Consider the following 72,089-nt stretch of genomic DNA (forward strand, 5'->3'; position numbering starts at 1 on the left):
ATTAAACAAAACATTATCTTGATTAAATAATTTTTTTTATTTCATAAAACATTAGTTAATTTTATTTTAATTTGGAAGTATATATACTACTTAATTTTCAATATAATATTTAAATCTAGTTAATGAAAAATCTAAACCTCTATTTAAAAAATTACATTACATAATAAAATTAATTCAATTACTAAAAAGAAAAACTCTAAATTTCCGATTTAAAAAAATAAGAATCTTGATTTAATAAAGAGATTAAATATATGATTAATATTAAAGGATAAAAATATATAAAATATTAGCAAAAAATAAAAGACGAGGGGGAGGGATATCTGGTCCATAGATATAGACGGCCAAAGAGCGGGACCCACTGAAAGTTGCAGGCTGCAGCCGCGCTTCCCACACTTCCACTTCCAGCGCCTGAGTCCACGTGGGGTCCATATCTTGTCTCCCATACCCTACTTTTTTTAATTATTATTATTTATTTTTGCGTTTCCTGAAATAAATAATTAAAATAAAATAAAATATTCGCACAAAAAATCTCTCTCTATATATCTGAAAAGATCGCACTACCGTATAACACGTGCTGTCCATTCAGGAATCTGGAAATTACTCGGTCAACAAATAATTACTTTTCGGTTTCTCGCCGAGTAATCTCGTCCTCCTCCTTCTCCTCACGCTCTTTTATCTTTGGATTCTTCACCACTCGCCGGTACTGGCCGTGGTGGTCAGTTTCCTAAGAATAAATACTCTGTTTTCTTTTCCTTTTTATTTATCAACATAAATAGTATATACCGATGGATTTGATGCTATTTAAAATGTTTAATTTTCCTATTTTTATGAAAACTTTTCTACTTAATTAATTTAGAAATTTAAAGTAATTAAAATTTATAAAATTAACTAATTACTTTTTCTCAAATTTTAGACTAACTAATAACGATTTAATTTATATCTTTCAAAAAATAAATTATTTAGTATTTTAATTTTACTTGTGTCACACATTTCAAGTCTTTGTCTTTTTTTTCATCATAATTTTAATTATAAATCAAACTCAAAATCAAGTTTATCAAAATATGAGATTGCCGACTTTCATTCTACTTAGCTATTTTTTAATTTAAATTTTTAATTTATTAAATAAAATAATCTATTTTTTTTATAGTCACATTTATATTCTAATCCTTCATATTTATATTATAATTTTTCAATATTGAATAATTAGAAATACAATTATTGGATAGTTAAAAATAATTTGTATCACAATCTTTCACAATTTTGCCTGTAATGAAAAAGATAAAATCTAAACGAATAGAAAAAAAAAATATAGAAATCATTTTTCCTTTTCCTTTTCTCTCATTGGTTCTCTCATCCCACACGATTGTTTTCTAATTAAAGTTGTAGAAACTATGAATGGATTCTTAATTCATGTTACCTCAAACCATACTTCCATTGTTAAAGATGATGCAAAATGTCGAGTTGATTTAATTTAGAGATAAAATTTAATGTTAGGGTTGACGGATACTAAGATGTTGAAATATGGGAGTGAGTTGAGAACCTTTGTCCATCGAAAAAGATTCAAGTTGCGATACTGGATCAAACAGACCCTACAATACTGGATCGATAAATATTACTGATAAAATTTTTTCTCTTTCGACTCCATGATAGATCTGACTTTCTTCTTGATCCATTATATGGGTCTCTCAATGTTTTATTTGACGAAGGGACCTGCAAAATAGAAAAAAAAAATGGTCAGGGATCTACCGGGATGTTCCGGTGGAAACCCTCCGACGTTCAAATCAGATCTTATGGATTAGAGTCGCATTTTTGGGTAAGAGTTGCAGAGAGAAAATAAAAGTGGAGTTCAGGAAGGAGAAAAGAAGCCGATCCCTTTAAAGAGAAGACCCCCTCCTTTTTACCTGCCCCCGTTCCTGCTATTACGCTACATGTCTATGTCACTCAGACTCGTACGTACGGACGTGTCAAACCCCCTTCTCCACGCTAGGTGGCCATTTAATTCACCCTGACACGCATGCGAATAGGGTTGGTGAGTGATTGGGCCTACTCCTCTATTGGGCTTGTGCTCGTATTTGATCCGGATTGTCCTGGGTCGCTGGCTCAGGCCCGTGAAGTCGAGCCATCTTTCGAGCATATGATCTGATGGACTTTGGACCTGTGGCTTTCTTTTGGATCCAATCTTATTCTTGGATTAGAAAAGATCTGGGGGGTGATAATTACAATGTTGAGGCAATTAGTCGTATTTTAATTGGAGTTAAAGAATTATAAAAATTAATTAATAAATCTTATTAAAATTCAGTAATTTTATAGTAATTTTTCTTGAAATTTTTGAATTATGAATAAAAAATATTTTTTAAAAATAAAAAAACATTTAATATGTACGCATATATGCAAATTGTTATGTTACTTTCTAGAAGCGAAATGCGAAAACGTACGGTTTATATAATTTGTCAATGTAGTTTCTTATTTTAGTCAAAAAGATTGTACCAATAAGAAAGCATATATGGGAAATTCCTATTCAAGGAAAATGTGTTGTATTTTCCAATTTGTAAAAGTAGTTGTTTAATTTTATTTATTTTTATCTGTAATTTATTTTCATTCCAATAAAAAAAATAACTCACTCAGTAGATAAAAATTTCAGCATAAAAAAGCTTCAATAATGGAAAAATTGATGAAAATAAATGAGAAATCACTATGGAATTGAAACTGAAATACTGATAGATATTATATATTAATGAAATTTAAAGAGAGAAAGCCACACAAAAATTTACAGACTTTTTATCCTATAGGTTTTAGAAAATTTATTAATTTATTTTTATTTTAAAATTATTTAATTAAAAAAAGTAAAAATTATATTTTAATATAAATATTAACTATACTGATTTAGTATGCTAGCAAGTGTATCTAAATAAATTTAAGAGATTTCATATTCTACTCGACAATCTCTGATTTTCGCTTAATTCATTTAATATTTAAATTAAAATATAAAATAATATAAATATTAATTTTTTTATTGAATTGATCTAAAAATTATTATTTTTAATAATATTAAGTATATTTTTTAAATTAATGTGAAAAATAAATAATATATTTAATACCTCCTAATAACCAAAAGGTGTATTTGCTTTACTTCCACTTTTAGCTGCCCTTTGTTCCCATACACCACCTAACATTATCCCCTTTGATAGCGCCAAGGTAAAAGGTAGCATCAAGATGTTTTCTTTTTAACTCAATTAAAAAATTTTAAATTTTGAAAAATAAAATTATTATTTTGTTGATTTTTTATTTAACTTCAAAGCCCACTTTCTTAATTATAAGAAAAATAATTTTTTTAATTCAATTAAATAAATTTTCAAATAAATTTATTTAATATTATTACATTTCGATAAACAGTTATATTCTCGGCATTTTGTATCAAACAAGTAGTTATTGCATCAATTCGTCTCTCTAACTAATCCAAATCAGAAATAAATAATGTTTTTTATGAATATTTAAATAAAATTTTGATAATATAAGAATTTTTCTAAAGTTTATAAATTGATGTTAAGCTCCTAACGAAGACATAAAGCCACGTGGTGGCGAGTACGAGCATTAGTAATATCGCAATCCAAGTACGCTTCCCGACAAATCTTAAGAGAACAACCTAAACCTCGTGTGCCTTGTCATCACTGACACGAACATCACCACCAATATGTTTCCCTTTGGCAACCCGGCCATTTTCGCCGGCGGGGAAATTAATTAACATTAAAGAATCGATGCATACCCAAAATCCTTCTCCCCAAGCATTGATTGCTGATCCATAAAATCTATAACTAATATTGCTTATCAATTATTAGAAGCATTTATCCCGCAAATTAAAACTCTTTAATTTTTAGTTCAGTAATCTTTTGATCAACAGTCAAAATTCCTCACGACACAGACATCACCGGCGGTATGTTTCCCATAAGAAATCCGGCGACGGTGATGAAAAGAACCAAATTTTTTAGAAAAGAAAGGACATATTCCTATAAATCCATTGATTAAAACTGCATTTACGGAAAGAAAATTGATACAGTAGCTAGTTATCAACAACAGGACGAGACTCTGTTGCAAAAAAAGAGATCAGCCACTACGTATACAATGAAAAACTCTTGCTTTTTTGGATTTTCTTTTTCTAGCCTAATTTAATTCCTATCTGAGAAAAATAGGAAAAAAAAAATTCAAAGATAAAATGAAAAAGAATTATTGAAAACGGATGGGCATGGGCTCATCTCCTGCCAAAAATCAAAACAACATTAGACGATTTCTGGTTTCGGAGGGAGATTGAGATCGAAATCAAGAGATCTCCGTGGTGGGTTGATCTCACGTTGGTTCAAATCAACGACGGAGGATGAGTCTGAATCACTCTGGACCACTCCACCAACGCCATTTCCAGCAGTTGACATCGTCTGATGATGAAGATGTTGCTGTTGCTGTTGCTGTTGCTGTTGCTGATGATCAAACAACAGTCTCTGATACTGACTCTTCATCATCGCATCGAAATAAAGCACGTGTTGATGATTCACCATCGGTGCTGTAAAAACACCGCCTACCGTCGGCACAGGCTGAAACGGAAACCTCACAGCAGCAGATGGGCCGAGATTAAGATCCAAAGGCGAGGTGGATTCCATAATCCGACCAGGCGCCTCCCGGCTCGATGACTCCACGGTGCTACTGGGGCTGGGGCTGTCATTATTAGAGCCAGTATCATTCTTCTTATTGACAATAATATTCCTGTTCACATTTTCATTCTCCAGCGGGAAGTTAGTCTTGGCTTTAGCGCCCCGGAACTCTCGGGCGGCGGCGTCATATGCTCGAGCGGCTTCCTCAGCCGTATCAAATGTCCCGAGCCAAACTCGGCTTTTCTTGCCGGGATCCCTGATTTCAGCGGCGTATCTGCCCCAAGGCCTCTTCCTCACTCCCCTAAAATGCACCTCCTTAACTCCAGCAGCAGCAGCGCCGGCGCCGCAGTTACCGTTAGGTTTAACGGCAGCCGTCTTGTCCCTCGGCGCCATCTTAAACAATTAAGGGGTAGAGCAAGTGGTGGTTCCTATTTTGTAAAGCGAAAACGAATATGAAAGGAGCCGATAGCTAGGAAGGCAGAGGAGAAGGGTGGTTTTATATAGAGCGTGGGAGCAAGGATAGGGGAGAGGAATCGGCGAGGAATTGATGGTGGGGGCACACAGTCAACGAGTGATTTGACTGAGAGGGGCGGCTGGGGATGGAGGATTACGTGGCATGTGGGATGTTGAGAGAGCAAAACAGATATACGGACTATATCATCATCATTTAATTATCCAACGGCTGTGATTGCACAATGCATTGAGTGCGGTAGCATTTATGGGTCTCCCACTCTCTCTAATCAGCGCGTGCAAAAAAGAGAGAAGAATAATAAATGTGTAATTAACGGGGCGCGTGAGGGGCGGCGATGAAGGAAGCAAAAGTGGTAATAAGAAGGTTGAACAAATTGTCGGCATATTCTGCTATCTCGCCGCGTGACTTGGATCGGTTTTGATTAGATTGAGAGAGAGAGAGAGAGAGAGAGAGAGAGAGAGAGAGGGGCTGCTTTGGTTGGTTTCTCTCTCTGTGTGCGCCTTTTTACAGGCTTTTTGAAGCCCACGCCTCTACTTATCCTTTTGAACCGCTCGTGTGGACCAACAAGAAAGAGTTCGGCCGCTAACCAATCAGAAATCGTCACGCGTCCCTTGTCCCATAAGCTTGTTTAATGCTTAAGCCTTGAGCCCTAACGTCTGCTACCACATGATTTCTGACACCCAGTTTCAATATCAACCGACAACTTTCATTCTCTCATCTTCCCATTCTTTCGTGTATTTCACGCTCCTCTCTCCCCCACTTAACCACCTCTCGTACTCTTTAATTATTTTTTAATTAATGAATTTTATTTTTTAATTTAAAGAAAAAATGGTAAGAAAAGAAACTCTGCTTTTTGCTTAATTGGTTCATGTCTATATTCTAATACCACCTATTTAGCAACAGGATTCGATGTGAGCTGCCTGAGTTATGACTCCTTCAAAGGCAGTGATGACAGTATTAATTAATTAAATACAACATATATTTTTAATATATTTAAATATCATAATTTATTAATTATATTATTTTTTCAATTTACTTCTGTCAGTCATTTTCTAAAAATTATTTTATCTCAAATAATTTGCCATTTTAAAAGACAAAAATAATGATTTTTTTAAAAATTTAACTCTTATCCTTACAAAACACAAACACTATTTTTACAATTTTCTAAAACAATGTTTCATTATTTTCATTTATATCTATTAATTATTGATGTTATAAAATAATTATATTATAAATTATTACTGTATAAAATAGAATTACATTATAAAAATCTGATAAAAAAATATGTAATTTAAACACCGTTATAATTTTATTAAAATAAATTTTAAATACCGTTATATTCGATCTTTCATTAAGAATGATGTGATGTTTTTAGCAATCAAACTCCAACATCGTTGCTGTTGTTGTAATTAGCTTATATGTGGTTATGGATGTTGAATGATGTAGTTAAGGTATGAAAATAGGGTGTGTTCATACATGACTTGAGGAAGACAATGGAGCCATTAAATGAGAGCCAAGAAAACACAGAAATGGTAGGTCCAATGCGTTGAATGTAAGAGTTTATGACATTTACTGACATGTCCTGCTCTGATTCTCTCCAACAAGCAAACCAAACCAAGCATATAATAAAACCCTTATTATGCTCTAAATCATGCCTTTATTCTGGATATCTCTAGAAATTTGCAAGAAAAGTTACTGTTTTCTTTTTTAGAATAAAAAAATTTAACTCTAAAAATTCAATTTCTTTTAATTTAAAAAATTTATTATTATGAAATATATATTTGTTAATATTATTTCTTATTAACTAATGAAATAAAATAATTAGAACATATTTGTGCCATAAAAATGTATGATATTTTTAAATAATGTCGATTTTGTAATGCTTCCTGGAAGAAGAACCACCGTAGAAATATTCCATTTATTTAACAATAATAATTATTTTAACCAGTAATATGAATACAGAAGCATAGTATTTCTTTTGTCGGAAGTTTGAAAACGAAAAGAAGGCATACTAAATGTCCACGCGTCCAAATTGACTTCATTGACTTGAAAAAAAGAGAGAGGTACCATCTCGATTTGATTTTTTTATAGCTGCATCCACAATTGCATTAATTAAATAAGTTCCCAAATACAAATGTTATTTGGATATTTAATTTAATTAAATTTTAATAAAATGAGTTTTTTTTTTTAAATAGAGATTTGAAATTGATGAGTAGAATTTGAAATATTTTAAATTTATTTAGATACACTTACTTTTAAGCTAAACTTGTGAGTGTAATAAAATGAGTTTTAATAGTTATAATTAAATTTAAAATAAATTTAAATTTGAAAAATAATATATATTATGAATTTATAATTTTATTTATAAAATATTTGCTTTATAAATTTATTTATATAAATAATTAATTTAATATAAAAATATATATTTTATAATAATATTTATAATTTTTTTTTATATATTTGTATTTAAAAATTAAAATTTAAATATTTTTTAAAAATTAATATCACTAAGATTAGTTTAGAATGTGACCGGAATAGAATTAGACTGTAATCGGTTAGAATTTATAAAAGAAAAAATATGAGGCGATGGTAGTTATCCAAAGCAGCTATTCAGACACTTAAATTAGTGTATTGAAAACAAAAAGAATGTAATGAATTATTTAGAGTTCATATAATATTAAAAATATATATATTTATTTTTGTGATATTTTTTTATATTAAAAAAAATGAATATAAATATAATAATTACTGAAAATCTGATGATAATGTAAAAAAAAAGAAGATAAATATAGTATTTTTTGAAAATTCAACGATAATATATTGGGCTGCTTGATATTATCAACTAATAAATTAGTGATTATGTGATCACAAGCAAAATGAGAATGTGCCGGATAACGGTAACTCTATGCTAAAACTCGGTCTATTAGAAGAGAGCGAGTTTTGATGATAGTATGAATGTTAAAGTGTCTGATCTCCCTTCCTTTCATTTATCATATTCTTATCACGTGAATACTATTTTGTGGTAACAATTTATAACTGATTTTCAATGAATATTATATAACATTATAAATATTAAAATTTTAAATAAAAATTATTAATAAAAATATTTTTTTTATATAAATTATTAATTTCATATACCGATTCATATAACAAGGAGTCGCTTGCCATCGTTTACAGTCTTCAACCATCAGTAGAGATAAAAGATGAGAATTAATATGTCGTACTATAATATTTGTTGATGGATGTCGTCGGTTGAGTTTCATATATTTTAAATTTTTAACAGTTAAATAATTAATTTTATAAGATATAATTATTAAATTCATATATATATATATATAGGTATGTTAAATATTTAGTAGTTAAATAGTTAAAATTTATTGCTTTAAAAAAAAAGTTAAAATTTAAAAATTAAAAATTTATATTTGTATAAAGGTAAATATTAAAAATTAATTATAAAAATATTAAAATATTTCAACTTTTAAATATTTATGCCATGGTTGAATCTAACAAGACGGAGATATAGTTTTGTGAAAGTCCAACATACTCACGCCAGCAGGACGGACAGAACAGAACTCAAACTTAATTGATGAAAATTCAGCTCAACTGATTGGATGAATAAGTGAAGCAAAGCGGTTGCGTCTATAATTCTAAAATTATGTTAAAGCGATTTTAGAATATCATCAACGATCTAAATTAACAGTAAAAATAATTAAAATATTAAGTGATTTTTTTTTTTAATGTAAATACGATGAATCATACAAATCAACAAACAAGAAAAAAGCCATTTCAAAAGAAAAAAAAAAAAAAACAAACAAGAAAGAAAATTGAAAGCTCAGACAAAGCATGAAACACGTTGATAGTGGCATAACAGGCGTTAAGATGTCTCTTCAAGTGTAGACATCTGAATTCTCCACAGGTTCTTTGTGGCTATTCTTATCTGCTAGAGAAACTCCAAGCTTTTCAGCCTCTAGCCACCGTTTGGGCCTGCGTCCACATTTAATTATTACTCCTTTTTCTAATTATGCATGGCCAGAATAAATAAATAAATATTAAAAAAAGTATATTATAAAAAATTGCAATAAATACTAGACAAGGGTTAATAAAAAAAATCTAAAAAAAATATAGAATAAGATGCTTGCTTGATTCTAAATATATTATGATGATTTGAGATTCAGGATTTTACAATAATTTAATAAGCTTGTAATGGGGAGATGGTGTTCTCCCTTTTATTCTTTTCTTTTATCTGCTAGTAATGTCTAAAGGTCTCGCTATTATTGGGTCACCTGTTTCTGTCATACGGATATGTACGTATTAAAATATCAGGCGTCTGTTCTATATTGAACGGCTATTTAATTCTTTTCTGGCGCGCATGCGGACGGACCTGCTAGGCAAATGGGTTGGTTATTCTTCCTCATAACTGAGCTGGAGTTGAAGAGACTAAGACTCAGGGGAGGTCCGATTTTTTGGCCAAATAATCTGATCCAGCCCATTTAAGAAGCTTAACGACCCTTGGATTAGTGCTGTCATCATGGGTCTGGACTCGTAATAATGAAAAACCAGCGGCCATCATATTATTTAGCCAATTGATGTAATATTATTATTTTGATCAATTATCTGCCATATATATTTTAGTATTTATAATAAACCAAAATTATTAAACATTTAGATCCTATTTATTTTATAAAAAATACTTTTCTTAAAAATATTTTTTATATTTTAACGTTTTAATGACTTCAAAAATTTAATTAATAGAATATATTTTTTAATAAAAAGGTAAATGATTTAAAAAATAATTTTCTCTTTAAAAAAAATTATTTTTCATATTTTTAATATTCTTATTAAAATTCTATATACAAATTTCTTAATAAATTTTATTTTTAAATTAAATTTAAGTAATAAAAAATAAATTATTTTATTAAAAAATATTTTTCTGTAAATATTTTACATAAAAAATTTAAGTAATTACAATAATAATGTTTAAATGAAATTATCAAAATGTTAAAAATTTTTGACTTATTGTTTAGATTTGTTTGGATATATTTAATATTTTAATTATAATTTATGTATACATTTAGATCTAAAAATAAAATTTACTATTTTTAGCTTTTTATTATAAATTAATAATTTTGCCATTTCTAAAAAAATAATAATTTAATTTTTATAATTTAATTTTATTAAATTAAAAAATATATTTTAACAGATATACTTTTAATTTGAGAAAATTAAAATATATTATTAAACTATTAAATTTTAAAAATAAAAAATAATTTATGTAATTATTTCCGTAAGGAATTGTTAGCTGACTGGCGTAGAGAAGTTGCTAACAAGCGCTGTAGCCCAGGCCTACGCTATACCTCAGCTAAAAGCCACGCTGAAATGATGCGATTTTGAACATTTGAAATTGTCGTTTTGTGTCACCTTCGTTCTCATTGACTTTATTAGTGACGGGCAAATGGGTAATTTTTATTTCTTTTTCTTTTTCAAGGATTCTATTTCTCCATCCAAACCAAATGATTAAAATAATTAATTTCAAACTAATATATCAGGATTAGATATCTTTCACACTACTAGATTCTTCCCCCCTATGGCCTATCATGCCTATCAGCAATCAGCCCGCGTTAAATTCCACAAAGAGCAGCCTCGTAATCGTACGTACTTGTATTGCCATTTTCCAATGTGCAATCAGAAGTTGTTCAAACTGGAACTCTTCTTTTAACTTGTTGGGTTATGTCTCAAACAACCAATATTTTAAAAGTTTATTAGATCATAAATTCTGATAGTTTGTATATATTTATAGTTTCATTTTTTAATTTTATAAAATAAAAATAATTTTTTTTTAATTTTTATAATTATAATTAATATTATATGATATTTATCTAAAATAAACCATAAACTATCATCTTATATCATAATAAAATATGATTATATGTCAAGTGTATGATAAATTTATACGCGATATCACTCATAAAAAAGAGATTGAAATTTCAAATTAGTTTTAAGACGGTTTCAATCTTCAAATCGGATAGATTCGCTCTCTTAATTTCAAACGAATCTCTTTAAACAAATTACTCCATCAGGTTCTTTTTACGCCTATAATCATAAGATTTTCGACTAATTAGCCGGTTGAGATCCTTCACCGACGAGCCGATCATACTATTATCCAATTTTTAAAAAATATCATATTAACTCTATCTTTTTACGATATAAAAACTAAACGATCATAAAAATAAATGTACGTTATTCCACTACACAAATATTCTCTAATTCTTTGTTTACCACTTTTTATAGTATATTGACTTCAGTATTAGAGTGACTGTCATAAGTATCCACCATCTTACCTTTTTTATCTTACAGAATTAGCCAATCCGATACACCTCCATTCCAATTACGTAATATTTCTGCAATATTAATATTCAAATTATGAAATTGATTTTTATCTATTTAAATTCAATACAATCAGCAACCTCACAATCACAACATCCAGAAACCAGAAAATCAAGTGCATCACATGCATTATAAACAGCAGAACCATTTGCATCAACATCCTCAACCGCATCATTTGCAATAGCACCGTCAACAACAACTCAGCAACTTCAAACTGCACCGCATACAATAACGTCATTTGTAACAACACCATTACAAGTAGTTGATTCAATAATCAGATAAATATATTAAATTTAAATTATTCAAAATCAATTTTGTTTCCGACTATAATTGCAATTAATTAAAAAGATCGAGTTTTATTATATTAAATTAGAAAATCAAATTATATATATGAAAAAATAAAAAATAAAAATTTTAATTAAAGAGGTCTATTTTAAATATTGTCGCTAATGGGACAAACATCGAATCGTGGCGTGGGAATGGACTTGGAAAATCTGTGCTCAAAGTCGTAGACTTTTGTTTTGTTCATGTTTAAGGTGTGGTGGCGTTACTGACTTGAACCGCGTTTGATTTTTGTTTCAGCGCTTTTCTTTTCCGAGAAAGTTCATTTATAGATGCCTGCCTTTCTTTCTTTTCTCAATTACTATATTCATGAATGGCTGCCTGTTTGGTCCTTATGCTTCATGCTTCTGAATTTATTTCCATTTCGCTTGAACGGTGGTTCCACATTTAACTACTGTTTAATTCAATTACAGGAAGTTTGCTTTTTATGAAATAATTTAACTGAATTTAAAAAAATAAATTGCTTTTACTTTTCTTGTAATAGAGAAAGTATGGCCTTTAATTTTTTATAAAATAAAAAAAAAACTATCTAAACAAATAAAATTTTGACCCTTTTTAAAATTTGAAATTTTTTAATTGAGGTAGCCATATGCATCATTTTCTTCTTTCCACAAGCGTTCATTAGTCTTTGGGGGGGCTCTCTTTCTTGCCTCTGGTGGTAGATGCTTGGCTCGATTGTAAACGTTTCATCCTTCTTTTTCTCTAGCATTTGATATTCATTGCCAATAGCTAATTTGGCACTGCATGTAGTTTCCTTCTCGTTTCTCATTACTTGTCGTTGGTTCTAATCAATTTCTAGCCATGGGTTGCAGGATGATGGCGGTGCTCTTCTTTGGGCCTTCAGTTTGGTGGTTATGGTTTCGACTACGATTAAGGGCGTATCCTGTTCTATATAATCTCCAATTGGCAATGGCAACTGGAGGCTTAAAAGGGTTGGCGATGCATTTCTAGATTTACTATTAAATATTAATCAGAGAAAAGTCCATTAGCACTTGAAAATTGGGCTGAAAAAGTCGCCACCTCGTGGGTTTGTGGTTGATCCAATTCCCTGCACTGGACTCTGCTAAATGAAGTTATCAATTCTCTCGACTCCTCAGCGAAGTAAACCATCCTCTTAGAAGAAATGGCCCACTGGACTATTGGGACAAATTTATAACCAGAAGGGAATTTCTATATTAAAAATGAATTATATTTGCTTTATTATAAATGTCTTTTTTGTCTTTTTTGCCCTGCATTTTATAAAGCATTTGTCAAGGCGCTCAAGGGGCACCACTCTAGTTAGGGGGAGGGGAGGGGGACTTGATCCGGATCCTCAAGGATCAAGGCAAGATGTCATGGCCAACCCATTTAAAGGTTGTTGATGCTTTATTATAAATGTCATGAGGTTGGCCGGACCTGTATCAGGGTTTGAATTGATACAAGACTTCCAAAATTCACTCAAATAATAAGATATGTTTTTAAATAAAATCATATAATATAAATAATATAATTTAATTATTTCCTATATATTTTTGAGAGTTTAATTTAAATCAATGTACATTTCAAAAATAATCATCCTTTTAAATATTATTATTTATGGTATGAGATAACTTAAATAATTAATTAGAATAGTAATAGAGTTTCAAAAAATAAGTTAAAAAATAATTAAATTTATTTAACTAATATCTATAAAGAAAAATACAAGTTAAGACTATGAAAGAAAATTTCCCTTTTTGACTTGAGGAAAAAATATTTGAATAGTAATGCGTATTTGATTCAGTAAATTTAGATATTAAATATTAAAATAATTTTCATATGTATTATTTATAACATAGTATAATATAATATGAAATACACATATCACATTTAAAAATAATAATAAATTTTGCACAAAAAGATAATGAGACCCACACAATGTATATTTTATATGTAAGAAAACTGATCCTACCACAAAACTCTTAATCCAACAAACCACAACTCTCTTCATCCAACAAATCTAGTGAGAACAACTCAAATTGATTTCTATAAGGATCAGACTCCAAACAAAATTAATTTAAGTTGCTATGCCCGTCCAAACTATATCTATAGTCTATTACATATACACTTACGCATCCGACTTTGAATTATCCCAAGGTGATGTTCACAAACAAATAAGAATAAATAATGATGCAATAATTAAAGTATATTTATATATAACCTATATATATATAAATATATCAATATTTAATTCACAAATTTAATGATTCTACTACTATTAGTTCGACTATAAAGAAGAAGACAACAGGTACCTATTACCTTTATAAAAAAGAATACTTGAAAATGTTTAGAGCATCTGAAATTAGTAGAGACGACTGTAGAAACGACCATTTTCTGAAATAGTCCACCGAGTACTTCGATCTGCTTGAAAATATGATTCCAGTGTTAATGAACTATTGATAATCTAAATACACTTTTAAAATGTCTAAGACTCACTGGTCATAAATTTGAAGACAATTTGTCGAACTTCTTTTTCGATCATTCAATATCGGCACATTGTAGTTACTTAGTAATTTGGCTTATGAGTTTATTTGTTAAAGAAGGAAACAAGAGAATATGAGATAAGGATAGAGAAGATGATATAGGTACAATTCATGTGCTAATTACAAGATGTGCAACTCCATTTGCATTGGTGATACAAGTTCTCCTTAGCTGTGTCATTTGAGAAAAATCATTTGTATCAAATGTCATGTGGTCTGTGGCTATAGAATCAATAACCCAATTGTAATACCTGGCTAGACTCCGGTATCGAAATTCCTACCGTCCGGTGGAATCTCGGATGTCGGAAGCCTCTAGTAGGGTAGAAACATGTTTTCATAAAATGTTTTAATGTATTTTATGGTTTTAAGTAAAAAGGAAATGAGTTTTTGGATGAAAATAATCTTGGAGGAAGACCCAGGTTCGGCCGCCGAACCTCAAGTTCGGCCGCCGAACATGCATGCATTTCGGGAGAGCCTTAGGCCCCCGAAGTCATAAGTGAGGGAAGTCCAGGTTCGGCCGCCGAACCCCATGTTCGGCTGCCGAACTTGCATGCGTTGCGGAGGCATGTTCGGCTCCCGAATGTGGCCTGGCCAGCCACCTATAAAAGGGTCTCTTAGCCGAAACGGGTGAGCTTTTCTCCCCATTTTCGGCCAAGGTAAGCTCTCCGCCGTCCCTCGCCAATCTTGAGTTTCTTCCTTCCATTCTTCATGATTTTTATGAGTTGCAACTTTGTTTTGAAGATTTTCGAGTATAAAGCAAGTTTTGAAGCTTTGAAGTTCAAGAAGCTCAATCTCTCCCATCTCCGAGCTAGGGTCGTTCTCCTCTCGATCTTCAAGAGGTAAGGGCCGATCTTGAGCTCATTTTATGTTTTAAACAAGTTTTAAGTTGATTCATGGGGTAGAAATGTATGTTTATGTTAGTAGAGCATTATTAGGTTTTATGTGTTTTATGGACAATGTATGATGGTTGTGGTTGCCTGATGTGTTATAGTTGGGGTTTAAGATAGTTTGAAGCCCCTAGGAGCTTATGTATGTATTTATGCATGTTTTGGTTGAGTTATGTGCATGATTGAAGGTTTTGGGAGGCGAATGTGCATGAGGAACCAAGTTTCTGCCCTTTTGGCAGAAACCAGGTTCGGCAGCCGAAGGACTTTCGGCCGCCGAACCTGCCTGGGAGGCCAGCCTTTCGGCTGCCGAAGCCTGCCCTTGAAAGGAGACTTTCATCTCTGGAGGGCACTTTCGGCTGCCGAAAGTGCCGCCGAACATGCATGAGTTTCGTCTCTGTCTGGGAGTTTCGGCCGCCGAAGGTGCCGCCGAACCTGCCTGACTTTCGGCTCTGGAGGGACTTTCGGCCGCCGAACTTGCCGCTGAAAGTGCCCTGTTTAGCCTTCCTTTGCATGTTTTGCATGATTGTTTTGAGGTATTTTAGGGGGTTTTTGGGGGATGTTTTTAGAGTTATGTTCTAGTTGTTTGGTCCCTCATTTGAGTCCACCTGTGTAGGTTTAGACCCGAGGAACCGAGGACCCCAGCAGTGAGTCAGCTGCTTCCGTCAGTGTCAGAGCTAGCCAGAGGTGAGTAGAATAAACCTTTACGTTTTAAAGCAAATCAATTATAAAGTTTTGAGCATGTTCATGCATCATGAATGCCATGTGATGATTTAGGTTGTTTGCATTAGAATTCACGAATATGTTGCATTGCACATTTTAATGATGATGTGGATGGTTATTGGATGATCCTTAGTCCTCGATATGATGCGATGTGATATGATACGGTATGGTACGGAAGTCCAGGTTGTACCCATTCTACGTCCCTGGCACTATGTAAGAGAAAGTCCAGGTTGTACCCATTCTACATCCCTGGCACATTGGAATGTTATGTTATGTTATGTTATGTTAAGAGAAAGACCGGTTGACCCATTCTACGTCCCGACACTTTGGAATGTAGAGGACTCTTGGTGACAATACCATCCGTGATGTGATTTACCTGTGATGTGATGCATTCCATTATAGGATGTATTTTAAATGTTTTATTATTCTGCTCACTGGGCTCTAATAGCTCACCCCTTTTCCCTAATCCCCCAGGGTTGCAGGTACAGGCTAGACAGAGAAGTCAAGGTGAATGAAGTCTTGAGTTGTAATAGATAGAATGTGGATATGACAAATTGTATAATGATGTAAAGTTATGAATAGTTATGTTATGTAAATATTGATTATGAGATTGAGGTTTAGAAGTTGTGCTTGACCGAGTTTGCATGATAATCCCTCTTGTAAGCATGATCTATGTTTCATGATGCTTATGTTCCACCAAGCTCGTGTATGATGAAATGTCCCATTGGAGCATTTGATGAGAGCTCCAGAGTGGGGTTTATGTTTATGTTATGTATATGTTTATGTGTATGCACAGGTTGAGCTTGGAAAAGAAAAGAAAAGTTCAAATTTTTATGTATATTCTTGATCATGCATGGGATTAAACAGGTTTACAGGTTGTATGTCAGGCTTGCTATGGGTCCCGGCGGCCTTAAGCCGACCTGGATCCTAGCGCCGGTAGCGGTCCGATTTTCGGGTCGTTACAAAATGGTATCAGAGCCCTAGGTTCATATGGTCGGACCTAGAGTGTCGGGCTCATAGATGTTATAGCAGGTCAAGCACAATAGGAAAGGTCATGTCCACTAGGATAGGATGTGGAGTCCTGTCTTGTATGATGATGTGAAATGCCATGATTATATACATGTGCATTAATGCTATGGTATGAATGATATGTATGTGATGCGGGTTCATGTGTGCCCACATGAACCATATGATGCTAACACTTATGTGATGTGTACTGTTTTTCAGAAAACAGGATGAGAGGAACTCGTCGATCTGCACGATTGACTGGAGTACCACCTGAGGATGAGGGCACGAGTGCCCGTCCTCCTGCATTGCCTAGGGCAATGTCTAGTAGGTCCAGCAGAGAAAGAGCAGTTAGAGACCCTAGAAGGTCTTTGGATCTGGGAAGGAGCAGATCAGTGAGGGGAACAGTTCAGGGAGGAATGTCAGAGGATATGGAGGATGAGATGGATGTGGACCAGAGGAGGGATGGCAGTTTAGGAGTGAGCATGTCGGAAGAGGGAATGGGAGAGTCCCAAGGAGGCACCCAGGCCTCGGGATTTGTTCAGCCGCCTCACTACTCACCCTTTTCTCAAAATCCCGGGTATTCGATGGGAGGTATTCGATGGGAGGTACATCGGATTACCCCTGTAACAGCCCGGAAACCGAACTGTCACCGGCACTAGGATCCAGATCGACTTAAGGTCGCCGGGACCCGTAGTAAGCCTGCTATCCTGTGTATACCTGTAAAATCCCATACATGATCAGACATTTGCTGTAAAACACATAAAACTTTTCTTCATTCCAAGGCTTAACCTGTGCATGCAATCTTTCTATTCTCTACTAATCCCTACTAGAGCTCCTCATGGCCCTAGGCGGATCAAACTCATCATGTTAAGCCTGGTTGTGCTCATACAACAAGAAAGAAACATACATAAACTGATCATGTGACACTACAAAGGGATTACAAGTCTTATAAATCAAGCACCATGTTAGACACTACACACATCTCTATACAATTACATGTCCACACTAGCTATTACAATACTCTGTACTCTTCCTGTACCCTGCTGAGTTCTCTCTGACCTCTGAACCTGCACAACTAAAGTTAGGGGAGAGGGATGAGCTACGATAGCCCAGTGAGTAGAATAGTAAAATAACAGGTGATAAAACATGCTCTCATGGAATGCAACATATAAGCACATCACCTCGGCCGGACGGATCAAAAATCCCTCTATCTCATCTGGGGTACCTAAGTACCATGTGCCTGGTCCCCGTAGGGCTGTTCCAGGTTTTTGTGTTGTGCCTGGTCCCCGTAGGGCTGTTCCAGGTCTTCCTCTGAGGGCTAATGAATCCTCACGAAGTCCGTGCCGTCTCACATAAGCAATGTACAAGGAGCAATGCCAAGTACAAGGATAAATGCAATGCATCATCTTTGTGTACACTAATGCACTCACCCTATAGCATAGTCATGATGCATGAAGCATGAGAAAATCTCAGGTATCATATTAAAACATTAAGTTAAATTCCACTCACCTCTGGTTATCTTTGCACTGACACTGCAGGTTCTGACACTGGACTCACTGCTGATTTCCCTGATTCCTCTGGTCCGTACCTACACAGGTGGACTCAAATGAGGGACCAAACTCACTCAAGAACATCTCTAAGAAACGCCCCAAAAACCCCTCTAAACAAACCTCAAACCTCACATAAACCATGCAAAAGAAAGCTGGACAGGGCACTTTCGGCGGCAGGTTCGGCGGCCGAAACCCCACTCCAGAGACGAAACTCATGCATGTTCGGCGGCACCTTCGGCGGCCGAAGGTCTCGTCCAGAGACGAAACTCACACACTTTCGGCGGCCGAACTCCCTCTTTCGGCGGCCGAAAGGCTCTTTCTAAACCGAAAGCCTAGCTTTCGGGAGCAACCTTTGGCAGCCGAACTGCCTCCACAAAGGGTTCGGCGGCCGAACCTTCCTTCGGCGGCCGAACCTGGTTTTGCCCGAAGGACAGAACCCTGCTCTGTTTCATGCAAACTTTGCCCAAAAACCTACAAACATGCATAGCAACTACTCCCAACTAGCATATACACATAGATATGCACAAAGGGGTCTAAAACTACCCTACAACCCCAAACAAACATAGCACATAACACTTAAACATGCTGGAACACCACAAATCACCAAAACCTCACCTAAACCTACACATGCATACTACCCATACAAACTACATAAAGGCTTTCAAAATCATCAAAGAAGCTCAGGATCTTCACTTACCTCTTAAAGAACTTGAGGATGAAGGATCCTAACGTGGAGATATGAAGAAAAGCTCTTCCAAAGCTCCAAGTTTCAAACCTTGGTTCTTTTGCTCAAAACCTTCATAAATCACCAAAACTCTTAAAACTCTTGAAAGATTTGATGAAAATCATGAAAAACATGAAAGTCAACGTAGGAGAGGCTGGAACTCACCTCTGGCTGCAAGTGGAGGAGAAAATACCCTCCTCTCACCGACCTTTGGCCCTTTTATAGGTGGCTGGCCAGACCACCTTCGGCAGCCGAACGTGAAGCCGCAACCATGCAATGTTCGGCGGCCGAAAGTGACCTTCGGCGGCCGAACCTTTACATTTCTCCCTTGTTGCTTTTCTTTCAAAACTCAATGCTTTTCACACTTCAAAACATGAAAACAAGTGAAAATACGTTGGCAAACATATGTATGACCCTTCTCGAGGATTCCGACACCCAAGATTCCACCGGACTACAGGAATTCCGATGCCGGACTCGAGCCGGGTATTACAACCCCAGCTTTAATCCTTACCCATCTCACATGCCATACCCATCTTACTACCCACCAAACCCACAGTATCCCATGTACCCACCTCCACCTTACTATCCAAATCCAGCAAACCCTACCCCAGGGGATGCTGTACCTCCTCCTCCACCAGCAGAACCCACAGTACCAGAAACCCCAGTACCTAAGCCTAGCTCATCTGGTGGGAGCAAGGTCAAGATGACCGACTATATGAAGTTGGGTGCTCCTCAGTATGAAAAAGGGGATGACCCATTTGTGTATCTTGAAAGGGTTAAGGTGATCACAGATGAGATTGGGGCTGATGACAGTAGAGCCATTCAGATGGCTGGGTTCACACTCAAATGTAAGAAGGCCCGAGAGTGGTTTAAGAATTATGTGAACCCGAGGGTGGACAGCATGTATTGGGAAGAGTTTGCAAACGAGTTTGCAGGATGGGCTTTTCCCGATAGTTCAAGGGAGCTGAAAATGATAGAGTTTGAACAGTTGAGGCAGACTGATGATATGAGTGTAGATGAATTCACAGACAGATTCTTGGAGCTGTTGCCATTTGCAGGGCAAAATCTTGACTCAAACCAGAAAAAGTCAAGGAGGTATATCATGAAACTCCACTCCAGGTATTCCTCCTTGATCCAGTCAGCAGATAGGGAGAGCTTCCATGCCATAGTGGATATGGCCCGGAAAATGGAGGCCAGTGCTATCATTCAGGGAATAGTTAAACAGTCAGTGGCACAACCCTCTGGTTCTAAGACCTCAGGTTCTTCTTCTTCTCTAAGTGCAGCAGCTTCAGGTAGCAAAAGGTGGAGTAACACCACTAGGAAGCCCAAGAAGAACAAGTTCTGGAACAAGATCAAGTCCAGTCTGGGACTAGGGAGTGGCTCAAGCTCTGGTGCGGATAATGCAGTATGCAAGAAGTGTGGAAAGCCACACAAGGGAGTTTGCCGGGCTAGGACAACAGCCTGCTTCAGATGCGGGCAAGAGGGACACATGGCTCAGGAGTGTCCTAGGACGGTACCTATGGCTCAGTCCCAGCAGACAGCTTCAGGTAGTGTTGCGCAGCCAGCAGCTCCAGCCACGACTCAGGCCAGTGGCAGAGGCAGAGGGAGAGGGTCAGCCTCTTCTTCAGCGGGTTTCAGAGGTGAAGGTCCATCAGCTCCAGCACGGATCTTCACGATGACTCAGCAGGAGGCAGATGCATCTAACACTGTGGTGGCAGGTAACTTAGTCATTGGTTGTTCAGATGTATATGCCTTGATGGACCCTGGTGCATCTCATTCTTTTATTGCTCCGAGAGCCATAGAGAGGTTGGGTTTGATGATCTCTGGGTTAGAGTGTCCTCTCTGGGTCAGTGGACCCAAATGTGATCCATCAGTGGCAGAGTCAGTCTGCCAGTGCAGTCCAGTCTTTGTTGAGGGAAGATGCCTTTCCGCCGACCTTGTGGTTCTAGACTTGACAGATTTTGACGTCATTCTAGGGATGGACTGGTTATCTACCCATGGTGCTACCTTGGACTGCAGGGACAAGGTAGTCAGGTTCAGAGGTCAGGATGGGTCTGAGGTTGTCTTCAGGGGAGACAGGAGGGGTACACCTAGAGGTCTGATATCAGCTCTTCAGGCTCGTAGGTTGCTTAGGAAGGGATGTCAGGGGTATTTGGCTCATGTGAGAGAGCTTAGCAGTCAGGTTAGAGAGCCCGCCTCGGTGCCAGTGGTCAGAGAGTTCTTAGATGTCTTCCCAGACGAACTACCAGGTTTACACCTGTTAGGGAGATAGAGTTCGAGATAGAATTGATGCTTGGAACCCGACCGATCTCTATCCCTCCCTACAGGATGGCTCCAGCTGAATTGAAGGAATTGAAAGAGCAGTTACAAGAGCTGGTGGACAAGGGTTTCATCCGACCGAGTACCTCACCTTGGGGTGCTCCAGTGCTGTTCGTGAAGAAAAAGGATGGGTCCCTTAGACTTTGTATCGACTACAGGCAGTTGAACAAAGTCACTACCAAGAACAAGTACCCTTTGCCAAGGATCGATGATCTATTCGACCAGCTAGCCGGAGCGGGTTGTTTCTCCAAAATAGATCTGAGATCTGGGTACCATCAGCTGAGGATCAGAGATGAGGATGTGCCAAAGACGGCTTTCAGGACCAGATATGGGCATTTTGAGTTCCTTGTAATGCCATTCGGGTTAACCAATGCCCCTGCAGCATTCATGGATCTCATGAACAGAGTGTTTAGCCAGTACTTGGATCACTTCGTTATTGTCTTCATAGATGATATCTTAGTGTATTCCAGGAATGCAGAGGAGCATGCCCATCATCTGAGGTTGGTTCTGCAGACCTTGAGGGAACATGGCTTGTATGCCAAGTTCTCTAAGTGTGAGTTCTGGCTGAGCAGCATTTCATTCTTGGGGCATGTAGTGTCAGAAAATGGAATAGAGGTGGACCCCAAGAAGACAGAAACTGTGGCTAACTGGCCTAGACCCACTTTAGTGACAGAAATCAGGAGTTTCTTGGGTTTGGCAGGTTACTACAGGAGGTTCGTTCAGGACTTCTCAAAGATTGCAGCTCCTCTGACCAAGTTAACCAGGAAGAATCAGAAGTTTGTGTGGACCGACCAATGCGAAGAGAGTTTTGAAGAGTTTAAGAAGAGGTTGACTTCAGCACCAGTGTTAGCTCTGCCATCTAGTAATGAAGACTTCTCAGTGTATTGTGATGCGTCCCGTGTGGGACTGGGTTGTGTGCTAATGCAGAATGAAAGGGTGATTGCTTATGCTTCTAGACAGCTGAAGAAGCACGAGTCGAATTACCCTACACATGACCTTGAGATGGCAGCAGTAATCTTTGCACTCAAGATGTGGAGGCACTACCTTTATGGGGTTAAATGTGAGATCTTTACAGATCATAAGAGCCTGCAGTACATCCTGAGTCAAAGAGATCTGAACTTAAGGCAGAGAAGGTGGGTAGAGCTGCTAAGTGATTATGATTGCAAGATTCAGTACCATCCGGGTAAGGCGAATGTTGTGGCAGACGCCTTAAGCCGGAAATCACTCGGCAGTTTGTCCCACATATCGGCAGAGAGGAGACCAGTGGTGAAGGAATTTTACAAGCTCGTTGATGAAGGTTTTCAGTTGGAGTTGTCTGGTACAAGTGCTTTAGTTGCCCAGATGAGAGTGGCACCCGTGTTTTTGGAGCAGGTGGCTAAGAAACAGCATGAGGACCCAGAGTTAGTGAAGATTGCCAGGACCGTTCAGTCAGGCAAGGATAGTGAGTTCAGATTCGACAACAAGGGGATCCTCCGCTATGGGAGCCGATTGTGTGTACCAGATGACATAGGGCTAAAAGGAGACATTATGAGAGAGGCTCATAATGCAAGATACAACATTCACCCCGGAGCCACCAAGATGTATCAAGATCTGAAGAAGGTTTATTGGTGGCCAGCTATGAAGAGAGAAGTGGCACAGTTTGTGTCAGCCTGCGAAGTGTGTCAGAGGGTGAAGCTGGAACATCAGAAGCCGGCTGGAATGCTTAACCCGCTACCTATTCTAGAGTGGAAATGGGAAAATATAGCTATGGACTTCGTAGTGGGGTTACCGGCGACGTCCAACAGATTGGACTCCATATGGGTGATTATGGACAGACTCACCAAATCTGCTCACTTCATCCCTGTCAGGAGTGGCTATTCTGTGGACAAGTTGGCGCAGGTGTATGTTGATGAGATCGTCAGGCTGCATGGGGTTTCTGTTTCAATAGTATCAGATAGAGGGCCCTAGTTCACCTCCAGGTTTTGGCGGAGTCTGCAGAATGCCATAGGTACCAGGTTGGATTTTAGCACTGCTTTCCATCCACAAACGGACGAACAATCAGAAAGGACCATCCAGACGATAGAGGATATGCTTAGAATGTGTGTGCTGGATTTTGGCGGTTCTTGGAGGCAGCATCTACCCTTGGTGGAGTTTGCCTACAATAACAGCCATCATGCTAGCATCGGGATGGCTCCATATGAGGCTTTGTATGGGAGGAAGTGCAGATCACTTGTTTGCTGGGAAGAGGTTGGAGAAAAGGCCTTGGCAGGGCCTGAGCTAGTAGAGATCACCAGCAGGGTGGTACCCATAATCAGAGAAAGGATCAAGGCTGCTGCAAGCAGACAGAAGAGTTATGCAGACATCCGCAAAAGACAAGTAGAGTTTCAGGAGGGGGATCTGGTATTGCTCAAGGTGTCTCCTATGAAAGGAGTGGTTCGCTTTGGGAAGAAAGGTAAACTAGCCCCACGATACATCGGACCCTTTGAAATCTTGCAAAAGATTGGGAATGTGTCGTACAAGCTGGATTTACCTGCTTCAATGGAAAGAATCCATCCGGTTTTTCATGTTTCAATGTTGAGGAAGTTTGTGTCAGATCCGGGCAAGGTTCTTAGTGAGCCTGATGTAGAGGTCCAAGAGGATCTCACCTATGTTGAACAGCCAGTACGGATCATAGACACCCATATTAGAAAGCTAAGGAACAAGAAAATCCCGATGGTAAAAGTCCTATAGAACCACCATAATATGGAAGAATGCACCTGGGAGACACGGGAGTCTATGCTCCAGCAGTACCCTCATCTCTTTTAAGGTTAGATCTCTATGTGATTATGTGCTATATATGTATGCTATATTGATTGCTATGCTTGTGCTAGTTGAGGAACATTCGGGGACGAATGTTCTTAAGGGGGAGAGAATGTAATACCCGGCTAGACTCCGGTATCGGAATTCCAACCGTCCGGTGGAATCTCGGATGTCGGAAGCCTCTAGTAGGGTAGAAACATGTTTTCATAAAATGTTTTAATGTATTTTATGGTTTTAAGTAAAAAGGAAATGAGTTTTTGCATGAAAATAATCTTGGAGGAAGACCCAGGTTCGGCCGCCGAACCTCAAGTTCGGCCGCCGAACATGTATGCATTTCGGGAGAGCCTTAGGCCCCCGAAGTCATAAGTGAGGGAAGTCCAGGTTCGGCCGCCGAACCCCATGTTCGGCCGCCGAACTTGCATGCGTTGCGGAGGCACGTTCGGCTCCCGAATGTGGCCTGGCCAGCCACCTATAAAAGGGTCCCTTAGCCAAAACGGGTGAGCTTTTCTCCCCATTTTCGGCCAAGGTGAGCTCTCCGCCGTCCCTCGCCAATCTTGAGTTTCTTCCTTCCATTCTTCATGATTTTTATGAGTTGCAACTTTGTTTTGAAGATTTTCGAGTATAAAGCAAGTTTTGAAGCTTTGAAGTTCAAGAAGCTCAATCTCTCCCATTTCCGAGCTAGGGTCGTTCTCCTCTCGATCTTTAAGAGGTAAGGGCCGATCTTGAGCTCATTTTATGTTTTAAACAAGTTTTAAGTTGATTCATGGGGTAGAAATGTATGTTTATGTTAGTAGAACATTATTAGGTTTTATGTGTTTTATGGACAATGTATGATGGTTGTGGTTGCCTGATGTGTTGTAGTTGGGGTTTAAGATAGTTTGAAGCCCCTAGGAGCTTATGTATGTGTTTATGCATGTTTTGGTTGAGTTATATCCATGATTGAAGGTTTTGGGAGGCAAATGTGCATGAGGAACCAAGTTTCTGCCCTTTTGGCAGAAACCAGATTCGGCAGCCGAAGGACTTTCGGCCGCCGAACCTACCTGGGAGGCCAGCCTTTCGGCTGCCGAAGCCTGCCCCCGAAAGGAGACTTTCGTCTTTGGAGGGCACTTTCGGTCGCCAAAAGTGCCGCCGAACATGCATGAGTTTCGTCTCTGTCTGGGAGTTTCGGCCGCCGAAGGTGCCGCCGAACCTGCCTGACTTTCGGCTCTGGAGGGACTTTCAGCCTCCGAAAGTGCCCTGTTTAGCCTTCCTTTGCATGTTTTGCATGATTGTTTTGAGGTATTTTAGGGGGTTTTTGGGGGATGTTTTTAGAGTTATGTTCTAGTTGTTTGGTCCCTCATTTGAGTCCACCTGTGTAGGTTCGGACCCGAGGAACCGAGGACCCCAGCAGTGAGTCAGCTGCTTCCGTCAGTGTCAGAGCTAGCCAGAGGTGAGTAGAATAAACCTTTACGTTTTAAAGCAAATCAATTATAAAGTTTTGAGCATGTTCATGCATCATGAATGCCATGTGATGATTTAGGTTGTTTGCATTAGAATTCACGAATATGTTGCATTGCACATTTTGATGATGATGTGGATGGTTATTGGATGATCCTTAGTCCTCGATATGATGCGATGTGATATGATACGGTATGGTACGGAAGTTCAGGTTGTACCCATTCTACGTCCCTGGCACATTGGAATGTTATGTTATGTTATGTTATGTTAAGAGAAAGACCGGTTGACCCATTCTACGTCCCGACACTTTGAAATGTAGAGGACTCTTGGTGACAATACCATCCGTGATGTGATTTACCTGTGATATGATGCATTCCATTATAGCATGTATTTTAAATGTTTTATTATTCTGCTCACTGGGCTCTAGTAGCTCACCCCTTTTCCCTAATCCCTCAGGGTTGCAGGTACAGGCTAGACAGAGAAGTCAAGGTGAATGAAGTCTTGAGTTGTAATAGATAGAATGTGGACATGACAAATTGTATAATGATGTAAAGTTATGAATAGTTATATTATGTAAATATTGATTATGAGATTGAGGTTTAGAAGTTGTGCTTGACCGAGTTTGCATGATAATTCCTCTTGTAAGCATGATCTATGTTTCATGATGCTTATGTTCCACCAAGCTCGTGTATGATGAAATGTCCCATTGGAGCATTTGATGAGAGCTCCAGAGTGGGGTTTATGTTTATGTTATGTATATGTTTATGTGCATGCACAGTTTGAGCTTGGAAAAGAAAAGAAAAGTTCAAATTTTTATGTATATTCTTGATCATGCATGGGATTAAACAGGTTTACAGGTTGTATGTCAGGCTTGCTACGGGTCCCGGCAGCCTTAAGCCGACCTGGATCCTAGCGCCGGTAGCGGTCCGATTTTCGGGTCGTTACACCAATCATCAGTAGAGGCTCTAGAGGTATAAATAGCTTGACCATATTTATCTCTATTTACATCTATAGTAGCAACTTCGATGACAAGAATGAGAGATAACTGAGATTCTACGATGGCAACAGCAGCACGGCTTATGGTACAACTCCCATTTGCAATGTCCTATTTCTTCTTAGCTTGTAGTTCATGCCACCAATCTGGATACCCATGTAGTTTGATGCATGTATCTCGAGTGTATTTGGAATTGCCACAATGGATCCACTTTCCTTCACTAGATTGTCCTTTGGATTTGGTTGGTTGTAATATCCGGCTAGACTCCGGTATCGGAATTCCTACCATCCGGTGGAATCTCGGATGTCGGAAACCTCTAGAAGGGTAAGAACATGTTTTTATAAAATATTTTCATGTATTTTAGGGTTTTAAGTAAGAAAGAAATTGAGTTTTGAATGAAAAAGACCATAGAGGGAAATCCAGGTTCGGCCGCCGAACCTCATGTTTGGCCGCCGAACATGCATGAGTTTTGGAGTCACCTTCGGCTTCCGAAGGTGGCCTGGTCAGCCACCTATAAAAGGCCCCATGGCTGAAAATGGGCGAGCTTTCTCCCCTATTTTCGGCCAACGGTGAGTCCATGCCCTCCCATGGCTAGTTTCAATGATTTCCTTTAAATCTTTCAAGTTTTGACAAGCTTTCATCTTGTTTTGAAGATTTTTGAGTTAAAAACGAAGTTTTGGAGCTTGGAGACCCAAGGAGCTAGATTTCTCCCATCTCCAAGTTAGGATCGTCTCTCCTCTCGATCTTCAAGAGGTAAGCTTAGATCCTATTTTTCTTGTATGTTTTAAACAAGTTTTGAGGGGTTATGGGGTAGAAATGCATGTTTAGGTTAATGTTGAGTTTATGGATAATGTCTGTTGTATGAGTTGCTATATGTGTTTGTGTTGGAGTTTAGGTTAGTTTGAGACCCCTATATGCTTATTTGCTTGTGTATGCATGTTGTAGAATAGCTAAATGCATATTTGAATGGTTTGGGAGGCAAAATGTGCATATGAGGAGGCTGAGTTCTGCCCTTTGAAAGAACTCAGGTTCGGCAGCCGAAGGACTTTCGGCCGCCGAACCTGCCTGTGGAGGCAAGCTTTCGGCTGCTGAACCCTGCCCCCGAAAGCTGGACTTTTGGCTCTGGAAGGGAGTTTTCGGCCGCCGAAGGTGCCGCCGAACATGCACGAGTTTCGGCTCTGGAACCACTATCGGCCGCCGAAGGTGCTGCCGAAAGTGGCTGAGTTTCGGCTCTGGAGGGACTTTCGGCCCCGAACATGCCGCCGAAAGTGCCATGTTCAGCCTTCCTTTGCATGATTTCAGTGATTGTTTTAAGGTGTTTTAGGGGTTTTTGGGGAGCAGTTTAAAGTCATGATCATGTATGTTTGGTCCCTCATTTGAGTCTACCTGTGTAGGTTCAGACCCGAGGAACCGAGGACCCCAGCAGTGAGTTAGCTGCTTCAGTGTCTTTTCAGAGCTAGCCTGAGGTGAGTAGAATGACTCTTTATGTTTCAAAGCAAATAATGAAAGTTTTAGCATGATCCACGCATCATGAATGCCATGAGATATATTATGTTGTTTGCATTAGAATTCACGAATATGTTGCATTGCATATTATGTTGTTGATGTAGATGAACTTTGAGTGATCCATTAGCCCTCGTATGGTATGATATGATATGATGATGGCACGGTATGGAAGTCCAGGAAGACCCATTCTACGTCCTTGGCACTATGTAAGAGAAAGTCCAGGAAGACCCATTCTACGTCCCTGGCATATTGGAATGTTATGATATGTTATGTAAGAGAAAGACCAGGACCCATTCTACGTTCTGGCACTATCGGATATGTAGAGGGCTATTGGTGACAAGTTCATCCTTAAGGTGATTTGTTTGTGATGTGATGCATTTCATGAAAGCATGAATTTTAAATATAATGTTTTACTATTCTGCTCTCTGGGCTCTAGTAGCTCACCCCATTCCCTTAACCCCCAGGTTTGCAGGTATGGGATAGATCAGGAAGTCAGCAAGAGTAAAGAAGTCATGTTTTATGTAATAGCTAGATGTGGATATGAAAATAATGTAATGTAAAGTACAGTACAATAATGTAATGTAATGATGTTTATTGAGGTTTAGAGTTGTGCTTGACCCTAGTATATTGGTTAATCCCTCTTGCACATGATCTGTAAAATATTTTATTGATGTTTTATGTAAACCAAGCTTATTGTATGATATGTTACCCCATTGGAGCATTTGATGAGGGCTCCAGTGTGGGGTTTTATGTTTATGACTTTGTGCATGCACAGGTTAAGCTTGGTAAATGAAAGAAAAAGTTTAAAGTTTTATGTAATTGGATGATCATGTATGGGATTTAACAGGTTTACAGGATGTATGTTAGGCTTGCTACAGGTCCCGGCGGCCTTATACCGATCTGGATCCTAGCGCCGGTAGCGATCCGGTTTCCGGGTCGTTACACTGGTGCTCCAATTTTTGCTTGTTCTGCTTGACCTGTTTTAAGCCGTGACAGCACCATTGAATGCAACCTCAATAGTTGATGCCTTTACATTTGACAAGTATCTTTCCTTTGAACATATGTTATGCCTGTTCAATGCTAAGGAATGATTTGAGTTGGAGTATATCACTTCTAATATGATCCAATCTGTCATCTAGACCATCAAGAAAAATATAGACCCTTTCCTCTTGAAGAAGGGACTTGTATTTCTATATGTTTACCATGTAGTCCATTGGGTTGGGATGACGATAATCAATTTCATGCCATAATCCTTGTAGATTAGTGTAGTATTTTTCTATGAATCCACCTCTTTGCCTCATTTGAGATACCCATCGTCAAATGTCATAAACTTGTGATTAGTTAGATCCATCAAAGTATGTAGTAGCAATTGAGTCCCAAACCTGTCTGGCTATAGAGAATCGAATGAAGTTCCCGATCAGAGATGCCTCCATTTAGTTAATCAACCACCCTTTCATAATAGCATTCTCAGTTCTCCATCTGCGAAAGGATGGATCTGTTTTTGGTGGTTGCGGAAGATCTCTGTTGATATTTGTCCTTGCATGAGATGTACATCTCAACAACATGGGACCATAAGGTATAGTTGGAACCATTTAACTTGATAATAATTGGTCCTGTTATGGAGTTGGTGATGGATGAGCTTTATATTTGTATCATAGCTTCAATTATTTTGATTGTTAGATTTTCGAGGATAGATTCAGTTGAGGTTTGGAGATAAAGCCAGTTTCTTAGTGTCTTCCATGGCTTCCAACTTGAGCTCCTTAGTTCAACTCACAGGAAACTCAACCAGCTTTGATACCATGTCAGAAGATAAGATAATGAATTGATTGTATATTTATCACTGTTATTATTTAATATATATATAGGAGACAAGAGCTATTATGGCTATATATGATTTTTTTTTTCTAACTTTGGACATGCCTTGACAGGCAACTAGATTATAGAGATGTTACCCTTGGGCATGCCTTGACACACAGCTAGATTATTGGATGCTACCCTTGAGCATACCTTGATATACAACTAAATTACAAGATTCCTTGAATTAAGGAATCTCTATAGATATAAAAAGAAATAATGACTCACGCTAATACATGAATATTTCTTTTTTAAGTTTTCTTCTTTTCATTCTTTTTTTTTGCTACTGTATTTTTCAAGAATCTCATTATTGAAATTTCATAAATCTAATTTGAGTCCGAAGTATATTCGCCAAAACATTTTCAATAGACCCTAACTATTTTCCTTTATTTTGTAAGATCTTTCGAAATCCAAGAGTTGCAGGTCCTCGTCTTAATGGAGATGTAGTAAAAACCTTCATCAATAATATTAGTGTAACGACCCGAAAATCGGACCGCTACCGGCGCTAGGATCCAGGTCGGCTTAAGGCCACCGGGACCCGTAGCAAGCCTAACATGCAACCTGAAAACCTGTTTAATCCCATACATGATCCAGAAGAATACATAAAAAATTTAAAACTTTTCTTTCGTTCACACACCAAACTCAACCTGTGCATAAACATAATCATAATCATGACCCCTCTGTGGGATCTCATCAATGCCCCAATGGGCGATACATCATAAGTTGAGTTGGTTTGCATAATCATCATAAAATATCTAAAATCATGTATTAAAAGGGATATCTTCTACATATAGTCAAGCACAACCTCTAATCCTCAAAATCATTACATGACTAAAACTGTACTTCTGAATAACATTAATACATTTATCATGTTCACACTATCTATTACAAACACTTGACTTCATTACTCTTACGGATCTCCTGGTCTACCCTGTACCTGCAATCCTGGGGAAAATGGGAGAGGGGTGAGCTACTAGAGCCCAGTGAGCAGAATAATAAAAACATTTAAATCATATGGCATCATGGAATGCATCACATCACAGCTAATCACATCAAGGATGAACTTGTCACCAATAGCCCTCTACATAGTCCAACTGTGCCAGAACGTAGAATGGGTCCTGGTCTTTCCCTTACATGGTGCCAGCGAACGTAGAATGGGTCCCACTGGTCTTACATTCCGTACTGTACATATCACATCGTCACATCATAGATTGAGGGCTATGGATCATCCAACGTTCATCCACATCAATCAACAATAAAGTATGCAATGCAACATATTCGTGAATTCTAATGCAAACAACCTAGTACATCTCATGGCATTCATGATGCGTGAAACATGCTAAAAAGTCCATTATTTGCTTTAAAACATAATGAGATATTCCACTCACCTCTGGGTAGTTCTGACCAGACACTGGAGCAGCTGACTCACTGCTGGGGTCCTCGGTTCCTCGGGTCCGAACCTACACAGGTGGACTCAAATGAGGGACCAAACAAACATGAACATAACTCTAAACTACTCCCCAAAAATCCCCTAAAACATCATGAAACAATCATAGAAAAACATGCAAGAGAGGGCTGGACAGGGCACTTTCGGCGGCAGGTTCGGCGGCCGAAAGTCCCTCCAGAGCCGAAAGTCAGGCAGGTTCAGCGGCACCTTCGGCGGCCGAAACTCCCAGACAAAGGCGAAACTCATGCATGTTCGGCGGCACTTTCGGCGGCCGAAACTCCCAGACAGAGACGAAAGTCTCCTTTCGGGGGCAAGCTTCGGCAGCCGAAGGCTGCCTCCACAAGCATGTTCGGCGGCCGAAAGTTCCTTCGGCTGCCGAACCTGGTTTCTCCCTTAGTGGCAGAAACTCAGCTCTTCTATACACATTTGCCTCCAAAACTAACCAATCAAGCATAAACCTATTCTACAACATTCCCAATCACACACAAACAAGCATACAAGTTTCTAGGGGCATCAAACCAACAAAAACCCCAACTACAACACAACAAGCAACTCACATTGTTCATAAACACATATAAAATCCATAAACCTAACCATGAGCTAAACATGTATTCCACCCCATAGATCCAATTAAAACTTACTTAAAACATGCAATGAGCTTAAGATCGGCTCTTACCTCGTGGAGATCGAGAGAGAGACGACCTAAACTTGGAGATGGGAGGGGTTGAGTTCCCTTGAACCTCAAAGCTCCAAAACTTTGCTCAAAACTTGAAAATCTTCAAAACAAAGTAAAAACTCATGAAAATCGAGTAGGATTGGAAGGAAAGAACTCAAGATCGGTGAGGGACGGCGGAGAGCTCACCTTGGCCGGAAATAGGGAAAAAGCTCGCCCGTTTTCGGCTAAGGGACCCTTTTATAGTGGCTGGCCAGGCCACGTTTGGGGGCCAAACGTGCCTCCACATGCATGCCATGTTCGGCGATCGAACTTGAGGTTCGGCGGCCGAACCTGGACTTTCCTCACTTATGCTTTCGGGGGCCTAAAGGCGCTCCCGAAGGCATGCATGTTCGGCGGCCGAACCTGAGTTTTCTTCCAAGGTTGTTTTTATGTAAAAACTCATTTCCATTTAACTGAAAACCATGAAATACCTTAAAACATTTTATGAAAATATGTTTCTACCCTACTAGAGGCTTCCGACATCTGAGATTCCACCGGACGGTAGGAATTCCGATACCGGAGTCTAACCGGGTATTACAATTAGCATCAATTATGCACGAAAAAAAATGCACTTGATTGGAGAACTCTAATTATCAACAACAACAAAAAAAAAAGTAGGTTAAAATTGGAATAGGTACTAATTTTTCCAATAAGATCTAAAATTCCCAACTATAAATGATTGAAAATGGCTGAATATGCTTTGATTTTTTTTGTCCTACAACATATGCTTTGCATTTTGTGCTCTAAGTGGAATAGCATCTATGGTAATATAACAAATATCATAAGAGAAGCCAGTCCAAAGAGGTAAAAGGCTTCATTTTGCTTCCGTTAATCAAATATATAAACCAAAATTTAACACAACCGTAAAAGAAAAAGCAGAATACAGCCTTTTTATTAAGTATCCAATTTACTAAAAATCAAATACTTCTATAGTAATCAAAACATATTTGATTTACAATAAAATTATTTACGAGAACTTAGAAATATTATTATTAGAATTTTATGATTTTCGATTTGAATTTTATGGTTCGAATATTTTTTAACAAATCGATTTGAATTTATAGGATGAATCTTAAATATATCTGAATTTTATTATTTTCTATTCGATTTCACATCCTACCAATTTAAATTTATAGGATAAATTACAAATGTACATGAATTATGACAAAATTGATAATGAATCAGATGAATTAATATAAATTGACCTGAGTTTTTATTAAAATTAATTAATTATTTATAAAAAGTTTATCAAACCTTTTATTTTTAAAGTTTAAGATCTCATTCATTTTTGTTATTTTTAAAGTTTCCTTTTTTTTTTAGTTAATTATTTAATTAATTATAATTGTGGAGTTATTATAATTTATATTAATAATATATTTTAACCTACTATATTTTTTACTTTTTTAATTATTTAACTAAATTTCAATATGAGTTTTCACATATATATAATAAAAATTATTATCTTCAATTATATTTTATTATAAAAAATATTTCTAATTAGATAAATAATAATTTTATATTTATTAAAATATGTCATTATGACGTATTTTTTATTTATTTTTAAAATATATTATTTTAATTAATTTTTAAATTTTTTATCCAACCTTATGATTTGATTTTCTATTCATAAAATGGATAACTTGATTCTTAATTCGAATCTCAATCGGATAATTATGTTTGAAAATATTTAACCGCATATTAGGGGTGAGCAGTATTCGGTTCAAACTGACAAAATCGATCGAACCGAATCGATTTAAAAATTTAGTTCGGTTTTTTATACATTTCAATTTGGTTCGGTTTTTAATTTCAAAAATTTTGGTTATTTCGGTTCGGTTCAGTTTTGATTAGAAAAAAATCGAAAAAATCGAACCGAACCGATTAATGATAATAATATGTTTTTTCAATAATATAGGTATATTAAATCATATTAAAGTTAAAATATTTTAATTAAATTTTAAAATATTAAAAATAAAGTGTAAAAAAGAAAAAATTTATTAAAAATCAAAACTGATCAAACTGAACCGAATCGAACCGAATCAGACCGGTTCAATTCGATTCGATTTTTAATTAAAATCGGTTCTGTTCGATTTTTATAAACACTAAAATTTCAGTTTTCGGTTTATTCAATTCGGTTCGATTTTAAACCGAACCGACCGAATGCTCACCCCTACCGCATATATCACAAACATCAATTCTGTTCTATATTAGTAAAATCCAACCATATCTGCATGCAAATTATAATTGGTCACACATTAAGAATACTTTTAAAAAAAATACAAATTGAGAAGCTATTAATTAACTGTAAGACATAGACAATTTGATTGGATTAATAGTAAAAAGAGGACTATGATAGATCAGAAATTAGCAAAACGAATAGATAACTCAAGACCAAAAGAAGGGCTAGCTAATTTCCTAATTGGCCTCAAGATCATAAGCTTCCTGCGAGATAATTGAAAATCGGTAGGCAATAGCTAAAAGGAAAATAAAAATGTCCTCAATTGGAGCGTTGGCACATATAGTCGTCTATGGAGTGGAGCGCCGGTCACAGTATTTCAGTCTTTAGAGCGGAAATTATAGATGAAAAAGATTTAGGGTTAGAAACTTTTTGTATCGAATATCTACTAACTGATCAAAGAAAATAAGAAAAATCAATTTGAATATAATTAAATTTAATTCAATCATGTGTTTAAATTAAAATTCTGAATTGATTTAAATTGATTAAATGGATTTGAAATAATTTATTTTTTGTATTTTTAATTCTCGCACTTTGATGAAATTTAATATATTTAAAATAAATATAATTAAAATGATAATAAAAAATTTATATTTATAATAATTATTTTATATTTTTAAATAATTCAGATTTATTATAATAAAACGATGAAATATATATTTGACAAAATATTTTTTTTTGTTGGACTGTGTGGAAACCTTAAACCAAACGGCACAAAAAGAAAGTCAAAAAATAGAAAGAAAAAATCTCATAGCGTCTATTTAAAATCTCATGTGCTTTTCGGGTAAACGCCCGCAGCGGCAAAAAGTGGAAGACGAAGAAGAACCATCCCGCTGCCACGTGGCGACGACCCGGAACACGGCCGCCATTTTGATCTCAGCGTCCCCATTAAAAAAAAGAGAAATATTAAGTCAAAAATTCAAAGCAGAGACCTCTGCACATCCGACAAACAGTTAAATGGCCTCCGTAGAGCGAAGACCACTTCAATGGGTCTGCTCTGCCATTTGTTACAACTCCACCACTAACTATAACCCTAACCAACCTCACAATACTTAACAACTTGCCAAACCCACTTGCTCCTGCTCTTCATCACCGCTGTCCCATGGCTCTTCATCGTCTGGACCCCCAATCCGCCGCGGAGAAGGCCATTTCCGTTATTGGGTTTGGCTATGATTTGACTAACGATGTCAGATTGTCTGCCTGCAAACCGGGTCCTTCCGGGTCGAGATTGATTGACCTTGGCCCAACTCTCACTCGAGACCTTGTCGTTCCTGGTGGGGTGGTTGTAAGAAACGTTTCCACTGGTATCAAGTGCGATAAGGGGGAGCGTACTCGGTTCCGCTCCGATGTTCTCTCTTTTAATCAGGTAAAAGATGCGATTTTTAAAGCAAGTGCTGAATTGGAATTTTTCAAGTGTTTGATTTCTGCTCCAGTGAACTCAGTGCTCAACAATAATTATGCTGATTAAGCTGTCGTGGTTTTCGATAAAGCATTACCGAAATTTGGAGAGCTCATTTATTTAAATTTATCAGCATGGCTTTTCTTTTGATTATTTTTGGGATGTATACCGAGACCCTTGTTATAATTTGTTGTTTTTGTCTCTTAATCTATATGCATTTTGTTGCAGATGTCGGAAAAGTTCAATCAGGATCTTTCTTTGTCAGGTAAAATTCCATCAGGACTATTTAATGCCATGTTCGACTTGAGGGGATGCTGGCAGAAAGATGCAGCTTCTGTGAAAAGTGTTGCTTATGATGGTTGGTTCATTACTTTGTATAACATTGAGTTGGAAAGATCTCATTTAGCCTTGTCCGAGAAGCTGAAACAAGAAGTCCCTACATCATGGGATGCTGCTGCCCTTGCTGAGTAAGTTCTTTGAAGCTTAAAGCTGATCAATTTACATATAATTTTTATTATAATTTGAATAACTAGCAAAATACTAATAAGATGCATATTTAATTCTTCAAAAGTTTCTGAATGGAATACATGCTATTGTGTTTGGTACTGCACAGTTAAATTTAGATTCCTGAACCAGATTTTTGAAACAGGGGCTACTGGAACTGATAGGGATCTTTTTTTTTTTTTTGCTTTTAAAAAAAAGTTATAAGGATACTTGTGTTTGAAAATTGTGCCATTCATGTTAAAAATACAACTTATGATACAGTTTAAGTTAGTTTTGTTAGATAACCTTTTTTAAATATTATTCAAGTGATAGGACTATGAAACTATTGATACATTCACACTTTAACACTTAATACTTTGTTTGAAAACATGGAAAATAAAAGTTGGAAACGTTAAAAAAATGAGAATATTGAACAAGTAAACATAAGTTTCCATTTTCCAATTTTCTTTTTAGAAAATTTAAAATAGAGAATGTTTTCTACAACTAACATGCCCCAATAGTCCTCATTCCTAGAAGATAGACCGACAAGACTCAAATAACGTATACAAGATATCCAATTTGAGCTAAATGTTTATAAATTTATGATATCCTCATGATGATATGAACATGTGAACATTTTAATGAACAATGCAAATTTTCATTAAAATTGGAACCAAATTGGTTCTGCATCTGTCTTTCTTCCCCCCTTTCCTCCTCACCTTGTAATGCTGGTAAATAAATTTCAGCAGGAGCTGACTCTTTATCTGTTTTGTCAGAGATACCAATTCATGTCCATGTTCTATATTGTCGTTTCAGATTCATTGAGAAATATGGTACTCATATTGTCGTTGGAGTGAAGATGGGTGGTAAAGATGTAATACACATAAAACAATTACAAAAATCACATGCTCAGCCTCCGGAAGTACAGAAATTGCTAAAGCAAGTAGCCGATGAGAGGTTCTCTGAGGAGGGAAATGCTGCTGAATTGTCGAGAAAATCAAAGGTACATGGAATCTCAAATTACAATAACCAACATTTTCATGGTTTTTATGAGAATAAAGATGCGTGCATATCACGAAGATCAGTTTCAATGAGGACAGTTGTTACCATATGACTGAACCTGGGAAAGTATGGATACTAACAAAGTATATTAGAAATTTTGTTAATCTTTTTCTCTGCATTTAGCTACTGCTTTATTCTTCATGCTTGAACCTCTCATTTTTCCTGCCCATAAAGGGTTTGGAAATTTATAATTATCAACATGGTAGAAAATGTGAGCTTCAACTGCCCACTTAGTTCATAACTGCTAAGACTTGCAGCAAGTTTTTGGAGTTGCTGCTTCCTTATCAACAACACATCTACTTGTTCAAAGTTTTTTCTTGGAAAAAAAAAACTTTATGTTCCAGGTCAAATACTTTGAACTTTATGTGTTTTGCTAAATCTACATGAAACCATCCTTTTCATCAATTTCTTTGTAGTAACCTATCACTTCTCTTCCTCATTGAAGTTTGTTTAATGGAAATTTACTATTTAATCCCTGTAGTTATAGAAACTTATTAGTTGGTATCTCAATTTTGAAAAATACATTAAAATGTTCCTGAGATTTTAAAGTATTTACTAATTATTCATTCTGTTAGTTTTAACTGTTAAACGTTTTATCATTTAATTCTTATGATATCAAAAAACTCGTTAGTTGGTCTCTTGTAAAAATCTCTACTAATTAGTCCCTACATATTGAAAGCATTTTTTACTTTTTTTTATAACACTTAACCGCTAAAATCAATAGTGGATTAATTAGTAGACATAAAATTGAGAGACTAATTATTGAGTTTTTTTATACCACAGGGAGGTTTAACTACTGCTAGTAAAAGTGTAAGTTGAGATGCTTTATTCATCATTCTTGGAGCTTCACTAGGAGTTCAAACTAAATCTTTTCCCTAGAATTTTTGTTCGTCATGTTTTCTTGTTTGACAAATAAACTTTGGTGCTCGTCAAAGGAGCTCATTTGAAAGCAGTTAACTCATAGGTTGGGAATATGCACTTTGCTCTACCAGGAACTACCTTTCATATTAAGTATATGGAGAAAACAATAAGAGCAGTTTCTGGACTCAAATTTTAAATCATTCTTTTAAATTAATATAATTATATTTAGGCACATAATATTTCTGTTTTCTAAATAAGTTATGGGAGTCTATTATGGAGAAAACATAAAGTATAGTGAAAACCTTTTTGATTATCTTTTACCTATTCATCATTTCAGGAAGATGAACATTCAGTGTTATGGGATCTCCGTGGATTTGCCACCTCAATTAGGCCACCTGTCATTACTTCCATAAAAAATGAGGTAAGCTTATGGGTATCTATTGCAACAATTGAGTGGCACATGGAACACAGCATGATCAAAACAGGCTTATATATTTTTTTTGACTTATTATTATTTTGGCAGGATATACTAAGCATTTCTATTCGAAGGGGAGGTGTAGATCTCGGCCAAAGTCATTATCAGTGGCTATCAACTATTTCACAGTCACCAAATGTCATTTCAATGTCCTTTGTGCCTATAACATCTCTTTTGAGTGGTGTTAGAGGCAATGGATTTTTAACTCATGCAATCAATCTTTACCTTCGATGTGCGTAGTATCTATCTACTGTTATTTGGTCTCTATTTTACATTGATCCAACCTTCGCATTCTCCTGCATTCACTGAAATTATATACTAACTGAAGTATATTTCATGGGACATTACTTTAGATACTTTGGATAGATTTGAGGCAAATCCTAGTTCTTAATTGTTTCGGGTGTGTTTGATCCAATCCCCATTACTTGTTAGCCTAAGATCTAACCTTCAGCCGCAGTGCTGTTTTACTGGCGGTTGGTCTATCAGTCTTGTTTGGTGGTGATTGCTTAATCAATCAATGCATGCATCTCTAGATGTTAAACAATGTCCTGTTCTTTTATGAACTGTTACAGATCTTATAGAAATAATACATTAATTATTTGGTTAAATTTGTGTTTGATGATGAGCCTTTTACTCTTTTAGAAGTTTTTCCCCCATGAGTAATTGATCATATGGATTTAGCCAATGCCCTATGTATTATGATCTGAAAATTTTTGCATGTAGCTTTCATCATAGCTTCTAGTTTGTAGTGCTAGTAGGTTGATGTCTAGTGAAATCTTGCAGACAAACCGCCTATAGAGGAACTCCATCAGTTTCTAGAGTTTCAAGTACCTCGGCAGTGGGCTCCAATACATGGTGATCTACCTCTTACTCTTAAGCGCAGAAAGCAAGCATCCCCATCTCTTCGGTTTACATTTATGGGCCCAAAGCTTTATGTCAACACCATGCAGGTGATTTTGTACTGCAGCACAGAAATACCACTTTTCTATGATCTAAATCAGTTTGTGACTGTTATAAAATTTGACTGGCGTTTTTCTTTTTGGTGTTAACAAATCCATGCATCACAGGTTGATTCCGGAAATCGGCCAGTGACAGGAATCCGTTTACACTTGGAAGGAAGGAGAAGTGACCATTTAGCTATCCATCTGCAGCATCTCTCTACTCTTCCCAGTATTGTCCAACTCTCAGATGATCACAGATATGAGCCCATTGAAGAACCTATGGAACGAGGCTATATTGAACCTGTCAGTTGGAGCATATTTTCTCATGTGTGTACTGCCCCAGTGCAGTACAGTGGAGCCCACATTGATGACTCTGCTTCTATTGTGACAAAGGCCGGGTTTGAGGTTAAGATTATTGGGATGAAGAAAGTTCTGTTCCTGAGGCTTGGATTCTCAATGGTGGCATCAGCAAGGATCCGCAGATCAGAATGGGATGGACCTTCGACTTTGTCACGGAAATCGGGAATCTTCTCAACGCTGATCAGCACAAGGTTCAGTGCTGGTCTGAATCCACCACCAGAAAAGCCAGTAAAAGTGGACGTGAATTCTGCAGTTTTTCCTGGAGGTCCACCCTTGCCGACAAGGGTGCCAAAAATGGCAAACTTTGTGGACACAAAGGAAATGGTGAGGGGTCCAGAAGACCCGCCTGGATATTGGGTGGTCACTGGTGCCAAGCTTTGTGTAGAAGGTGGTAGAATCTCAATGAAAGTGAAGTATTCGTTATTAGCTATAATGTCAGAGGAGTCTATGATGTTGATGTGAGGAAGCTCACCATACAGCCAACACACCAATTTGTATTCTATGTAAACGATACCAGTGTACATTATTTGCTAGATTTAGCTTCTTAAAATAATCAATTTCAATGGATGACATTCTTTTATCAAAAGCTGCTGCTATCGCATCAGAAATTAAACCATCTTCTGGTGCAACAAAATTCTAGACATTGAATATTTTGCTCCCAAGCATGCTATCCATCTCCAATTAAAATTTGATGTTTTTGTTATAAGGTGGATACGATATGTAAATAATTAGAATAGATTGTAAAATTATAGGACTAATTGATAGATAGAGGATTTTTAGGAGAATGATTTGTTACTTAATAAAATTTTGTAATCTATATTTAAACACTTATTCAATAGATAAATCTAGTTTGTTATATAGTATCAGAACTTTTAATTTTTTAAAGTTTATTTTTTGGATACTGTTCACGAGCATTGTTTATCGATGTTGTTTAAACGTTCAGAAGCTGCGCTTTTTTTTTTTTTTGCCTTTGTCTTGTAGTTTTAGTCTTGTATGTTGTTTTATTATTATTTTTTTTACACTTCTTTCCTGATGGTGCTTTGTAGTATTATATTATGTGGGATTCCTGACTTTATTGGATTGGGTCTCGTTCCAATATGATTTCTGGTATTTTAGAAATTTAAAAATGGCTATTGATAGTAAGATTACGATTGCCAAAGGAGGATGAAAAAAATAATAATTGAGGTGGAAATACTGTTACTACTGTTGCTCAGTATTAGGACCTACTCAAAAGGTCCACTTCAGTCACTACTATCAATGAGACAAGTAAAATATGCTTTATTTTATTTTCAAATAAATATAACATTGATTCTAATGCCACAGATTATATGAAAGGTAATCCATGTACATTTTCTAGTTTCTAATCACATAACGCACATTCTCCTATAACCATAGCTAATGGGTTGCAATATAATGATGAGGGTTCTGGGGTTGTTAATCTTACTCTTTCCATTACTTTATTATCCGCGTTAAATTTATCTAATCTTGCCTTTAATTTAGTCTATATAAGTAAACTTACCAAAGACTTAAACTATTGTGCCTCTTTCTTTCCTAATCATTGTCTTTTCCAGGATCTTATGACGAAGAAGATTATTAGTAAAAGATATGTATTTGAAGGTCTCTACATTTTAAATGTATGGGTGACTCAGCCAGTTGCTTGTTCTAGTGTAATCTCTCCATTTGAAGCACATTACTGGTTTGGACATCCTTCTCTATCACTTTTGAAAAAGTTATGCCTCAAGTTTCATGATGTACCTTCACTGGAATGAGTCATTGTCACTTTGCAAAACACCATCGTATTTCACTTAGTCTTAGAACCAATAAACAGGCTGAATATGCTTTTGAACTAGTTCATTTAGACATTTGGGGACCTTGTCTTGTTGGGTCTACAACTGGATTAAGGTATTTTATTACTTTTGTAGATATTTTTTCTTAGATGACCTGGATTTACTTAATTAAGAAAAGCTCTGAGTTGCTTTCTCACTTTTTTGCCTTTTATGCTAAAATTAAGTGTAACGACCCGAAAATCGGACCGCTACCGGCGCTAGGATCCAGGTCGACTTAAGGTCGCCGGGACCCGTAGCAAGCCTGCTACACTCTCTGCATACCTGTAAAATCCCATATATGATCAAAGATTTTCTGTAAAAAACATAAAACTAATGCTCTGCACCAAGGCTCAACCTGTGCATGCACTATCTCTGTACTCTAAAACCCCGACTAGAGCTTGCTCTAGATGGGTTCAACTCATACTCTGTTAAGCCTGGTTTTTCACATACTGATAAAAACATTCACAGCATATAAACAGATCATGTATATAGAAAGGATTTATAACATGGGTCAAGCACAATACTCTACACTTATACAATACTAAACCATTTCTTTACAATAGTACATGTCCACACTATACTATTACAAACGTCTTTACTCTTCCTGTACCCTGCTGACTTCCCTCTGATTCTGATCCTGCAAGACTGGGGTTAAAGGAGAGGGATGAGCTATACTAGCCCAGTGAGTAGAATAAATCAAACATGTCAATAAAACATGCTCACATGGAATGCATCACATCACAAGTAAATCACATCATCTCAGACGGACTGATTCAAAATTTCCTCAATCTGTGCCCGGCCCGCGAAGGAGCTCCTCAGGACTTTATTACACACCCTAGGGTGCTCTGTGCCTGGCCCTCTCAGGGCTCCTCATGTAACAGCCCGGGAACCGAACTGCTACCGGCACTAGGATCCAGATCGACTTAAGGTCGCCGTGACCCGTAGTAAGCCTGCTATACTGTCTGTGTACCTGTGAAATCCCATATGATCATATATTTTTTCTGTCAAACCATTAACAACTTTTCTTTCCTCCAGGGCTTAACCTGTGCATGCACTAGTTCTGATCTATCAACTCATAATGTTAAGCCTGGTTCTCTCATAATTATTACCAATAAAAGAAACATACATAAACTGATCATGTGTCTACAACAAGGGATTACAACTCTTATAAGTCAAGCACAAAGCTACACACTATACATTATCTCTTTACATGTACATGTCCACACTAGCTATTACATAACTCTGCTTCTTGCAAACCCTGCTGGACTCCCTCTGAACTCTAAACCTGCAAACCTGGGGGATAGGGGAGAGGGATGAGCTATACAAGCCCAATGAGCAGAACTATATAAACCATAAGTTGAAAACATGATCTCATGGAATGCACTACAGCACATCATCTCAGGGATAGACATGACCACCAACAATCCCACTCAAAGGATGCCTGGCCTAGCCAGGTCTTACAACCTCAATCTGCCTGGCCCGGCCAGGTCTTACCACTCTGCCTGCCTGGCCCAGCCAGGTCTTACTATCTCTGCTGCCTGATCTAGTCAGGTCTTACCTACAGATGGCTGCCTGGCCCGGCCAGGTCTTATAACAGAGTTTGGGCTATTGGAGTCGCCTTGGTCTATCCACAGCCTCATACACATCGTATTATGCAATGCATCACCTTCGTGAAACTAATGCAAACACCCTACTATATTCTTATGATGTATGACATATGCTCAAAACAGTTTAGTTCTGAAAAGAGAAGTTCCACTCACCTCTGGCTGACTCTGTACTAACGTTGCAGGTTCGACAACAGTGCTCACTGCTGTTCTCTGGGGTTCCTCTGGTCCGTACCTACACAGGTGGACTCAAATGAGGGACCAAACTAACTAACAAACATCTCTAGGAAACTCCCCACAAACCCTCTACAAGATCCCCAAACAAGCACATAAAACATGCAAAAGAAAGCTGGACAGGGCACTTTCGGCGGCAGGTTCAGCGGCCGAAACCCCTCTCTAGAGACGAAACTCATGCATGTTCGGCGGCACCTTCGGCGGCCGAAAGTCTTGTCTAGAGACGAAACTCAACCTTCGGCGGCACTTTTGGCGGCCGAACCTTGCCTCCAGAGATGAAAGTCTCAAGTTTCGGGGGCAAGCTTTGGCAGCCGAAACTGCCTCCACAAGGGGTTCGGCGGCCGAACCTTCCTTTGGCGGCCGAACCTGGTTTTGCCCGATGGGCAGAACCCTGCTCTGTTTCATGCAAACCTTTCCCCCAAACTTACCCAACATGCATATCAGCTACTCCCAACTAGCACATACCATAACACATGCATAAAAGGGCCTAAAACTCACTTATCACCCCAAGTAACATACAAACAACACTTAAACATGCTTAAACACAAAATCATGCAAAACCTCAACCAAAACCCTATTCATGCATACTATCCATACAACTCCCATAAAACCTTCAAAAATCAGTAAAAGAGGTTCTGGATCTTGACTTTACCTCTTCCAAACAAGAGATCAAGTGATCCTAACGTGGAGATATGAAGAAAACCTCTTCCAAAGCTCCAAACGTCCAAACTTGCTATTTTTGCTCAAAACCTTCAAAACACACCAAAACTCTTAAAACCCTTGAAAGATTTGGTGAAAAACATGAAAAACATGAAAGTCAACTTGGGATAGGCTGGAACTCACCTCTGGCTGCAAGTGGAGGAGACATATCCTCCTTCCACCGACCTTTGGCCCTTAAATAGGTGGCTGGCCAGACCACCTTTGGCAGCCGAACGTGAATCCGAAACCATGCAATGTTCGGCGGCCGAACCTGTGCATTTCTCCCTTCTTACTTTTCTTTAAAAACTCATTTCCTTACACATGTGAAAACATTCAAAACTCTTAAAAAACACCTGAAAACATATGTCTTACCCTTCTCGAGGTTTCCGACACCCGAGATTCCACCAGACGACAGGAATTCCGAGGTCGGACTCGAGCCGGGTATTACATTCTCCCCCCCTTAAGAACATTCGTCTCCGAATGTTCCTCAAACAACGAAACACATAAACACATAAACACATAGCAACGGGGAAAACCTAACCTTAAAACAGATATGGATATTGCTGGAGCATCGACTCCCGTGTCTCCCAGGTGCACTCTTCTAGGTTATGGTGGTTCCACAGGACTTTCACCATTGGTATCTCCTTGTTTTTCAGCTTTCGAATCTGGGTGTCAATGATCCGCACTGGTTGCTCGATATAGGTGAGATCGCTTAAGATTTCCACCTCAGGCTCACTAAGAACCTTCTCTGGATCTGACACAAACTTTCTCAACATAGAAAAATGAAATACCGGGTGAACTCGTTCCATCGATGCAGGTAAATCCAGTTTATACGACACAGGCCCGATCTTCTGCAAGATCTCAAAGGGACCTATGTACCGTGGAACCAATTTACCCTTCTTTCCAAAGCGAACCACTCCTTTCATTGGCGACACTTTCAGCAATACCAGATCCCCCTCCTGGAACTCTATCTGCTTCCTACGGATGTCTGCATAGCTTTTCTGCTTGCTTACAGCTGTTCTGATCCTTTCTCTAATTACAGGCACTAACTTGCTGGTAATTTCAACTAACTCTGGCCCTGCAAGAGCCTTCTCTCCTACCTCTTCCCAGCACACAGGTGTTCTGCACTTCCTCCCATACAGCGCTTCATACGGAGCCATCCCTATGCTAGCATGATGGCTGTTGTTGTAGGCAAACTCCACCAGAGGTAGATGCTGCCTCCAAGAACTGCCAAAGTCTAACACACACATTCTCAGCATATCTTATATGGTCTGGATGGTCCTTTCTGACTGACCGTCTGTCTGTGGATGGAAAGCAGTGCTGAAATCCAATCTTGTACCCACAGCAGCTTGCAGACTCCGCCAAAACCTGGAGGTGAACTGCGGTCCTCTATCTGATACGATCGACACTGGAACTCCATGCAGCTTGACTATCTCTTCTACATAGACCTGCGCTAACTTGTCCACAGAATAGTTGCTCCTAACTGGAATGAAGTGAGCAGATTTCGTCAGTCTGTCCACAATCACCCATATGGAGTCTAGCCTGTTGGACGTCGCCGGTAACCCCACTACAAAATCCATAGCGATGTTCTCCCATTTCCACTCTGGAATCGACAGTGGGTTAAGCATTCCAGCCGGCTTCTGGTGTTCTAGCTTCACCCTTTGACATGTCTCGCAAGCTGACACATACTGTGCCACTTCTCTCTTCATCGCTGGCCACCAATATACCCTTCTCAGGTCTTGATACATCTTGGTGGCTCCAGGGTGAACGCTATACCTCGCACTATGCGCTTCCCTCAGAATGGCTTCCTTCAAACTGCTATCATCTGGTACACATAATCTCTTACCGTGACGAAGAATCCCCTTATTATCAAATCTAAACTCTGCACTATTGCCAGACTGAACAGTCCTGGCAATCTTGACTAACTCAGGGTCTTCGTGCTGTTTCAGAGCCACTTGCTCTAGAAACACTGGTGTAACTCTCATTTGTGCAATCAAAGCACCTGTACCAGATAACTGCAACTGTAGCCCTTCATTCATGAGTCTGTAAAAATCCTTCACCACCGGTCTTCTCTCTACTGCAATGTGGGATAAACTGCCAAGTGACTTCCGGCTTAAGGCATCAACTACAACATTAGCCTTACCCGGATGATACTGAATCTTACAATCGTAATCACTGAGCAATTCTACCCACCGCCTCTGCCTCAAGTTTAATTCTCTCTGACTCAAAATGTGTTGCAGGCTCTTATGATCCGTATAGATCTCCCACTTTACCCCATAGAGGTAATGCCTCCACATCTTAAGTGCAAAGATAACAGCTGCCATCTCAAGATTGTGTGTCGGGTAGTTCAGCTCGTGCCTCTTCAGCTGTCTAGAAGCATAAGCTATCACTCTGTCATTCTGCATTAACACACAACCTAATCCCACTCGGGATGCATCACAGAACACTGTGAAATCATCATCACTATTTGGCAGAGCTAACACCGGTGCTGAAGTCAACCGTCTCTTCAACTCTTCAAAACTCTCATCACAATCCTCTGCCCATACAAACTTCTGATTCTTCCTAGTCAGTCTAGTCATAGGAGCAGCTATCTTCGAAAAGTCCTGAACGAACCTCCGATAGTAGCCCGCCAAACCCAGAAAACTCTTGATCTCTGTCACTGTCGTGGGTGTAGGCCAATTGGCTACTGCCTCTACCTTCTTGGGATCTACTGTTATTCCTTCCTCTGATACGACATGTCCCAAAAAGACAATGCTCCTTAGCCAGAACTCACACTTGGAGAACTTGGCATACAAGCCATGCTCTCTCAAAGTTTGCAAAACTACCCTTAGATGCTGGGCATGCTCCTCCGCATTCCTGGAGTACACCAAGATATCATCTATAAAGACGATCACAAAACGATCCAAGTACTCCCTGAAAACCCTGTTCATGAGATCCATGAATGCTGCAGGGGCATTAGTCAACCCGAACGGCATCACTAGGAACTCATAATGCCCATATCTGGTTCTGAAAGCAGTTTTGGATACGTCTCCTTCCCTAATCTTCAACTGGTGGTATCCGGATCTCAGATCTATCTTAGAAAAACAACCTGCTCCTGTCAGTTGGTCGAATAGATCATCGATCCTGGGTAAAGGATACTTGTTTTTTATCGTGACTTTGTTCAACTGTCTATAGTCGACACAAAGTCTAAGTGGTCCATCCTTCTTTCTGACAAATAATACTGGAGCACCCCAAGGGGAGGTACTCGGGCGGATGAAACCTTTTGCTACCAAATCCTGTAACTTTTCTTTCAACTCTCGCAACTCTGTTGGCGCCATCCTGTAGGGAGGAATAGAGATCGGTCTGGCACCGGGCATCAACTCTATCTCGAACTCTATGTCCCTATCAGGTGGTAGTCCTGGAAGCTCTTCAGGAAACACATCTGGGAATTCTCTAACAACTGGTACTGAGGATGGTTCCCTAACCCGACTGTCTAGCTCTCTCACATAAGCTAGGAACCCCTGACACCCCTTCGTCAACATCCTACGAGCCTGGAGGGCTGATATCAAACCCCTAGGTGTCCCTCTCTTGTCTCCTCTGAAGACACACTCTGACCCATCCTGGTCTCTGAGACTCACTACCTTGTCCTTGCAGTGCAAGGTAGCACTATAGGTAGATAACCAATCCATCCCTAGAATGACATCAATAACTGTCAACTCTAGAACCACAAGGTCAGCTGGAAGGCATCTATCCTCTATAAACACTGGACTGAATTGACAGACTGACTCTGCCAATGATGGGTCACATCTAGGTCCACTGACCCAGAGAGGACACTCTAACTCGGATACAATCAACCCCACTCTCTCTGCGGCTCGAGAAGAAATGAAAGAGTGAGAAGCACCGGGGTCCATCAAAGCATACACCACTGAACACCCAATGATGAGAGTACCTGACACCACTATGTTCGACATGTCTGCCTCCTGTTGCGTCATGGTGAAAATCCGTGCTGGAGCTGATGGACCTACACCTCGGGAACCCATCCCTGATGAAGAGGCTGCCCCTCTTCCTCTACCTCTGCCACTGCTTGGTGGACGGGCAGATCTGCTAACTGTACGACACTACCTGAGGTTATCTGCTGGGATGGTGTAACCAAAGTCGCCTGAGGACATTCCCGTGCATAATGTCCCTCCTGCCCACATCTATAGCAGGCTGTAGATCCCAACAAACAAGCTCCTCTGTGTGGTCTCCCACACCTATTACAAACTGGAAGATCTGTGCCAGGGCTGGAGCCGCTACTCATTCCCAGACCCATCTTAATCCTGTTCCAGAACTTGCCTCTCTTTCCTCTGAATTTCTCCCATCTCTGTAATACCCGGCTAGACTCCGGTATCGGAATTCCTACCGTCCGGTGGGATCTCGGATGTCGGAAACCTCTAGAAGGGTAAAAGTATGTTTTTTTTATGATATGTTTTCATGTTTTTAATAATTTTAAGTATGTTTTTACATGATTTTTGTATGAAAAGTCTTTGGAGGAAAACCCAGGTTCGGCCGCCGAAAGTCAAGTTTGGCCGCCGAACATACATACGTTTTGGAGGCACGTTAGGCCCCCGAAAGCATGAGAAAAGGGGAGTCCAGGTTCGGCCGCCGAAACTCAAGTTCGGCCGCCGAACATGGCATGCATGCGGAGGCACATTCGGCCCCCGAACGTGGCCTGGCCAGCCACCTATAAAAGGGGCACTTAGCCGAAATGGGGGAGCTTTCTCCCATTTTCAGCCACAGCTAGCTTTCGACCTCCCTCTCCCCAAATCTTGTGTTCTTTCTTCAAATCTCCTCCATTTTTCTTGAGTTTTAACCTCACATTGCAAGTTTTGAGCTTTTTAAACAAGTTTTGGAGCTTTGGGAACTCAGGAGCTCATTTGCTTGGATCTCCGAGTTTAGGTCGTCTCTCTCTCGATCTTCAAGAGGTAAGAGCCGATCTTAAGCTCATAGTATGTTTTAAATAAGTTTTATGAAGTTTTAATGGGGTAGAAATGCATGTTTAAGTTAGTTGAGCTATGTTAGGTTTTATGTGATTTGTGAACAATGTGGCATGTTTGAGTATGTTTGAAGTGTTGTAGTTGGGGTATATGTTTGTTTGAGACCCCTAGGAGCTTGTATGCATGTTTTGGTTGAGTAGTATGCATGATTTGAGCTTGGGAGGCGAAATGTGCATAGGAGAGTTGAGTTTCTGCCATTCGGGAGAAGCTCAGGTTCGGCCGCCGAAGGGACTTTCGGCCGCCGAACCCTCTTGTGGAAGCAGCTTTCGGCTGCCGAAGCTTGCCCCCGAAAGAGGACTTTCGGATCTGTCTGGGACTTTCGGCCGCCGAAGGTGCCGCCGAAAGTGCCTGACTTTCGGCTCTGGAGGGACTTTCGGCCGCCGAACCTGCCGCCGAAAGTGCCCTGTTCAGCCATTTCATGCATGTATTTCTATGAGTATTTCATGATATTTTAGGGGGTTTTTGGGGGGTATATTAGAGTTATGTTTTTGTATGTTTGGTCCCTCAGTGGAGTCCACCTGTGTAGGTTCGGACCCGAGGAACCGAGGACCCTTGCAGTGAGCCAGCTGCTATAGAGTTTGTCAGAGCTAGCCAGAGGTGAGTGGAATAAACCTTAAGTTTAAATTAATGAAATATAAATTTTGAGCATGACCCATGCATCATGAATGCCCTGCGATATTTTAGGTTGTTTGCATTAAATTCCACGAATATGTTGCATTGCATACTTGATGATGTTGTGGATGGGCATTGAATGATCCTTTAGTCCTTGATATGTTATGATGAGGCATGTTATGGTATGCTTGCCAGTTGTACCCATTCTACGTCCCGGCCAGAATAAGAGAAAGACCAGGTTGTACCCATTCTACGTTCCTGGCATCTTGGAACGTTATGTTATGTTATAATAAGAGGAAGTCCGGTTGTACCCATTCTACGTCCCGGCATTTTGGAATGTAGAGGACTAGAGGTGACAATACCATCCTTATGTGATATGATTGTGATGTGTTGCATTTCATGTAAGCATGAAATTTTAATATATGTTTTCTCTATTCTGCTCACTGGGCTTTGTAGCTCACCCCTCTCCCCTAACCCCAGATGTGCAGGTACAGGGTAGACCAGGAGGTTAGCCAGAGTTTGAAGGATGTTTATGTAATAGTTAGGTTGTGGACATGACAATTGTACTATGATGTAATGTAAGAGATTATAGCATGTTATGTAATGAGATATATTGAGTTTATAGTTGTGCTTGACCCTATGAGTATTGTTGTCCCTTTTGATACATGATCTATAGATATGTTTATGATGTTCATGATGGTCCAAGCTCAATGTATGATGAGATACCCCATTGGAGCATTTGATGAGGGCTCCAGTGGTGGTTTATGTTTATGATTATGTAATGTACAGGTCGAGCTTGGCTGATATATGAGAATGTTTACATATTCTTTTGAGTTTGCTGGATCATGTATGGGATTTTCAGGTTTACAGGTTATATGTCAGGCTTGCTACGGGTCCCGGCGGCCTTACGCCGATCTGGATCCTAGCGCCGGTAGCGGTCCGGATTTTCGGGTCGTTACAGAATGGTATCAGAGCCTAAGGTGCATATGGTCGGACCTAGAGTGTCGGGCTCATAGATGTTATAGAAGGTCAAGCACAATAGGAAAGGTCATGTCCACTAGGATAGGATGTGGAGTCCTGTCTTGCATGATGATGTGAAATGCCATGATTATATGCATGTGCATTAATGATATGTGATGAGGGTTCATGTGTGCCCACATGAACCATATGATGCTAATATTTGCTTGTTATGTGCTACCTTTCAGAGAAACAGGATGAGAGGAACTCGTCGATCTGCACGATTGACTGGAGTGCCACCTGAGGATGAGGGTATGAGTGCCCGTCCTCCTACATTGCCTAGGGCAATGTCAAGCAGGTCCATCAGGGACAGAGCAGTGAGAGACCCTAGAAGGTCTTTGGATCTGGGTAGAAGCAGATCAGTAAGAAGAACAGTACAGGGCGGTATGTCAGAGGAGTTGGGGGATCAGATGGATGTGGATCAGAGGAGGGACAGCAGTCTTGAGTGAGTATGTCGGAAGACGGAGTGGGAGAGTCCCAAGGAGGCACTCAGGCCTCGGGATTTGTTCAACCACCTTACTACCCACCCTTTTCTCATAGCCCCGGGTATTCAATGGGAGGTACACCGGATTACCCCAGTTTTAACCCTTATCACTTTCAGATGCCATACCCACCATACTCACAGTACCCTATGTACCCACCTCCACCATATTACCCAGGTACAGCACACCCTACCCCGAGGGATGCTGCACCTTCTCCACCACCAGCAGCACCTACTGTCCCAGAAACCCAAATACCTCAACCTAGCTCATCTGGAGGGGGCAAGGTTAAGATGACCGACTATATGAAGTTGGGTGCCCCGCAGTTTGAAACTGGTGATGACCCGTTTGTTTATCTTGTGAGAGTTAAGGTGATAACAGATGAGATAGGGGCGGATGACAGTAGAGCCATTCAGATGGTTGGGTTCACATTAAAATGTAAGAAGGCCCGTGAATGGTTTAAGAACTATGTGAACCCTAGGGTGGACAGTATGTCTTGGGAAGAGTTTGCCAACGAGTTTGCGGGATGGGCTTTCCCTGAAAGCTCCAGAGAGCTGAAGATGATTGAGTTCGAGCAGTTGAGACAAACTGATGATATGAGTGTAGATGAATATACTGAAAGGTTTATGGAGTTGCTACCTTTTTCTGGGCAGAGCTTGGACACAGACCAGAAGAAGTCAAGGAGGTATATCATGAAGCTCCATTCCAGGTATTCCTCCTTGATACAGTCAGCAGATAGAGAGAGTTTCCACGCCATAGTGGATATGGCCAGGAGGATGGAGGCTAGTGCTATCATCGAGGGAAAAGTCAAGCAGTCAGTGGCACAGCCTTCTGGGTTCAAGACCCCAAGCGGGGGAAAGATAGACCCCTCTTCTCTGAGTTCAAGCAGTAAGAAGTGGGGTAATACCACCAGGAAATCAAAGAAGAATAAGTTTTGGAGCAAGATTAAATCAGGTCTGGGATTAGGAAGTGGTTCGAGCTCTGGTGCAGATAACGCTATTTGTACAAAGTATGGTAGGCAACACTGGGGGGTGTGCCGGTTTGGGACAACAGCCTGCTACAGATGTGGGCAAGAGGGACATATGTCACAGGAGTGTCCTAAGACAGTTCATACGGCACAGCCTCAGCAGACAGCATCAGGTAGTGTGGCGCAGCCAGTAGCTCCAGCTGCTACACAGGCCAGTGGCAGAGGCAGAGGGAGAGGATCAGCCTCTTCTTCAGCAGGGTTCAGAGGTGAGGGTCCGTCAACTCCAGCAAGGATCTTCACCATGACACAGCAGGAGGCTAACACATCCAACACCGTGGTGTCAGGTAATCTTGTCATTGGGTGTTCTGATGTGTATGCATTAATGGACCCGGGTGCATCTCATTCTTTTATTGCTCCGAGAGCCGTTCAGAGGTTAGGGTTGATGGTCTCTAAGTTAGAGTGTCCCCTATGGGTCAGTGGACCCAAGTGTGACCCGTCAATTGCAGAGTCAGTCTGCCAGTGTAGTCCAGTTTTTGTAGAGGGAAGATGCTTGTCCGCCGACCTTGTGGTTCTAGATTTGACAGACTTTGACGTCATTCTAGGGATGGATTGGCTATCTACCCATGGTGCTACCTTGGACTGCAGGGACAAGGTAGTCAGGTTCAGAGTTCAGGATGGGTTAGAGGTTGTCTTTAGAGGAGACAGGAGGGGTACACCTAGAGGTCTGATATCAGCTCTTCAGGCTCGTAGGTTGCTTAGGAAGGGATGTCAGGGGTATTTGGCTTATGTGAGAGAGCTTAGCAGTCAGGTTAGAGAGCCCGCCTCGGTGCCAGTGGTTAGAGAGTTTCTAGACGTCTTCCCAGACGAGCTGCCAGGTTTACCACCTGCTAGGGAGATAGAGTTCGAGATAGAATTGATGCCTGGAACCCGACCGATCTCTATCCCTCCCTACAGGATGGCTCCAGCCGAGTTGAAAGAGTTGAAGGAGCAGTTGCAGGAGCTGGTAGACAAGGGCTTCATCCGACCGAGTACCTCACCCTGGGGTGCTCCAGTTTTGTTTGTCAGAAAGAAGGATGGATCCCTTAGACTTTGTATCGACTACAGGCAGTTGAACAAAGTCACTATCAAGAACAAGTACCCTTTGCCAAGGATCGACGATCTATTCGACCAGCTAGCAGGAGCGGGTTGTTTCTCCAAAATAGATCTGAGATCTGGGTACCATCAGTTGAGGATCAGGGAAAAAGACGTGCCAAAGACAGCTTTCAGGACCAGATATGGGCATTTTGAGTTCCTTGTAATGCCGTTTGGGTTAACCAACGCCCCTGCAGCATTCATGGATCTCATGAACAGAGTGTTTAGCCGGTACCTGGATCACTTCGTTATTGTCTTCATAGATGATATCTTAGTGTATTCCATGAATGCAGAGGAGCATGCCCATCATCTGCGGTTGGTCTTGCAGACCTTGAGGGAACATGGCTTGTATGCCAAGTTCTCTAAATGTGAGTTCTGGCTGAGGAGCATTTCGTTCTTGGGGCATGTAGTGTCAGAGAATGGGATAGAGGTAGACCCCAAGAAGACAGAAACTGTGGCTAACTGGCCTAGACCCACTTCAGTGACAGAGATCAGGAGTTTCTTGGGTTTGGCAGGTTACTACAGGAGGTTCGTTCAGGACTTCTCGAAAATAGCAGCTCCTCTGACCAGACTAACCAGGAAGAATCAGAAGTTTCTGTGGACCGACCAGTGCGAAGAGAGTTTTGAAGAGCTTAAGAAGAGGTTGACTTCAGCACCAGTTTTAGCTCTGCCATCTAGTGATGAGGACTTTACAGTCTTTTGTGATGCGTCCCGTGTGGGACTGGGTTGTGTGCTGATGCAGAATGAGAGGGTGATTGCTTATGCTTCTAGGCAGCTGAAGAAGCATGAGTTGAATTACCCCACGCATGACCTAGAGATGGCAGCAGTAATCTTTGCGCTCAAGATGTGGAGGCACTACCTCTATGGGGTAAAATGTGAGATCTTCACAGATCATAAAAGCCTGCAGTACATCCTGAGTCAAAGAGATTTGAACTTGAGACAGAGGAGATGGGTAGAGCTGCTGAGTGACTACGATTGCAAGATTCAGTATCATCCGGGTAAGGTGAATGTCGTGGCAGACGCCCTAAGCCGGAAGTCACTAGGCAGTCTATCCCACATCACGGCAGAGAGGAGACCAGTGGTGAAGGAGTTTTACAAGCTCATTGATGAAGGTCTACAGTTGGAGTTGTCTGGTACAGGTGCTTTAGTGGCCCATATGAGAGTGACACCTGTGTTTCTGGAGCAGGTGGCTCAGAAACAGCATGAGGACCCAGAGTTAGTAAAGATTGCCAGGACTGTTCAGTCAGGCAAGGACAGTGAGTTCAGATTTGACAGTAAGTGTAAGACCCCGCTCGTTCAGACATCGGAATTCCTACCGTCCGGTGGAATCTCGGGTGTCGGATCCTCTTTGGGGGGTAGAGCAAGGGTAAAGGAAAGGTTTTCTAAAATGTTTTTAAGTATTTTATGGTTTTAGAAAATAGTTGAGTTTTGAAGAGAAAAGACCAAGGAGGCGTTTGCCAGGTTCGGCCGCCGAAAGTGAAGTTCGGCCGCCGAACATGTGAAGGCTTCGGGAGCGCCTTTGGCCTCCGAAAGTCTTGTGGGAGCAAGCCAAGGTTCGGCCGCCGAAAGTGAGGTTCGGCCGCCGAACATGCATGAGTTTAGGGGGCACGTTAGGCTGCCGAAGGTTGATGACCAGGCCACCTATAAAGAGCCCTCAGATCGGAAATGGGCGAGTTTTCTCCCCATTCTCGAACTCAGGTGAGTTTCAGCCCTCCCTTGGTTGTTTGTATGTCTTTCCTTCAAAATCCCTCAAGTTTTCATAAGATCTACCCTTGGTTTGCAGTGTTGAAGCTAAAATAGAAGTTTTGGGAGCTTGGAGCTTTTGGAGCTTGGATTCTCCACACCTCCGAGTTAGAGATCGCACCAACCCTCGATCTTCAAGAGGTAAGTGTAGATCTTGGTTTCCCTTGAGTTTTCATGAAGTTTTAAGTAAGTTTTATGAAGGTTTTATGTTGGAATGGGTAGATATGCATGTTAAGGGTTTATGTGGGTTTTATGCCCAATGTATGTTATGTGATGTTGTGTTGAGGAGTTTAAGCTAGTTTCTTTGCTCTCTTTGCTTGTGGGAGTGTGTATGCATGCTTGGGAGAGAGTATGTGAGGTTTGGGGTGTTTTGGAAGGTTTTGGAGGCTGGTGTGCAAAGGCTGAGTTCTGATGAACTCAGGTTCGGCCGCCGAAGGTGGTTTCGGCCGCCGAACATGCCTATGGATGCATGGTTTGGCCGCCTAACCTTGCCCCCGAAAGTTGAGTTTTGGCTTGAAATTTTATGTGATATGATTGTGATGTGTTGCATTTCATGTAAGCATGAAATTTTAATATATGTTTTCTCTATTCTGCTCACTGGGCTTTGTAGCTCACCCCTCTCCCCTAACCCCAGATGTGCAGGTACAGGGTAGACCAGGAGGTTAGCCAGAGTTTGAAGGATGTTTATGTAATAGTTAGGTTGTGGACATGACAATTGTACTATGATGTAATGTAAGAGATTATAGCATGTTATGTAATGAGATATATTGAGTTTATAGTTGTGCTTGACCCTATAAGTATTGTTGTCCCTTTTGATACATGATCTATAGATATGTTTATGATGTTCATGATGGTCCAAGCTCAATGTATGATGAGATACCCCATTGGAGCATTTGATGAGGGCTCCAGTGGTGGTTTATGTTTATGATTATGTAATGTACAGGTCGAGCTTGGAGAATCAAGGAGAAATACCTGGGATGAAGCCTCGTGGCATATCTCTTTGCCTTCTTCTGATCCGTATCATACGCCTGACCCACGTATGGTAACAATTCCAGGAACTTATCTGTATACTCATCAACGCTCATCTCCTCCGTCTGTCTCAACTGCTCAAACTCCACAACCTTTAGCTCCCTAGAACTGTCAGGGAAAGCCCACCCTTCAAATTCGTTGGCGAACTCTTCCCATGTCATACTGTCTATTCTGGGGTCCACATAGTTCTTGAACCATTCTCTAGCTTTCTTACATTTTAATGTGAACCCTGCCATCTCAATGGCCCTGCTCTCATCTGCTCCCAACTCACTTGTTATCATTCTGACTGCACTAAGATACTCAAAGGGATCATCTCCCGTATTGAATTTAGGAGCATCCAACTTTAAGTACTCCGTCATCTTCACCTTCGTTCCCTCGGAAGAACTGGGTTGTGCTTCAACAACAGGGGCTACTGGTTCAGGTGGTGGTGGTGGAGGTACTGTTTCTCTGGCTTCAGGCGATGCTGAACTTGGATAAAAAGGTGGGGGTGGATACATGTGATATGGTGGATAAAAGGAAGGATAGGGCATATAGGGCATGTAGGGTGGATATGGGGCAAAGCTGGAGTAATCCGACGTGCCTCCCATCGGATCCCCTGAGCCCTGTGGAAAGGGTGGATAGCCAAACCCCGAGGCCTGTGCGTCTCCCTGAGACTCCCCCATACCTTCTTCCGACCTTCCTACTCCCATACTTTCATCTCTCATCTGATCACCTTCCATATCAACTCTTTCGTCTGAACTTCCCCCTCTACCTACTCCTCTTCTACTCTCGTCCGAAGACCTTCTAGGGTCTCGTGACGTTCCCTCCCTGCTTGACCTATGAGTCCTTGCCCTTGGCAATACAGGAGGACGAGCAGCTGCACCCTCACTTTCTGCTGGGACTCCAGTCAATCTCGCGGATCGACGAGTTCCTCGCATCTTAACTCTCTCTGAAAACATCACAAAACATAACACATCAGCAACATATAGTCCATGTGGAAACACATGAACCCTCAAGCATCAATCATATAGAAACAATGCACATGCATAAATCATGGCATTCCACATCATCATACAGATAGGACTAACATCCTATCCTAGTGGACATGTTTTCCTAGTGTGCTTGACCTACTAGAACCTCTATGAGCCCGACCCTCTCTCTTTAGGTCCGTCCATGTGAACCTAGGGCTTTGATACCAATCTGTAACAGCCCGGGAACCGAACTGCTACCGGCACTAGGATCCAGATCGACTTAAGGTCGCCGGGACCCGTAGTAAGCCTGCTATACTGTCTGTGTACCTGTGAAATCCCATATGATCATATATTTTTTTCTGTCAAACCATTAACAACTTTTCTTTCCTCCAAGGCTTAACCTGTGCATGCACTAGTTCTGATCTATCAACTCATAATGTTAAGCCTGGTTCTCTCATAATTATTACCAATAAAAGAAACATACATAAACTGATCATGTGTCTACAACAAGGGATTACAACTCTTATAAGTCAAGCACAAAGCTACACACTATACATTATCTCTTTACATGTACATGTCCACTGTAATACCCGGCTCGAGTCCGGCATCGGAATTCCTGTAGTCCGGTGGAATCTTGGGTGTCGGAACCCTCGAGAAGGGTAATGCATATGTTTTCCAAGGTATTTGCACTTGTTTTCATGTTTTGAAGTGTGAAAAGCATTGAGTTTTGAAAGAAAAGCAACAAGGGAGAAATGTAAAGGTTCGGCCGCCGAAGGTCACTTTCGGCCGCCGAACATTGCATGGTTGCGGCTTCACGTTCGGCTACCGAAGGTGGTCTGGCCAGCCACCTATAAAAGGGCCAAAGGTCGGTGAGAGGAGGGTATTTTCTCCTCCACTTGCAGCCAGAGGTGAGTTTCAGCCTCTCCACGTTGACTTTCATGTTTTTCATGATTTTCATCAAATCTTTCAAGAGTTTTAAGAGTTTTGGTGATTCATGAAGGGTTTGAGAAAAAGAAACAAGTTTTGAAGCTTGGAGCTTTGGAAGAGCTTTTCTTCATATCTCCACGTTAGGACCCTTCATCCTTACGTTGTGTAAGAGGTAAGTGAAGATCCTGAGCTTCTTTGATGATTTTGCAAGGTTTTATAACGTTTGTATGGGTAGTATGCATGTTTAGGTTTAGGTGAGGTTTTGGTGATTTGTGGTGTTCCAGCATGTGTAAGTGTTATGTGCTATGTTTGTTTGGGGTTTTAGGGTAGTTTGAGACCCCTTTGGGCATATCTATGTGTATATGCTAGTTGGGAGTAGTTGCTATGCATGTTTGTAGGTTTTCGGGCAAAGTTTGCATGAAACAGAGCAGGGTTCTGTCCTTCGGGCAAAACCAGGTTCGGCCGCCGAAGGAAGGTTCGGCCGCCGAACCCTTTGTGGAGGCAGTTCGGCTGCCAAAGGTTGCCCCCGAAAGCAAGGCTTTCGGTTTAGAAAGAGCCTTTCGGCCGCCGAAAGAGGGAGTTCGGCCGCCGAAAGTGTGTGAGTTTCGTCTCTGGACGAGACCTTCGGCCGCCGAAGGTGCCGCCGAACATGCATGAGTTTCGTCTCTGGAGTGGGGTTTCGGCCGCCGAACCTGCCGCCGAAAGTGCCCTGTCCAGCTTTCTTTTGCATGTTTTATGTGATGGTTTTAGGATTGTTTAGAGGGGTTTTGGGGCGTTGTTCTTGAGTGAGTTTGGTCCCTCATTTGAGTCCACCTGTGTAGGTACGGACCAGAGGAATCAGGGAAATCAGCAGTGAGTCCAGTGTCAGAACCTGCAGTGTCAGTGCAAAGATAACCAGAGGTGAGTGGAATTTAACGTAATGTTTTAATATGATATGATAACTGATATTTTCTCATGCTTCATGCATCATGACTATGCTATAGGGTGAGTGCATTAGTGTACACAAAGATGATGCATTGCATTTATCCTTGTACTTGGCATTGCTCCTTGTACATTGCTTATGTGAGACGGCACAGACTTCGTGAGGATTCATTAGCCCTCAGAGGAAGACCTGGAACAGCCCTACGGGGACCAGGCACAACAGAAAGACCTGGAACAGCCCTACGGGGACCAGGCACATGGTACTTAGGTACCCCAGATTAGATAGAGGGATTTTTGATCCGTCCGGCCGAGGTGATGTGCTTATATGTTGCATTCCATGAGAGCATGTTTTATCACCTGTTATTTTATTATTCTACTCACTGGGCTATCGTAGCTCATCCCTCTCCCCTAACTCCAGTTGTGCAGGTTCAGAGGTCAGAGAGAACTCAGCAGGGTACAGGAAGAGTACAGAGTTTTGTAATAGCTAGCGTGGACATGTCATTGTATAGAGATAGTGTATATGTATAGAATGGTGTTTGATTTATAAGACTTGTAATCCCTTTGTTGATAAGTTTATGTATGTTTCTTTATTGTTGTATGTTTATGAGCAAAACCAGGCTTAACATGATGAGTTTGATCCGCCTAGGGCCATGAGGAGCTCTAGTAGGGATTAGTAGAGAATAGAAAGATTGCATGCACAGGTTAAGCCTTGGAATGAAGAAAACTTTTATGTTTTTACAGCAAATGTATGATCATGTATGGGATTTCACAGGTATACAGACAGAATAGCAGGCTTACTACGGGTCCCGGCGACCTTAAGTCGATCTGGATCCTAGTGCCGGTGGCAGTTCGGTTTCCGGGCTGTTACAGATTGGTATCAGAGCCCTAGGTTCACATGGTCGGACCTATAGAGAGAGAGTTGGGCTCATAGAGAGGTTTAGTAGGTCAAGCACCATAGGAAAAACATGTCCACTAGGATAGGATGTTAGTCCTGTCTATATGCTGATGTGCCATGCCCTGAGTTATGCATGTGCATGTTTTTGATGTGTTGCTGATGTGTTATGTGATTTGTTGTTTGCCAGAGAGTGAAGATGCGAGGAACTCGTCGATCCGCGAGATTGACTGGAGTCCCACCTGTAAGTGAGGGTACAGCTGCTCGTCCACCTGCCTTGCCCTTGGCAAGATCTCACAGGTCAAGCTGGGAAGGAACGTCACGAGACCCTAGAAGGTCTTCTGACGAGAGCAGGAGAGGAGTAAACAGAGGGGGAAGGTCAGTAGAAGAAAGAGGTGTGATGGAAGAGGGTCAGAGTAGAGATGTAAGCATGGGTGTAGGAAGGTCAGAAGAAGGTATGGGGGAATCCCAGGGAGGCATGCAGGCCTCAGGATTTGGCTATTCACCCTTTCCACAGGGCCCAGAGTATCCGATGGGAGGCACGTCGGATTACTCCAGCTTTGCTCCATATCCACCCTACATGCCATATATGCCCTATCCTTCCTTTTATCCACCATATCACATGTATCCACCCCCACCTGTTCATCCAAGTCCAGTACAGCCTGAAGTGAGGGAACCAGTTCCTCCACCACCACCTCCTGAACCAGTAGCCACTGTTGTGGAAGCACAGCAACCCAGTTCTTCAGGGGGAAGTAAGGTGAAGATGACCGAGTACTTAAAGTTGGATGCTCCTAAATTCAATACAGGAGATGATCCCTTTGAGTATCTCAGTGCAGTGAGAATGATAACAAGTGAGTTGGGAGCCGATGATGGTAGAGCCATTGAGATGGCAGGGTTCACGTTAAAGTGTAAGAAAGCAAGAGAATGGTTCAAGAATTATGTGGACCCGAGACTTGAGAGTATGACATGGGAAGAGTTCGCCAACGAATTTGCTGGATGGGCTTTTCCTGACAGTTCTAGGGAACTAAAGGTTGTGGAGTTTGAGCAGTTGCGACAGACGGAGGAGATGAGCGTTGATGCATATACAGATAAGTTCCTGGAATTGTTGCCATATGTCGGTCAGGCATATGAGACAGATCAGAAGAAGGCAAAGAGATATGCCACAAGGCTTCATTCCAGGTATTTCTCTTTGATTCTTCATGCGGAGAAGGAAAGTTTCCACTCTATTGTGGATGCTGCTAGAAAGATGGAGGCTAGTGCCATAAGTCAAGGTGTAGTCACGGCACAGTCTTCTGGTGTTAAACCAGGTTCCTCCTCACAGAGTACAGTAAGTGCAAGTAAGAAGAGATGGGAGAAATTCAGAGGAAAGAGAGGCAAGGTCTGGAACAGGCTTAAGTCGGGTCTGGGAATGAGTAGTAGTTTCAGTTCTGGCGCAGAGTTTCCAGTATGCAAGAGGTGTGGCAAACAGCATAGAGGAGCTTGTCAGTTGGGATCCACAGCCTGCTATAGATGTGGGCAGGAGGGACATTATGCATGAGAATGTCCTCAGGCGACTTTGGTTGCACCATCCCAGCAGATGAGTACGGGCAGTGTAGTCCAGCCCGTAGTTTCAGCCATACCACCAAGCAGTGGTAGAGGAAGAGGAAGAGGGGCAGCCTCTTCATCAGGGATGGGTTCCCGAGGTGCAGGTCCGTCAGCCCCAGCACGGATTTTCACCCTGACTCAGCAGGAGGCAGACACGTCGAACACGGTGGTGTCAGGTAATCTCATCATTGGGTGTTCCGAGGTGTATGCTTTAATGGACCCTGGTGCTTCTCACTCTTTCATTTCTTCTAGAGCTGCAGAGAGGTTGGGTCTGATAGTGTCTGAGTTAGAGTGTCCTCTATGGGTCAGTGGACCCAAATGTGATCCATCTTTGGCAGAGTCAGTCTGTCAGTTCAGTCCAGTGTGCATAGAGGGTAGATACCTTCCAGCTGACCTGGTGGTTCTAGAGTTGACAGATTTTGATGTCATTCTAGGGATGGATTGGTTATCTACGTATGATGCTACCCTGAACTGTAGAGATAAGGTAGTCAGTGTCAGAGACCAGGATGGGTCAGAGTGTGTCTTCAGAGGAGACAGGAGAGGGACACCTAGGGGTTTGATATCAGCCCTCCAGGCTCGTAGAATGTTAAGGAAGGGGTGTCAGGGGTTCCTAGCTTATGTGAGAGAGCTAGACAGTCAGGTTAGGGAACCATCCTCAGTACCAGTTGTTAGAGACTTCCCAGATTTGTTTCCTGAAGAGCTGCCAGGACTACCACCGGATAGGGAAATAGAGTTCGAGATTGAGTTGATGCCCAATGCCAGACCGATCTCTATTCCTCCCTATAGGATGGCACCAGCAGAGTTGCGAGAGTTGAAAGAACAGTTACAGGATTTGGTAGCTAAGGGTTTCATCCGCCCGAGTACCTCACCCTGGGGTGCTCCAGTATTATTTGTCCGAAAGAAGGATGGACCTCTGAGACTTTGTGTCGACTACAGACAGTTGAACAAAGTCACTATAAAAAATAAGTATCCATTACCCAGGATCGATGATCTATTCGACCAGCTGGCAGGAGCAGGTTGTTTTTCAAAAATAGATCTGAGATCTGGATACCACCAGTTGAAGATCAGGGAAGGAGATGTATCCAAGACTGCTTTCAGAACCAGATATGGGCATTATGAGTTCCTTGTGATGCCGTTCGGGTTGACTAACGCCCCTGCAGCATTCATGGATCTCATGAACAGAGTTTTCAGGGAGTACTTGGATCGTTTTGTGATCGTCTTTATTGATGATATCTTGGTGTACTCCAGGAATGCAGAGGACCATGCCCAGCATCTGCGGATAGTGCTGCAAACCTTGAGAGAGCATGGCTTGTATGCCAAGTTCTCCAAGTGCGAGTTCTGGCTAAGGAGCATTTCCTTTTTGGGACATGTTGTATCAGAGGACGGTATATCAGTAGATCCCAAAAAGGTAGAGGCAGTAGCCAACTGGCCTACACCCACTACAGTGACAGAGATCAAGAGTTTTCTGGGTTTGGCAGGCTACTATCGGAGGTTCGTTCAGGACTTCTCGAAGATAGCTGCTCCTATGACCAGACTGACCAGAAAGAATCAGAAATTTGTGTGGTCAGAGGAATGTGATGAGAGTTTTGCGGAGTTGAAGCGACGGTTAACTTCAGCACCGGTGTTAGCTCTGCCGATCAGTGATGAAGATTTCACAGTGTTCTGTGATGCATCCCGAGTGGGATTAGGTTGTGTGTTGATGCAGAATGACCGAGTGATAGCTTATGCTTCTAGACAGCTGAAGAAGCACGAGCTGAATTACCCGACACACGATCTTGAGATGGCAGCTGTGATCTTTGCACTTAAGATGTGGAGGCATTACCTCTATGGGGTAAAATGTGAGATCTATACGGATCATAAGAGCCTGCAGCACATCTTAAGTCAGAGAGAGTTAAACTTGAGGCAGAGACGGTGGGTAGAATTGCTCAGTGATTATGATTGTAAAATCCAGTATCATCCGGGCAAGGCTAATGTTGTAGCTGATGCATTAAGCCGAAAGTCACTTGGCAGTTTATCCCACATTGCAGTAGAGAGAAGACCGGTGGTGAAGGATTTCTACAAGCTCGTGGAAGAAGGGTTACAGTTGCAGTTATCTGGTACAGGTGCGTTGATCGCACAGATGAGAGTAACACCAGTGTTTCTAGAGCAAGTGGCTCTGAAACAGCACGAAGACCCCGAGTTAGTAAAGATTGCCAGGACTGTTCAGTCGGGCAACAGTGCAGAGTTTAGATTTGACGGAGAGGGGATTCTTCGGCACGGTAAGAGGTTATGTGTACCAGATGATAGCAGTTTGAAAGCCGACATTATGAGGGAAGCTCATAATACGCGGTATAGTATTCACCCGGGAGCCACCAAGATGTATCAAGATCTGAGAAGAGTGTATTGGTGGCCAGCAATGAAGAGAGAAGTGGCACAGTTTGTGTCAGCCTGCGAGACATGTCAAAGGGTGAAGCTAGAGCACCAGAAGCCGGCTGGAATGCTTAACCCACTGCCAATTCCAGAATGGAAATGGGAGAACATAGCTATGGATTTTGTAGTGGGGTTACCGGCGACGTCTAACAGACTAGACTCCATATGGGTGATTGTGGATAGACTCACTAAATCTGCTCACTTCATTCCAGTCAGGAGTAACTACTCTGTAAACAAGTTGGCGCAGGTGTATGTAGACGAGATAGTAAGGTTGCATGGAGTTCCAGTGTCGATAGTATCAGATCGAGGACCTCAGTTCACCTCCAGGTTTTGGCGGAGTCTGCAGAACGAAATGGGCACAAGGTTGGATTTCAGCACTGCTTTCCATCCACAGACAGACGGTCAGTCAGAGAGGACCATCCAGACCATTGAAGATATGCTGAGAATGTGTGTGTTAGACTTTGGCGGTTCTTGGAGGCAGCATCTACCTCTGGTGGAGTTTGCCTACAACAACAGCCATCATGCTAGCATAGGGATGGCTCCTTATGAAGCTTTGTATGGGAGGAAGTGCCGAACACCTGTTTGCTGGGAAGAGGTAGGAGAGAAAACTCTTGCAGGGCCAGAGTTAGTTGAGATAACCAGCAAGTTAGTGCCTATCATCAGAGAGAGGATCAGAACAGCTGTAAGCAGACAGAAAAGCTATGCAGACATCCGTAGGAAGCAGATAGAGTTCCAGGAGGGGGATATGGTATTGCTTAAGGTGTCTCCGATGAAGGGAGTGGTTCGCTTTGGAAGGAAGGGTAAGCTAGCCCCACGGTACATTGGTCCCTTTGAGATCTTGCAGAGGATCGGGCCTGTATCGTATAAGCTAGATTTACCGGCTTCTATGGAAAGAATTCACCCGGTATTCCATGTTTCTCTGTTGCGAACGTTTGTGTCAGATCCAGAGAAAGTTCTTAGTGAACCTGAGGTGGAAATCTTAAGTGATCTCACCTATGTAGAGCAGCCAGTGCGGATCCTTGACACCCAGATCAGAAAGCTGAGAAACAAGGAGATACCAATGGTGAAAGTTCTGTGGAACCACCACAACCTAGAAGAGTGCACTTGGGAGACTCGGGAGTCCATGCTCCAGCAATACCCATATCTGTTTTAAGGTTAGTTTTTCCCCTTTTCTATGTGTTTATGTTGTGTTAGGGACATTCGGGGACGAATGTTCTTAAGGGGGGGAGAATGTAATACCCGGCTCGAGTCCGGCATCGGAATTCCTGTAGTCCGGTGGAATCTTGGGTGTCGGAACCCTCGAGAAGGGTAATGCATATGTTTTCCAAGGTATTTGCACTTGTTTTCATGTTTTGAACTGTGAAAAGCATTGAGTTTTGAAAGAAAAGCAACAAGGGAGAAATGTAAAGGTTCGGCCGCCGAAGGTCACTTTCGGCCGCCGAACATTGCATGGTTGCGGCTTCACGTTCGGCTGCCGAAGGTGGTCTGGCCAGCCACCTATAAAAGGGCCAAAGGTCGGTGAGAGGAGGGTATTTTCTCCTCCACTTGCAGCCAGAGGTGAGTTTCAGCCTCTCCACGTTGACTTTCATGTTTTTCATGATTTTCATCAAATCTTTCAAGAGTTTTAAGAGTTTTGGTGATTCATGAAGGGTTTGGGAAAAAGAAACAAGTTTTGAAGCTTGGAGCTTTGGAAGAGCTTTTCTTCATATCTCCACGTTAGGACCCTTCATCCTTACGTTGTGTAAGAGGTAAGTGAAGATCCTGAGCTTCTTTGATGATTTTGCAAGGTTTTATAACGTTTGTATGGGTAGTATGCATGTTTAGGTTTAGGTGAGGTTTAGGTGATTTGTGGTGTTCCAGCATGTGTAAGTGTTATGTGCTATGTTTGTTTGGGGTTTTAGGGTAGTTTGAGACCCCTTTGGGCATATCTATGTGTATATGCTAGTTGGGAGTAGTTGCTATGCATGTTTGTAGGTTTTCGGGCAAAGTTTGCATGAAACAGAGCAGGGTTCTGTCCTTCGGGCAAAACCAGGTTCGGCCGCCGAAGGAAGGTTCGGCCGCCGAACCCTTTGTGGAGGCAGTTCGGCTGCCAAAGGTTGCCCCCGAAAGCAAGGCTTTCGGTTTAGAAAGAGCCTTTCGGCCGCCGAAAGAGGGAGTTCGGCCGCCGAAAGTGTGTGAGTTTCGTCTCTGGACGAGACCTTCGGCCGCCGAAGGTGCCGCCGAACATGCATGAGTTTCGTCTCTGGAGTGGGGTTTCGGCCGCCGAACCTGCCGCCGAAAGTGCCCTGTCCAGCTTTCTTTTGCATGTTTTATGTGATGGTTTTAGGATTGTTTAGAGGGGTTTTGGGGCGTTGTTCTTGAGTGAGTTTGGTCCCTCATTTGAGTCCACCTGTGTAGGTACGGACCAGAGGAATCAGGGAAATCAGCAGTGAGTCCAGTGTCAGAACCTGCAGTGTCAGTGCAAAGATAACCAGAGGTGAGTGGAATTTAACGTAATGTTTTAATATGATATGATAACTGATATTTTCTCATGCTTCATGCATCATGACTATGCTATAGGGTGAGTGCATTAGTGTACACAAAGATGATGCATTGCATTTATCCTTGTACTTGGCATTGCTCCTTGTACATTGCTTATGTGAGACGGCACGGACTTCGTGAGGATTCATTAGCCCTCAGAGGAAGACCTGGAACAGCCCTACGGGGACCAGGCACAACAGAAAGACCTGGAACAGCCCTACGGGGACCAGGCACATGGTACTTAGGTACCCCAGATTAGATAGAGGGATTTTTGATCCGTCCGGCCGAGGTGATGTGCTTATATGTTGCATTCCATGAGAGCATGTTTTATCACCTGTTATTTTATTATTCTACTCACTGGGCTATCGTAGCTCATCCCTCTCCCCTAACTCCAGTTGTGCAGGTTCAGAGGTCAGAGAGAACTCAGCAGGGTACAGGAAGAGTACAGAGTTTTGTAATAGCTAGCGTGGACATGTCATTGTATAGAGATAGTGTATATGTATAGAATGGTGTTTGATTTATAAGACTTGTAATCCCTTTGTTGATCAGTTTATGTATGTTTCTTTATTGTTGTATGTTTATGAGCAAAACCAGGCTTAACATGATGAGTTTGATCCGCCTAGGGCCATGAGGAGCTCTAGTAGGGATTAGTAGAGAATAGAAAGATTGCATGCACAGGTTAAGCCTTGGAATGAAGAAAACTTTTATGTTTTTACAGCAAATGTATGATCATGTATGGGATTTCACAGGTATACAGACAGAATAGCAGGCTTACTACGGGTCCCGGCGACCTTAAGTCGATCTGGATCCTAGTGCCGGTGGCAGTTCGGTTTCCGGGCTGTTACATCCACACTAGCTATTACATAACTCTGCTTCTTGCAAACCCTGCTGGACTCCCTCTGAACTCTGAACCTGCAAACCTGGGGGATAGGGGAGAGGGATGAGCTATACAAGCCCAATGAGCAGAACTATATAAACCATAAGTTGAAAACATGATCTCATGGAATGCACTACAGCACATCATCTCAGGGATAGACATGACCACCAACAATCCCACTCAAAGGATGCCTGGCCTAGCCAGGTCTTACAACCTCAATCTGCCTGGCCTGGCCAGGTCTTACCACTCTGCCTGCCTGGCCCAGCCAGGTCTTACTATCTCTGCTGCCTGATCTAGTCAGGTCTTACCTACAGATGGCTGCCTGGCCCGGCCAGGTCTTATAACAGAGTTTGGGCTATTGGAGTCGCCTTGGTCTATCCACAGCCTCATACACATCGTATTATGCAATGCATCACCTTCGTGAAACTAATGCAAACACCCTACTATATTCTTATGATGTATGACATATGCTCAAAACAGTTTAGTTCTGAAAAGAGAAGTTCCACTCACCTCTGGCTGACTCTGTACTAACGTTGCAGGTTCGACAACAGTGCTCACTGCTGTTCTCTGGGGTTCCTCTGGTCCGTACCTACACAGGTGGACTCAAATGAGGGACCAAACTAACTAACAAACATCTCTAGGAAACTCCCCACAAACCCTCTACAAGATCCCCAAACAAGCACATAAAACATGCAAAAGAAAGCTGGACAGGGCACTTTAGGCGGCAGGTTCGGCGGCCGAAACCCCTCTCCAGAGACGAAACTCATGCATGTTCGGCGGCACCTTCGGCGACCGAAAGTCTCATCCAGAGACGAAACTCAACCTTCGGCGGCACTTTCGGCGGCCGAACCTTGCCTCCAGAGACGAAAGTCCCAAGTTTCGGGGGCAAGCTTTGGCAGCCGAAACTGCCTCCACAAGGGGTTCGGCGGCCGAACCTGGTTTTGCCCGATGGGCAGAACCCTGCTCTGTTTCATGCAAACCTTTCCCCCAAACTTACCCAACATGCATATCAACTACTCCCAACTAGCACATACCATAACACATGCATAAAAGGGCCTAAAACTCACTTATCACCCTAAGTAACATACAAACAACACTTAAACATGCTTAAACACAAAATCATGCAAAACCTCAACCAAAACCCTATTCATGCATACTATCCATACAACTCCCATAAAACCTTCAAAAATCAGTAAAAGAGGTTCTGGATCTTGACTTTACCTCTTCCAAACAAGAGATCAAGTGATCCTAACGTGGAGATATGAAGAAAACCTTTTCCAAAGCTCCAAACGTCCAAACTTGCTATTTTTGCTCAAAACCTTCAAAACACACCAAAACTCTTAAAACCCTTGAAAGATTTGGTGAAAAACATGAAAAACATGAAAGTCAACTTGGGAGAGGCTGGAACTCACCTCTGGCTGCAAGTGGAGGAGACATATCCTCCTTCTACCGACCTTTGGCCCTTAAATAGGTGGCTGGCCAGACCACCTTCAGCAGCCGAACGTGAATCCGAAACCATGCAATGTTCGGCGGCCGAAAGTGACCTTCGGCGGCCGAACCTGTGCATTTCTCCCTTCTTGCTTTTCTTTAAAAACTCATTTCCTTGCACACGTGAAAACATTCAAAACTCTTAAAAAACACATGAAAACATATGTCTTACCCTTCTCGAGGGTTCTGACACCCGAGATTCCACCAGACGACAGGAATTTCGAGGCCGGACTCGAGCCGGGTATTACACCTCAGGACTTTACTACGAGGGCTAATGAATCCACTATGTCCGATCCGTACAAGCATAGAATAATGCAATGCGTCACATTAGTATATTCTAGTGCACTCAACCTATTACATATCATGATGCATGGAACATGCTCAAAGCATTTACTTTTTCAATTTAAAACATTAAGTTTAGTTCCACTCACCTCTGGCTGACTCTGAACTGACTCTGAATACTCTGAAGCAGTGCTCACTGCTGCTCTCTTCGGTTCCTCTAGTCCGTTCCTACACAGATGGACTCAAATGAGGGACCAAACTAACTCAAAAACATCTCTATTAAACTCCCCAAAAGCCCCCCTAAACAGTCTAAAACACTCACCTAAAGCATGCAAAAGAAGGCTGGACAGGACACTTTCGGCGGCAGGTTCGGCGGCCGAAAGTCCCTTCCAGAGACGAAACTCAAGCACCTTCGGCGGCCGAACTTTACTTTCGGCAGCCGAACCCTTTCAGAGGCAAGCTTCGGGGGCTGAAAGGCACTCCAGAGACGAAAGTCTCTAACCTTCGGCGGCACCTTCGGCGGCCGAAACCCTCCTCCAGAGCCGAAAGTCCAAACTTTCGGGGGCAAGATTGGGCAAGCTTCGGCAGCCGAAATCACCTCCTTAGCATGTTCGGCGGCCGAAACTGGATTTTCCAGTTAGGCAGAAACTTATTCTGCTTCATGCAAAATTCACCCAAACTTCACTCAAACATGCAACCTGTAACGACCCGGAAACCGGACCGCTACCGGCGCTAGGATTCAGGTCGGCTTAAGGCCACCAGAACCCGTAGCAAGCCAAACATACATCCTGTGAACCTGTTTAATCCCATACATGATCAACAACATACATAAAAATTAAGACTTTTCTTTCCAAGCCTAACCTGTGCATACATAACATATCATAAACCCCTCGTTGGAGTCCTCATCAAATACTCCAATGGGTAACATAACATATGATAGGCTTAGATAACATAAACATCATAAAAACATTTTTGGATCATATACACAAGGGATTAAAACAAACTCTAGTCAAGCACATTCTAAACTTTCATTACATTACATAACATACTTTTACATTACAAATAAACCATGTCCACTACTATACTATTACATAGACTTCTCTTACTCTTGCTGACTTCTCTATCTACACTGCACCTGCAAGACTGGGGTTAGGGGAGAGGGGTGAGCTATAAAGCCCAGTGAGCAGAAAGATAAAAACATGTGATTTAGTTTCACCATTTTTATGTTTATTATTATTTATTTTATTATTCTTATCATATTTATTTAACCTTTTCTTTTTCTTATTCATGCTTTCATGAAATGCAACACATCACAACTAATCACATAAAGGATGGTATTGTCACCATTAGTCCTCAACATCTCCAAATGCCAGGGGCGTAGAATGGGCCTCGCTGGTCTTTTCTCTTACATAACATAACATAACATAACATCCTAAAGTGCCAGGGGCGTAGAATGGGCCTCGCTGGTCTTTCTCTTACATAGTACCAGGGGCGTAGAATGGGCCTCGCTGGTCTTCCATAACATATCATCATAACATAACATCAGAGGACTATGGATCACCCAACAACCATCCACATCAACATCAAATTATGCAATGCAACATATTCGTGAATTTCTAATGCAAACAACCTGGAATATTTCATGGCATTAATGATGCATGAGTATGCTTTCAGATTCATTCATTTGTTCATTTATTCAATTACTTTACTTAGAAACTTAGGGAGTTATCCCACTCACCTGGTGACTGAAGCTTTAACAACGGACTCTGAACGACTATCTCACAACCGGGGGTCTCGGTTCCTCGGGTCCGAACCTACACAGGTGGACTCAAATGAGGCACCAAACAACAAGAACATAACTCCAAACATACCCCCAAAAACCTCCTAAAAACACCTCAAAACATCCCTAGAAAACATGCAAGAAAAGGCTGGGAAGGGCACTTTCGGCGGCACCTTCGGCGGCCGAAAGTCCTTCCAGAGCCGAAAGTCAGGCAGGTTCGGCGGCACCTTCGGCGGCCGAAAGTCTCGGACAGAGCCGAAACTCCCACTTTCGGGGGCAGGCTTCGGCAGCCTAAAGCTGCCTCCCAAGCTGGTTCGGCGGCCGAAAGTGCCTTCGGCTGCCGAACCTGGTTTCTGCCAAAGGGCAGAAACTTGGTTCTTCATGCCCATTTCAACCCCCTACACAACCAATCATGCATAACCCTATTCTACAACATGCATACTCAAGCATACAAGCTCCTAGGGGCCTCAAACTAACTTAAACCCCAACTACAACACACAAGCAAGCCACATTGTTCACAAATCACATAAAACCTAACATTTGCTTAAAAACTCATACAACCCTATACATGCCATTCTACCCCATAAAACAACTTAAAACTTACTTAAAATACATAAGGAGCTTAAGATCGGCTCTTACCTCTTGAAGATCGAGAGGGAGACGACCTAAACTTGGAGATCCACGAGAATGAGCTCCTGAGTTCCCAAAGCTCCAAAACTTGTTTCAAAAGTTCAAAACCTTCAATGCAAGCTTAAAACTCAAGAAAAATAGTGGGGATTTGAAGGAAAAACACTAGATTGGGAAGAGGGAGGTCGGAAGCTAGTTGTGGCCGAAAATGGGAGAAAGCTCGCCCATTTCGGCTAAGTGACCCTTTTATAGTGGCTGGCCAGACCACGTTCGGGGGCCGAACTTGCCTCCGCATACATGCCATGTTCGGCGGCCGAACTTGACTTTCGGCGGCCGAACCTGGGCTTCCCTTGCTCATGCTTTCGGGGGCCTAACGTGCCTCCAAAACGC

The 72,089-nt window shown here is 40.9% G+C and overlaps 2 protein-coding genes across 2 annotated transcripts; one reads left to right on the forward strand and one right to left on the reverse strand.

The window, feature by feature from the left end:
* Window positions 1-4,030: 4,030 nt before the first annotated feature.
* LOC110602965 (ethylene-responsive transcription factor 4) lies at window positions 4,031-5,126 on the reverse strand. The gene has a single exon (XM_021740587.2). It carries the CDS (start codon window positions 5,031-5,033, stop codon window positions 4,275-4,277), a length of 759 nt encoding a protein of 252 aa, XP_021596279.1. The 5' UTR covers window positions 5,034-5,126; the 3' UTR covers window positions 4,031-4,274.
* A 30,169-nt stretch (window positions 5,127-35,295) lies between these two features.
* On the forward strand, window positions 35,296-40,653 carry LOC110604235 (MACPF domain-containing protein NSL1). Its single transcript, XM_021742383.2, has 7 exons — window positions 35,296-35,871; window positions 36,133-36,371; window positions 37,204-37,390; window positions 38,648-38,731; window positions 38,834-39,017; window positions 39,569-39,735; window positions 39,853-40,653. Exons 1-7 carry the CDS (start codon window positions 35,608-35,610, stop codon window positions 40,546-40,548), a joined length of 1,821 nt encoding a protein of 606 aa, XP_021598075.1. The 5' UTR covers window positions 35,296-35,607; the 3' UTR covers window positions 40,549-40,653.
* Window positions 40,654-72,089: the final 31,436 nt, after the last annotated feature.

This window comes from Manihot esculenta, chromosome 16 (genome assembly GCF_001659605.2).
Source record: "Manihot esculenta cultivar AM560-2 chromosome 16, M.esculenta_v8, whole genome shotgun sequence".
Taxonomy (NCBI): Eukaryota; Viridiplantae; Streptophyta; class Magnoliopsida; order Malpighiales; family Euphorbiaceae; genus Manihot; species Manihot esculenta.

Bases quoted from the DNA above. Each gene is read 5' to 3' on its own strand.
- LOC110602965 (XM_021740587.2), bottom strand. From the start codon at position 5,033: ATGGCGCCGAGGGACAAGACGGCTGCCGTTAAACCTAACGGTAACTGC.
- LOC110604235 (XM_021742383.2), top strand. From the start codon at position 35,608: ATGGCTCTTCATCGTCTGGACCCCCAATCCGCCGCGGAGAAGGCCATT. The intron at 36,372-37,203 runs GTAAGTTCTTTG...TTGTCGTTTCAG, and splicing joins GATGCTGCTGCCCTTGCTGA to ATTCATTGAGAAATATGGTA. The intron at 38,732-38,833 runs GTAAGCTTATGG...TTATTTTGGCAG, and splicing joins TTACTTCCATAAAAAATGAG to GATATACTAAGCATTTCTAT.